General features: G+C 39.1%; 2 protein-coding genes and 2 pseudogenes across 2 annotated transcripts; 2 read left to right on the top strand and 2 right to left on the bottom strand.

Annotated features, from left to right (window-relative positions):
- Window positions 1-12,738: 12,738 nt before the first annotated feature.
- Window positions 12,739-30,255, top strand: LOC110881648. The gene is made up of 3 exons (XM_035978226.1): window positions 12,739-13,416; window positions 27,488-27,535; window positions 30,225-30,255. Exons 1-3 carry the CDS (start codon window positions 13,082-13,084, stop codon window positions 30,253-30,255), a joined length of 414 nt encoding a protein of 137 aa, XP_035834119.1. The 5' UTR covers window positions 12,739-13,081.
- Window positions 30,256-34,050: 3,795 nt separating this feature from the next.
- On the bottom strand, window positions 34,051-38,414 carry LOC110881649 (clathrin light chain 2-like). Its single transcript, XM_022129851.1, has 4 exons — window positions 38,368-38,414; window positions 35,211-35,351; window positions 34,817-34,970; window positions 34,051-34,371 (listed from the first exon to the last, which is right to left on the bottom strand). Exons 1-4 carry the CDS (start codon window positions 38,412-38,414, stop codon window positions 34,051-34,053), a joined length of 663 nt encoding a protein of 220 aa, XP_021985543.1.
- Window positions 38,415-40,510: 2,096 nt separating this feature from the next.
- On the top strand, window positions 40,511-47,657 carry LOC110885048 (annotated as a pseudogene).
- A 168-nt stretch (window positions 47,658-47,825) lies between these two features.
- Window positions 47,826-49,103, bottom strand: LOC110881650 (annotated as a pseudogene).
- Window positions 49,104-72,089: the final 22,986 nt, after the last annotated feature.

The raw sequence follows: 72,089 nt of genomic DNA, 5'->3' as shown, positions 1-72,089 counted from the left end.
TGCCTGATTTCCTGATTATTAGAGTAACTAATCTAACCGAGCAAACCGAGGTGAGTTCACACTTCTCTACAAAGCATGGAAATTCCCGGTGGGAATGGGAATGGGTTCAGGAATAGGGATTCCTCGTCCTTGGGACGTGTTCAGGAATTAGAATTCCTCGTCCTGTTGGGATGGAATTAGACTTACTGGACTAGAACTCTATGAGCGAAGTCCCTCCCTTTATATCGACTTAATCACCGAGGCTATGGCGAGCGGGTCATTAGTTAATAGCGCTATTAGGTTTAACAAACCTCACACCGTGCCAGTCGGACAGGCGTGTACTAATGGACTATGACACCGACGCTAGGGCACAAGTAATTTTTGTTAGTAGTCGATATGATAAACGAGTCTGGTAGTTTAAATAATGGGGTAGCCCCCACGTCCGGAGTGCCGGGCTGGATAGCCAGGGAAGGTGGACATGGGATGGTTAACTGATAAACGTTTTCGAACTATGGGGTAACCCCCACGGCTGGATAGCTGATTAAGATTAAACTACGTTTTTTGGAAACAACTCTAAAATGGACAACCAACCGTGAACTCACTCAACTTTGTTGTTGACTCGTTGTTACATGCTTTGTAGGTCGCTAGATGCTATGGGGCTTGCACATGGAGGTGGTCGTTGTGGGATGCGAACTGTTATGTCCTGTACTCAATAAATAAACTTTATGAACTTATGAAACTTATGTTTTGGGTCTTTAAACTTATGAACTACGAACTTATGTTTTGGTTTAACGTCTTATGCTTCCGCTGTTTAAATTGAACTGGATTAACTTCCTTTTGGTCACCAATTGTATTGTGGTTGGTTTTATTTACTTAAATACGTTGTTCAATATGATTGGTGGCTTGATCCTGGTCGCGTCACGCCTTCAAGCGGTGATACTCCGCATGGTGGAATTTGGGGGTGTGACAGATTGGTATCAGAGCCATTGGTTATAGTGAACTTGGTTTTAAAAAGGGAAAAGCTTTTTGATAAAAACTAGACCATAACCTGTACAGTGCTCAACGATCCACAACGACGCTTCGCTCCACGTGCAAGACTCGACACAATAGGTGGTATGATTTATATTATACTGTCGGTTAGATAGTTCACACTGTGCATTAATTAACGTGATAATTGCTATTTGAACCTTGTGTGCTTACTCTCTACTGTCGTCCCACACTTACGCACTTTCGCGACACTTTCCTCACTTACGTTGCTTCATTGTGAAGATCATGAACGGACGCGGAGGACGTATCAACCTAACTCAAGCCCAATTGATGGCTTTGATCAATGAACGAGTTGTTGAGGCACTCGCAGCTGTCCCTGCAGGAGGTATAACCTGCCATATCAACCCATCTTAGGACGTTTAGATCCTACCTTCGCAAACCAACCCTCGTGCTTAACCTTGTCTTTTATTCTCACGCAACAGGTCAGCATGCTCAGCCTCCTGTGTGCACGTTCAAAACCTTCATGGATTGCCGACCTAGTACTTTCAGCGGCACAGAAGGAGATGTTGGTCTTCTTCACTGGTTCGAGAAACTCGCGTCTGTTTTCGAGATGTGTGAATGCCCTGAAGACCGTAGGGTGAAATTTGCTACTGGAACACTCGAAGGTGCTACGTTAACCTGGTGGAAAGCACAGGTTCAACTGCTTGGGCTGGCGGTTGCTAATGCCACCCCATGGAATGACTTCAAAGAGTTGATCAAAGAAGAGTACTGCAGTCGTGACAACATCCACAAGCTGGAGGTGGAATTTTTCAATTTGAAGATGACGGGGTCTGAGATCGAGGCATACACAAAGAGGTCAAACGAGCTAGCCATCTTGTGTCCTACAATGGTGGACCCTCCCATCAAACGTATTGAGCTGTACCTCAAGGGTCTTGTACCAGAGATTCAGAGTCACGTAACCTCAGCTAATCTTGGCACCATTCAACAAATCATCAAGTTGGCTCATCGTCTCACCGATCAGGCAGTTGAGCAGAACAGGCTGCCCAAACGTATTAGCGCTACTGCCTCTGATGCTCCCAATGATAATAAACGAGTGGGATGGAAATTTGGGCAAAGGTTCTACTTCAGCTCAGTCCCAGCAGCGAAAGACAGATGAGTACAGGAGCCCTAGTCAGCAGTCTTCTGGGAATCAAGGTCAGGGTGGGTACAAGGGAAATCACCCCAAATGTAATCGCTGTAACTTGCACCACAGCGGGCCATGTAGTAAAGGCAATTGTCATCGATGCAATAAGCCTGGTCACATTGCAAGGGATTGCAGGAGTCAGCGTCCAGCGAATCAGAACCGACAACATCAGCAAGCCCCACCAAATCAACGCCAGCAGTAGCAACAACAAGGTAACAACAAGGGGTGCTTTCAATGTGGTGCTGAGGGCCATTTCAAGAAAGACTGCCCCCAGCTAAATCAGAACCAGAACAACAACAATCAGGGGAATGGAAACGGCAATGGGGGAAACAACAATGGTAATGGGGCAAGGGGTCATGCGTTCGTGATTGGTCAGGGTGATGCAAGGAACGATCCCAACGTTGTGATGGGTAAGTTTCTTTTGGATGATTTCTTTGTTACTGTTTTATTTGATTCGGGTGCCGATACTAGCTACGTGTCCTTAAAGGTTAGTCAGATGCTTAAGCGTACTCCAACACTTTTGGACACCAAGCACATCGTAGACTTAGCGAATGGTAGAAGTTTAGAGGCTACATATGTAGTTAAGGGTTGCAGGCTTGTCCTTGCCGATCAGACCTTTTCTATCGACCTCATTCCTATCGTTCTGGGTAGTTTTGACGTTGTCATTGGGATAGATTGGTTATCTCAACACCAAGCGGAGATTATTTGCAAGGAGAAAATCGTTCGTAGCCCTCGTTCTGGTAAAGAACCCCTCGTGATTCGTGGCGACAAGGGTGGTGCTGTTGTAGGCATCATCTCTTTCCTTAAGGCCCAGAAGTGTTTGCGAAAGGGCCACACCGCTATTCTAGCCCTCGTTTCTGATTCATCCACGGAAGAAAGGACGATAGAATACATACCTATTGTACGCGACTTTCCTGAGGTATTTCCTGAGGAATTACCTGGTCTTCCGCCTCATCGCCAAGTTGAGTTTCAAATCGAGCTAGCTCCTGGAGCAACACCAGTAGCTAGAGCACCATATCGTCTGGCTCCATCCGAACTCGAAGAACTGTCTACGCAACCACAAGAACTCCTGGAAAAGGGTTTCATACGTCCTAGCTCTTCACCTTGGGGAGCTCCAGTGTTATTCGTAAAGAAGAAAGACGGTACCTTCAGGATGTGTATTGACTACCGCGAACTCAACAAGGTGACCGTGAAAAATCGTTATCCTCTTCCACGCATTGACGATTTGTTCGACCAGTTGCAAGGGTCGAGTTATTACTCTAAGATTGATTTGAGATCAGGATACCATCAGCTGAGAGTCCGAGAGGAGGACGTCTCCAAAACAGCATTCAGAACTCGTTACGGCCATTACGAGTTTCTGGTTATGCCTTTCGGATTAACGAATGCACCTGCAGTCTTCAATGATCTCATGAACCGAGTGTGTAAGCCTTACCTGGATAAGTTTGTCATAGTGTTCATCGATGACATCCTGATCTATTCTAAGAGTCAGGAGGAACACGAGCAACATCTGAGGCTTATTCTGGAACTTCTTCGAAAAGAGCAGTTGTATGCCAAGTTTTTGAAATGTGACTTCTGGCTTCGCGAAGTCCACTTTCTAGGCCACGTAGTAAACAAGGATGGGATTCATGTTGATCCATCCAAGGTTGACTCAATCAAGAACTGGCCTGCACCCCGTACACCAACAGAAATCCGCCAATTCTTGGGTTTGGCGGGATATTACAAAAGGTTTATCAAAGATTTCTCCAAGATTGCGCAACCTCTCACTTCACTGACTCAGAAGGGTGTAACCTATCGTTGGGGTGATGCACAGGAGTCCGCATTTCAGCACTTAAAAGATAGACTTTGTAGCGCGCCTATCCTCTCATTGCCCGAAGGCACAGATGATTTTGTGGTTTACGGCGACGCTTCCATCCAAGGACTTGGTTGCATGTTGATGCAACGTGACAAGGTCATTGCCTACGCATCGCGCCAACTTAAGGTTCACGAAAGGAACTACACTAAACACGACTTGGAATTGGGAGCAGTTGTTTTCGCGCTTAAGATATGGATACATTACTTGTACGGTACCAAGTGCACCATTTACACCGATCATAGGAGTCTCGAGCATATCTTCAAGCAAAAGGAGTTAAACATGCGACAACGCCGATGGGTCGAACTTTTGAACGACTATGAATGCGCTATCAGTACCATCCGGGCAAAGCTAATGTTGTGGCCGACGCCCTCAGCCGAAAGGATACTATACCTAAGCGTGTACGTGCCTTACAACTTACCATCCAATCCAATCTCCCCGCTTAGATTCGCGATGCTTAGGTTGAAGCATTAAAAGCAGAGAACATCAGGGCTGAGTCCCTACGAGGATCGAGGCAACGGCTAGAACAAAAGGAAAACGGCGCCTACTATGTTAACCGACGCATCTGGGTTCCACTTCATGGAGACACATAAGTCTCGTTATTTAGTACATCCTGGTTCGGATAAGATGTACCACGACCTAAAGACTACATATTGGTGGCCTGGTATGAAAGCCAGCATAGCAACCTACGTCAGTAAATGCTTGACTTGTGCTAGGGTCAAGGTCGAATACCAGAAACCATCAGGCCCACTTCAACAACCAGAGATACCTAAATGGAAATGGGAGCAAATTTCCATGGATTTCGTTACTGGCCTGCCCAGATCTCAACGCGGAAACGATATCATTTGGGTGATCGTGGATCGACTGACCAAGTCTGCACATTTTCTGGCTATCAAGGAAACAGATAAGTTTTCTACTCTAGCAGACATTTACCTAAAGGAAGTGGTATCAAGGCACGGAGTGCCAACCTCCATCATTTCTGATCGTGACGCGCGTTTTACTTCGGAACTGTGGCAAGCCATGCACAAGTCTTTTGGCTCACGTTTAGATATGAGCACCGCTTATCACCCACAGACGGATGGGCAATCTGAACGCACCATCCAGACCCTTGAAGACATGCTTAGGGCATGTGTAATCGATTTTGGTAATGGCTGGGAAAAGCACCTCCCGCTAGTGGAGTTTTCGTATAACAACAGCTACCACACCAGCATCCAGGCCGCTCCATTCGAGGCATTGTACGGACGGAAGTGCTGATCACCTCTCTGTTGGGCAGAAGTTGGTGACAGTCAAATCACTGGCCCAGAACTTGTAGTGGATACAACCGAGAAGATTGCTTAGATACGACAACGAATGGCGGCAGCTCGTGACCATTAGAAAAGCTATGCTGATAAGCGAAGAAAGCCAATCGAGTTCCAGGTTGGGGATCGAGTGCTACTCAAAGTCTCACCTTGGAAAGGTGTAGTTCGTTTTGGCAAACGAGGCAAACTCAATCCGCGTTATGTCGGACCGTTCGAAATCATTGAGAAAATTGGCAAGGTCGCTTACAGGCTGAATCTACCGGCAGAACTCAGCGGAGTTCACAATGTCTTCCATATGTCGAATCTGAAGAAGTGTCTATCAGATGAGACCTTCATAGTTCCCTTAAAGGAGCTCACTATCGACGACCAGCTGCGATTCGTCGAGGAACCAGTAGAGATTACTGATCGAGATGTTAAAATTCTCAAGCACACCAGAATACCTCTCATTCGAGTTCGTTGGAACTCCCGTCGTGGCCCAGAGTACACCTGGGAACGAGAAGACCAAATGAAACTCAAGTACCCCCAGCTGTTTAAGAAAAACGCAACCACTACTGAGGCTGAAGCTACTGCAGAATTTCGGGACGAAATTCCAAATCAACGGGGGGATGATGTGACACCCCAGAAAAACTGTCACACCCCCATTTTTCCACGTGTCACCGGTGGTCCCGGTGGGGGTTCCGTGACGTAGTTGATATCGTCATAGTCAAACAATGCAAAATATAAATGCACAGCGGAAGCAAAAGAAAGATTTATTTCAACCAAATAAAATTGTAATATTCAGTATCACAAAAGTTGAAATAGATCACAGGCGGATCAAACAAAAAGGAGACTTTTATTCAACAGGCTTCATGCATCCTAAGCTTGCGAGACTTATACTGATGCTAAGGAGTGGCCAGACTATTACGCGTAGTACCTGCACTTAGCATTTTTGGAAAATACGTCAGTTTACACTGGTAAATACAATTTAACTGACTCATTTTGAAAAGGTTTAAAAATTGATTTGAATGCCCGTGGCACAAAACATGTTATAACTTGGGATCATTATTTTCTTATGATCTTGTAAAAGAATTACATGTTTGTTATGCGTTCAGTATCCGGGTCGTGTCGGGTTAAAGATTAATAGACACACCACATAGTATAGTTCCGCCACGAGATTTCTTCTCGTACCGACTGTTATACTTTATTGATTTAATGCACTACGGGTGTACACCTACACCCGTGTGCTAAGGTCGTGGCCATTCTTTGAATGATGCCAAGGATATCCGGGACATGGTCATTAAACCCCCAAAGGCGTTAAACAAACAAAACAACATTTTCAAACGGGTCATTTTGACAACACTTAACCACCGATCGGTTAAGGTCAATTACCTGACTAAGCGGTATTTTATATACCGTACCCCAAGCCCGTATAAGGGAAAATAAGTTAAAAGTATTTACCTGAGTTAAATATAATTTCATCTCAGTCGTATCAAATCAGCAAGTACAGATAGCTTTTATTGGGCTCCTATATCTGGAATTTAAGGTTTTAATAACCTATTAGAATCCTAACGGGTCTTAAGCTTAGACCGGTTAGTTTTAAATAAAGATTACGGTTTAAACGCACGATAAGGCGAAGACCGTTTTAGAATGTGGTTTTGACCCAACAAGTTTGCATGCTTGTTTAATATGGGTAACTTAATCACATTCTGGATTTTGAGACAAAAATGATATGGTTTGACCCGTTTCGGCTAAAATGAGTAAACTAGTTACATAAGCCGATCCGAACGCGTAAAGTGCGTAACGAGTAACCATGAGAGTCATATACAAGTTTCCTAAGTTAATATGCCTTAAACATGTTGTGATATCAGTAAGATACCTTCCATTTTGCCCCAAATAGTTTTAAACCAAAACTATGCCTCATAAGGGCATTTTGGTCATTTTAAAGGGTGTAAAAGAGTTTAAACAATAACCTGAGTTACAGGTCTGATTAAATCAGAAAATATACTTAATTTACTAAGTTATAAAAGTAGGGTATCAAATATATGTGAAATTTATATCTTATAACCGTTCTATGCTCCGTATGGGCATTTTGGTAATTTCACATATGCTTAAAGGGTCAAAACTGACATTCTGAGTTTAAAACATTAGCTTACTGATAAAATATAAAAATTTACTGATTACATCGGTAGGTTTCAACCCCATATGCTTAAAAAGGTTCTAGCACATACTTATGCGTTAAAAACGCATAAAAAGGCGATTTTGAGCCATTTCCGGGTTTGGTATAGAAAGCTGATATTTTTAAAATTCTAGAAGGCTCGAAATACTTTATTTAACATATTAGATCAGTAGAAAAAGGTTTGGGGTCAATAGAATTTATAAAACTCATTTTATAGCTTAAAAGGGCAAAACCGGCATTAGCCGAATTAAGCTTAGAACACTAAGTTATGCTCAGCCTAAAATTGAATAAAAATCTTTAAAAATCCCAAAATATTATTTTATAACAGTGGGTACAAAGTTTTGTATAAAAATTTGGGTGTAGATAGGCTATATGTAATTTATGCCATTTAATTACTAAAGAAGCTTCTAATTACGCTAATGAGCATAACTCTTAATCTATACCTCAAACTGATCTCAAATTTTAGGTGCAAGCTTATAAATCAGTAGCTAAGGTGTCTACCCTTTTACATTTTCAAAAATCATATTTTAAGGTCATTTGGGCATAATGGTCAATATATAAGCATTTAACGGAAACATGCATGTAAACAGGATATCCAATGAACCAAGTTGTATAATCTCAGAGAGTTATACTAACATGTAAATAGGTCCAAAAGAAGCTCTAAGGCAATCCCAAACTTGGCTTAAACGGTTCAGAACTGAAAGTCAAAGCAGAAGTCAAACTATGCGTCTTTCGGTTCTAAACCGAGCCTATACAGAAAATTGTCGAGTTGAAAATGTTGGGACATGTTCTTACATTAACTACCAAGTTATTTTAATGATCAAACGGGTTGCATGTATCCTACATTGCTAATTATGCATTAATTTGAAAATAAGCATTCTGTTGACTTTTTAAGATAAGCTTTGACTCGACAATTAACATAGCTAGAGTGGGAATCTGAAAATACCTTTTTAAGGGTTTATTACCCACATAATTACCTACTCAAAGGTATTTTTAATTCAAGATATTACTGAGTAATTATTGACTAATCTCGAAGTCAAACCTTAATTACGACGGTTTGACTTTTAGCTAAATAACTAAGCTAAAACGAATTAAGAAAAGTTAAGGGCACTTACAAAAGTCCTAATTAGGATTAGGGATGCTAAGAATGCTTGTGGCTGACCAGAGAAGCTCCGGAAGTTAGCTTATGAGAGTTTGCAAATGCAAGTGTTCACAAGTTTTAACATTCTTCCTCTTATATAGCAATCATGGATGATTTAGATGATGCCACAAGAGTCTACAGGTGATACAAGATCATTACAGGTGCCCCCTATGCATGAAATACAATTGGGGCAGCCCCTGGTATAAGAAACAAACGTTTTAAGTCGGTTACAGACCTGAACTGGCACCTGTCCACGTTTTCTGTTACCGGCACTCTGACGCGGGCCGCGTAAGCCCATAAGGGGCTCTTACGCGGGCCGCCTGGCCTGTCAGAACCAGCCAAACAAGTTTCCAACTTTGCATTTTTGGTCCCTGGTCCTTAGTTACGTGGTTTAAAGTTCCATTTTTGCTATTTCAGCCCTCTAACCTTATTTTTAAGGGCTTTAGGACTTTTACCAACTTAGTTAAGTCCCTTGTTAACTTTGTGAACACCCGAAAGACCTTGAATTTCAATGTTGACGCTTTTAACCCCTCGTACACGAATTTGATCATAACTTTCTCATACGATAACGAAACTTTATGAAATTTTACCACATATTCTAGCGAGTATAATTTACCGTTAAAAAGCTTCGGGTCTGCTAAAAGATCACTCAGAGGTATACTTTGCACATGTTGACACATTTAGCCCCTGTAGTTTGTAATTTCTCACTTTCTTTCATATTTAGCTTCGTAAGATCCCGGTTCCTTAGCACACAACTTCCAATTATAATCATAACTAAAAGCAATCAGGATTCCTGTCTAGGTAGTTCCTTCACCATCCTTGAGTTCAACCTTCGTGTGAGTTCGTGTCTCGTTCGTCTAGTTCGTTTAGTTAATCTAGTTAATCTTTAATTATAATTTTAGAATATTTAGAAACCCCCCCCCCCCCCATCAATAAACAATTAGTTAAGTCCGTGTCAGTCTAAGTCTAGATAGAGTCATTAGCGTAATTTAGTAGAGTCTCTTAGGTTCGATACTCGGACTTCCTTAGGCTATATTGCATCGATCGGTACACTTGCCGGTCGTGTGGTTTAGGTTTTAGAGAGTCTTAGTTTTATAAATTTAAAACTTAGAGAGTCTAGAATTAGCGTAATTTTAGTTGTTTTTAATTAACCCACTTTCAGCACATCAAGTTTTTGGCGTCGTTGCCGGGGACTCTTGGCGATTGCGTTTATTGGCTTTGATTGGACTTAATTGACATAATCTGTGCTACTTGTCTTTTGTTTTGTGTTTTCGTGGTGAGTCTGGTGAGTCTATTTGTGTTTTGTAGATTGAGTCATAGGAGTCTAATTGTCCGTGTTTTTTGTTTTCTTATTTATTTTATTTTTCTTGAGTCTAGTAGATATGTGTGAAATTTGTGGAGGGCCTCACTTTACAATTAAATGCCCCCAATATGAGGGGTCCTCTACGCCATATTATGCTAACCCCTTTGTGCAGCCACAGCAATACTCTTTGCAGGGGTATCCCGCAAATGCTAAGGAGATGTTTCCAATTTTTTTCGAGCTCAGGGAATTAATTTTGGAGTGTGTGCGAGCAACAAAAGAGTTGGAGTACGGGGATCCAAGGTTACCAAGAATGATCGATCTACTTGATCGAATGTTCGAGCAAATAGGCCCAAATATAGAGTGTGACCTCAGTCGGCAAAGGGATCCAAGGTGTGAAGAATGTGGTGGATCACACCGGTTTGAAGATTGTGCGATTGCTGCTCGGGTTGGAATGGGTTGGAGAAGTAGAGAGCGAACGCAACAGATACAGTGGGGTTATGATGATGACGATGAGTGGGTTATAGTTCAAAGCTCATATTATAAGGCGATAGTGCTCCCCGAGCTTGCTGAAGGAGAGACAATATGGGGATATGTGGAGAGTAAGGCAGAAAAAGTAGAGGTAGAAAGAGAAGAAGAAGAGGAGGTAGAAGTTGAGCAACCATCTAATGAAGATCAGATGACTTGGGAGAATGAATTTAAGGAAGAACTAGATGGGTTGCCGGTAGATGAAGAGGTAAAGGAGTTTGATCCGGAGGGAGACCTTGCTTACTTAGAAGTTTTACTTGAAGGAAACCCAATGACGGACATTAAAGAAGAAGAAGTGGTGGTGGAAGAGGAAGAGCACCACAGCTGGCCCCTGGTGTTAGTACTAAGTGAAGCTGAAAAATCAACAACACCACGGGAGAGGGCAAAGAAAAGGAAGATAAAGGATCTGAACCGGAAGAGGATCGAAGGTTGGGGAGAGATGGAGAGGAAGAAGCCGTTCACGAACGATCGGTCTTCTCATTACATGCCACGCATTCGGTTTCTTCCAGGTATGTTTAAATTTTGGTGGTCTGACCCGTTTGAAAATTTTAAAATATTTTATTATTCCACCATTATATTTTTAAATATTTTTGAGTATCAGGTGGAATTAAACGGGTTGGATAGGGTCCAGATCAAAGAAAAACCTCCTGATTAAATTCAAGTGTGGGGAGGTTTTGTAGAGTTTGTATTTTGAGTCGTAGTTTTTGTATATTGAGTCTTAGTAGTTTTTGAGTTTTTTTTTTTCAAGTCGGTACTGCTTTGGTTTTTGCTTGTTTGTGTTTATGCAGGTTTGAATATGTACCACCCGTACTCAATCTCCATTCGGGTGATTTTGGAGCTGCTTATCAGAGTTCAGGCATTTATCAAGTGTACCAGTCAGTGTCAAAGCCGATCGCGAACGAAATGCTATACGATCGAGCTGGATTGGACGAGACCGTGGGAGCATACGCGTTATTAACCAGCTAAGTCTTTCCAATTTTGCCCTTTGTTTTTTTTTATTTCTTATTTATTTTTAGTTTTTTTTAGTCGGTTTCCATCCTACATTGAGGACAATGTAAAGTTTAAGTGTGGGGATGGGAACTAGTGTTCAGTGTGTCTAGTTAGTAGTGTCTTGAGTCATAAAAAAAATTCAAAAAAAAATTAAAAAAATTGAAAAATCCAAAAAAAAAAATTGAAAAGATTAGAAAATGTCTTTTGAAATTAGAAGTTTGCAAAATAAAAATGGAAAATGAGAGAAAAGTCGGGTTTTTTTGTTCGGGGTCAAATAATAATAATATGAGATAATTTAATTGAGCTTGTGTCTTGTTTGGGATGTGCGGGTAGGCCTGGTTCGGTTCTAGGTTCCTTTGATCTTAAATATACCTAAATGTCGGTCTACTATTGGGTTCTCATCTAGGGAAAGTGGGGAAATTGAAACCGCCAAAAATAACATAAGGGGCACCGTTATAAGTCAAAATCGTTAGAGTTTGTGATCATAAAAAAAAATAGAATAAAAAAGTGAGCTGGAAACTAAATGAAAGTAGACATTCCTATGTAGTCTGGGTTGGGGATAGTGACTCAACAGCCGGACTACCGCTAGGGTGTGTGAAATCGACCGTGCAAAGCAATAAAAAGAAAAAATAATAAAAAGTACCGAAACTAAGTAGTCTGTGGTTGGGGATAGCGACTCTACAGCCGGATTGCCTCTTGTGTCGGGAAAGCACCGTCTAGACTCACGAAAGAAAAAAAAAGAGAAAAAGAAAAAAAAAACTGATTGTGAACTCTCTTGGCTTTGATATAAGGCGGTTGGGAATTGGACCAGTGATCGTTCCTTTTGTCCTATAAGTTTGAGGTGGGAATATATGAGCCTGCAATTCCTAGTGTGAGACCCTAGGCGGATTGACCCATATTTGAACCTTAAATTGCATGATAAGGGCTTGGAACCGGGTTTGGGTTTAAGAGGACAAGTATACTTGCAATCGCGGCTAACACAAGTTTCAGTTTTAATAAGTAAATTAATCTTTTGACCCGAACGACTATTCTGACTATGATTCCGTTTTGCATAATTCTTTTTCGGGGACGAAAAAAAGTTAAGTGTGGGGATATTTGATGTAGGTTAAAATACACATATTTGTCCCGTGTAAATTGTATAATTATTGTATAGTTTTTTATTCTTTTTAGTTAGTTTTAGTATGATATTATATTATATTGTGTTTTGTCAAATCCTGGCGCAAATGAAGCAAAAACGAGTAATGAGTACATAACCTGCCAGTTGAGTAGAGTAGGGCGGCGCCAATGACTGAACTAAAATCACCACTATTTTTCTTGATTGGGTCGAGCCCACTTATCTCTATAAAATTAATTTGGTTGAAAGTTAAGATGGGCCTTTAGACATATATGTTTATTGTCAAGAAAGCATAATAATATGGAATACATTACTTGGGCCTACATTAACTGAATTTGAGGCGGCAATTATGGAAGGCAAAATGGGATGACAATTAATTGAAAAGGTGTGCTCGAGAAACAGGAAAGAATAAAATATCAAAAGAGATTAAAATGGGTCATGACCAATAAAGAGAAGAGAGGCATAAGGGGTACACCTATTATTGTTTTCGAAATCCAAGATATACATAGAGCAATTGTTATTGTTTTCGGAAAAGGAGAGTTAGACAGAAGACACTAATGGGCCGCAAGCCCATGAGGGAATTAGTGGACGGCAGAAAGGGAAACATTGCAGGAACAAATTTTTGGAGGCCCATTATTTGCTATAGGGGCGGCAGCCCTGATTGGCTAAGGGGGCGGCAATCCTTATTGGTTGAGTGGACGGCAATTACTTTTAAGGAGGGGACCATATATCAGGTGGACGAAAAATATATTATAAGGGGATCAGACGGCAGCAAGACGGAGAGTTCGATCAACGAAAATTATAATTCTTTTAACGTCTGCGATCAATCAAGAAGAGGAAAGAAAAAGGATTGGTTCGAGGGTTCAAGACACGATCTAAGATTTAATCTCGGGTTTGCAAATAATTAATTTATTAGTTTCGATATACTTTTTGTCATCAAACTTGATACTATGAATTGTTTGTTATTTGAGACTTATTTCTTTTTACTGACTATGGTTCTTGGCTAATTTTCTTTAACTACTTAGATATGGTTGAATGATTGCTAGATGTTTTGATTATATTTTGGATTTATGAATGCTATGGATTGTTTATAAGTTGTAAACGGTTTGTTCTATCAGTTAGATGTGTTTGCGTGCTTGATGTTATTTGAATACTGATTATTGCTTCGTTCGAATCTTGGTGACGGTCTTTATCACGGAATAGAATCGGGCTAGGGTTTCAGGTTTTGGTGAGTGTCTATATCACATAATAAACCTTAGATCCTTTAGGGTGAAAATCTAGTAAGTAACCTTATTAGTAATAATTGGTAATCTTATAAAATCAAGTGCTCTACTAATCGTCAATAGCTGTAAGGTGCGAGATTATTGCTAGGTCTAAGTGATTAAACCGTAAGGTGGGTCCTTCTTAGGAAGTTAACCTTTTGGCTGCTGTCTAGCAAGTCTAGCTGAGAAAACAAGCCTATCCTAGGTTTAGGTCTCGTAAGGGAGTGAGCCTTGTAGGATACTTTTATAAACCCATTAGATGTCTTGTAAATGAGTCTAATAACCGGTAGTTTAACAACCTTTAGGGGATCTTAGTGTGCTCTTGAGAAGGATTATGGGTCCTTAGATTTCCCGAGGGGTGAGAATTTCAAGATCCCGGTTCCATAGCAGACAACTTCCAATTATAATCATAACTAAAAGCAGTCAGGATTCCTGTCTAGGTAGTTCCTTCACCATCCTTGAGTTCAACCTTCGTGTGAGTTCGTGTCTCGTTCGTCTAGTTCGTTTAGTTAATCTAGTTAATCTTTAATTATAATTTTAGAATATTTAGAAACCCCCCCCCCCCATCAATAAACAATTAGTTAAGTCCGTGTCAGTCTAAGTCTAGATAGAGTCATTAGCGTAATTTAGTAGAGTCTCTTGGGTTCGATACTCGGACTTCCTTAGGCTATATTGCATCGATCGGTACACTTGCCGGTCGTGTGGTTTAGGTTTTAGGGAGTCTTAGTTTTATAAATTTAAAACTTAGAGAGTCTAGAATTAGGGTAATTTTAGTTGTTTTTAATTAACCCACTTTCAGCACATCACGAATCTGGACAATCTTGTCCGTTGTCTGAAAGACTATATCAGGACCTGATAATTGAGTGTCTCCTACTTCTGCCCAACAGATGGGCGTTCTGCACTTTCTACCATATAATGCCTCAAAAGGTGCAGCCTTTATGCTGGTATGGTAGCTGTTGTTGTAGGAGAACTCGACCAATGGTAGATGCCTATCCCAGCTACCACCTAAATCAATCACACACGCACGTAGCATGTCTTCTAAGGTTTGGATGGTACGCTCACTCTGCCCATCCGTCTTGGGATGGTAAGTCGTACTGAAGTTTAAGTGCGTGCCCAAAGACTGTTGGAAACTTTTCCAAAAGTGTGACGTGTATCTGGTATCTCTGTCAGAGATAATAGCCACTGGTACTCCATGTAGAGACACAATCTTATCAACGTACAATTGGGCTAACATGTCAGAACTGTAAGTTTCCTTAATGGGCAGGAAATGTGCTGACTTAGTCAGTCTATCTACTATCACCCAAATAGTATCATTTCCTTTCTTAGTCTTTGGCAACTTGGTGATGAAATCCTTCGTCACCATTTCCCATTTCCAAGTGGGAATTTCAGGCTGTTGTAGTAAACCTGACGGCTTCTGATGTTCAGCCTTGACTTGAGCACATGTCAGACATTTAGCTACATAAGCAGCTATAGACTTCTTCAAGCCTATCCACCAGTAGTTTGCCTTTACATCTTGGTACATCTTGTCGGCTCCAGGATGAACGAAATATTTGGAATTGTGGGCTTCCTTGAGGATAACATCCCGAAGTCTTCCGTAAATAGGAACCCATATTCGTCCATTTAATCTTAAAATTCCGTCTTTACCATAGGATAACTGTTCTTCAGTTACTCCTAATTTTTCCTCAGGATAATTAGCTTCTAGCACAGCTTCCATGTGGGCAGCTAACAACCTTTCATTCAAACTGTTTTTGATCTCAATGCTCTTGGCATTGATTCTTATCGGCTTCACTCTTTCCTTTTTGCTCAAGGCATCTGCGACTACATTAGCCTTTCCTGGATGGTATCTTATTTCACAGTCATAGTCGTTCAGAGTTTCCATCCAGCGTCGCTGCCTCATGTTCAAATCCTTTGGATTGAACAAATGCTGAAGGATCTTGTGATCAGAGTATATCACACACTTAGTTCCATACAGATAGTGCCTCCAAAGCTTTAGTGCAAATACAACGGCACCCAGCTCCAAGTCATGGGTGGTGTAATTCTTCTCGTGCACCTTCAATTGACGTGAAGCGTAGGCAATGACCTTGCCTTTTTGCATTAACACACAACCCATCCCGGTGTGTGATGCATCATAATATACTACAAACTCATCAATTCCATCAGGCAATGTCAGTACAGGAGCATTGCTCATTTTCTGCTTCAAAATGTCGAAAGATTCTTGCTGCTTAGGCCCCCAATCGAACTTGCTATTCTTGCGAGTGAGTAGAGTCAGGGGAGCTGCAATTCTTGAGAAGTTCTCGATAAACCGTCTGTAGTATCCTGCCAATCCTAAGAAACTGCGAATCTCCGTAGGCGTCTTCGGCTCTTGCCAGTTCATGACAGCTTCAACCTTAGCGGGATCTACTTGGATACCACGCTCACTAACCACATGTCCAAGAAATTGGACTTCTTGAAGCCAGAACTCACACTTAGAAAATTTGGCATAGAGCTTTTCTTGATGAAGCAGCTTCAGAATACATCGAAGATGCTTCTCATGGTCAGCTTGGTTCTTCGAATAGATGAGAATGTCGTCGATGAAGACGATGACAAATTTATCCAAATAAGGCTTGCAGAAGCGATTCATGAGATCCATGAATGCGGCAGGTGCGTTAGTGAGCCCAAAAGGCCTCACTAGGAACTCGTAATGACCATAACGAGTCCTAAACGCGGTCTTGTGTACATCTTCATCCTTGACCTTCAATTGATGATAGCCTGACCTGAGATCTATCTTGGAAAAGTAGCTTGCTCCTTGTAGTTGGTCGAACAGATCGTCGATCCTGGGTAACGGATACCTATTCTTGATAGTAACCTTATTAAGCTCACGGTAGTCGATGCATAAACGCATCGAACCATCTTTCTTCTTGACGAACAAGATTGGTGCTCCCCATGGAGACGAACTAGGTCTAATGAAGCCCTTAGCTACCAAATCATCTAACTGTGTCCTTAATTCCTTCATCTCCGTTGGCGCCAATCTATAAGGTGCTCTAGCCACAGGTGCAACTCCGGGGATGATGTCAATCCTAAATTCCACTTGCCTATCTGGTGGCAAACCAGGTAGCTCTTCTGGGAAAACTTCAGGGTATTCAGAAATGACAGGTATATCTTCAATCTTGGGTTTCTCTTCATCAATGGTTACCTGTGCCATATAGATGACACAACCCTTTTTCAGACATCTGGATGCCTTGAGCATAGTCACTTGATCAGGCAATCCATGTTGAGTATCTCCCTGAATGGTAAGCGGTTCACCAGACAGAGTCTTGATCACCACTTGTTTCTTGTTGCACATAATCTGGGCTTGGTTATGCGATAACCAATCCATGCCTATCACTATATCAAAGCCAACTAGCTTAAAAGGTAATAAGGACAAAGGAAAAGAGTGGTTCCTAATGGATATGACACATCCATCTAATACAGTCGAAGCGGTTTCTATGATTCCGTCAGCTAATTCCACTTCATATTTTACGCTTAAGGCTTTAATAGGTAAGTTCAATAATTCACAAAACTTATTATCTACAAAGGATTTATCTGCACCAGAATCAAAAAGTACCCTTGCATAGATATCATTTACGAGGAAGGTACCTGTTATTACATTGTCGTCCTGAACAGCCTCCTTTGCATCCATGCGGAAGACCCTAGCATTGGTCTTCTTTCCTTCCTCAGTCTTCTTTGCAAGCTTTGGGCAGTTGGTCCTCAGATGCCCTTTTTCATTACAGTTATAGCATGTGGCATCCTTGATTTTCTTACAATCCAGTGCCTTGTGGTCCAATGACTTGCAAATCCCACACGCTTTTGGCTGAGACTGGGACTTTGACTCATACCTGCACCTCCCAAAATGGTGCCTCTTGCAAACTTTACACTTGGGCTTATCACCCGTCTGCTGATCTCCCTTCTTGGATCGCGACCCTTTCTTGTGGTCGCTGTTTCCTTTGCGCTTCTTGTCTGAACGCCGTGAACCATCATCTTCTCGTTTTCTTTTCTCAGCATCCGCAGCTCTCAGCGATCTCTGTCTAACTGCGTCCAGCGTGAGGGACAGAGATATATCAGCTGCTGATCTGAATGTAGCGGGCCGAGAAGCCTTGACACTTGCTTTGATTTCTGGGGCCAGACCCCCAATAAAACGGGCTATCCTTTTTGGTTCAGGTGTCACAAGGTAAGGAACTAACCTTGACAGAGTATTAAAACTTGTGAGATAAGCCTGGCAATCAAGGTTCTTCATAACCAGAGATAGAAAATCAGACTCTATCTTTTCAACCTCGTGTTGAGGACAGTAGTTTTCCTTGATGAGAGCAACAAATTGATTCCACGACATGTTATACAGTGGAATCTTCCCAGTAGCCTGGATTAAAGACCTCCACCAGGCCAGGGCTTCACCTTTGAAAAACTGGGATACAAACTTCACAATATCTCTCTCAGCACAACCACTAATGTCTACCACCGTGTCCATCTCATCCAACCAAGTCATACAGTCCACTACCCCCTTCTCCCCAGTAAAATCCCGGGGTTTACAAGACACAAAATATTTATACGTGCAACCTTTGGCACGTGGGGCATCATCAAACACAATCTTCTTGGGGTGAACACTTTTCTCATTTGAAGAATGTCTATCATCATCTTTCTTAGACTCATCCTTCTTAGACTTGGGTTGGACAGAGGGTGGTTTGCTGTGACCCTCCGAATGAGTCTTTGGCTTGGCGTGCGGTGTAGAAAGAGTCCTACTGTGAGTCTCACTATACTCACTCTTCTGTCGATCCAAAGCCCTTGTAACAGCATTATCAACTACTACTTGGAACTCTGCACCAGTCAGCCGTATCTTAGCGTTCTCGTGGTTCTCCACCGGACGACTGTTCACCTCGTCCGACCTAGCCATGTAGCTTCAATTGCTACATATAAACAATAATGGGCAAGGTTTTATTTAGAAGCTTTACAAAATTTTATAATTTACTAACCATGGTTTTAAATAGCCATTACTGGTTAATTTGTTAATTATTCATTTATTCAGGACCTTTATTAAAATCCTATATCACATTTTAGTATTAGCATAAAATTCTAGTCCCAAGGACGGTTATAACCAAGATTTTTACAGAATCAAGGTATTCGGGTCTGAATCACAGTTCATTACCCTATTCTAGACAGTGAGTTACAGACTTCTACTGTCTTTCAATCCCAGATAACGTTAATTATTACCCGTAGGCACTTCATCCTTAAAGGATGGCTATTTACTTACAGGGAATTTTAAATTAACCCAATTTTCAAAGACGGCCTATGTGATTTTTACTGCATCACAATTTGCCCAGCATGTTAACATACTTACATATGTTAACATAAATTTGGAATCTTTTAGACAGGTTCTACCATCTTGGCCATGTCTGCGACGACACGTGGCTAGGTTTTACCCCTAAGATTCTCTTTTTAACATAACGCAGATCAATCCTAAGTTGAGACGTTAATTATGGATTTGAATCTAATTATGGAGGTACCATCTTGGCCTTGTCTTAAAATGACACATGGCTAGGTCTTGTCCCTTTTTAGATTTTGCCATTTTATAATAATGGTAGATCTTCTTTATTAGGAATGTTATTTTCATTTTACCTTTTTATTTTAAGTTTATGCATATACTTATTAATAATAATAATCATGAAATTTAAATTCAACCATTCCATTAATAAAGATTAAAAAGTACAACATTTGCCCTAAACGGGACTTCTACAAAATAACATGCCCGCGCAGGGGCGAAATACAAACAAACAAACAAACCCACGCAGGGGTTAACTGAAAGACATGCCCACGCAGGGGCAGAATACTAAAAGACAAGCCCATGCAGGGGCTGAATACAGAAACAAAAAGTCCACGCAGGGACTGATTACAACCAGATAAAATAAACAACAAGGTCTTCAATGACCCCTTCTTTTGGACTTCCCCTTGAGCAAGTCTGACAGACCCTTGAAGAAGCCTCGGTTACTCTCGCGGTCTTCACGAACCACTCGCTCAACTCGGTTCAACCTATCGAGAACCTCTTGTTGGCGCTCCGGCGGAATTAGGTGCGGCTGCGGCGGTTGGTACAGAGGTTGAGGAGGTGGCGGACGCTGGTACCCATAAGTTGGGTAACCAGTGCTCCAAAGACCACCATAGGGTCCTTCCGGGTGACGAGCATTGTAGTCCCATGCTTCCTGGTATGGGTCCACGTTGGCATAGTCGTACTGAGTATGAGCCGGCTGCTCAAAAGGGTTATACGCCGCTGAACCGGCGTAGGCAGGGATTGGGTTATCAAAACCCACTGGTGGCGCCATAGGCGCAGAGTTGATCTCTGGGATGGGGTTTGATGGACCCCCCCATCAGCGGGTCTTCTTCTTCTTCTTGGAGTGGCGGATAATGACTGCCACTCGAAGGCTGTGGAGTGCTGATGCGGACTCCCCCTCGCACGGACATCCGTGCGTTTGACCTTCTCCGCCTCGGTGGCTCCGGAGGCGGTTGCTGTTCCACTGGTGGTGGTGGTGGCGGAGTAACTGCCACAAACCGGGGATCCTCAGAAGGATCCTGTTGCTGTTGCTGCTGCTGCTGGTATGGGGACGAGTGTTCAGAGGGCGTGAAATACCAGTCCCACTGAGTAAATCTCGCCTGGTAACTGTCAGGACCGCGGTAAGGCGATCCGTGGAAAGATGACCCATCGGAGATTTCGATGGGGTGGTTCGGGTCCCGGTAGCAGGCTCCACGGGATCCGTATCCTCGTCCATGTCATTTTCACCCGAGAAGTAATCCTCGGGTCCTAGTGGGTTAAAACCCACGGGTTCTTGAATGAAATTAGCCACCGGCTTTGGAAAGCAGGGGTAGGGTCACTAAAGGAATGGTGGGAATTTGACCGCTGCAATGGTATGAAGGAAGGTGGAGGTGGTCGGGCTCGTTTTCAGATTGCGGCCCGAAAGAATGCAAATAAGACGGTGAAGAGCTTAAGGAGACTGATCGCCTCCCGGGTTCAACGTAAACCCTCCATGGCTCCTGAGGGCTAGTGCTCATCGTGATAGACGGGGTACGCCGGTGCGAAGGCCCGACTTCATGGTCGTGGCTAGTGAAAGGAGCCTTTCCCCGTCCGCGTCTCATCCTTATGGCATGGTTAAATCTGTCAACAAAATAATGATACAACAACAAATATATAATAAAATAAAGACCAAATAAAACAAAACAAAACAGAGTTTGTCCTATGTTCTTTGTCTAGACTCGGAACTCGAGGAATGTGCATTTATTTAACTGAGATTAAACACAAAAGGCTAGTGTTTAATTCACTCAGCGTTGGCTCTGATACCAACCTGTCACACCCCCATTTTTCCACGTGTCACCGGTGGGGGTTCCGTGACGTAGTTGATATCGTCATAGTCAAACAATACAAAATATAAATGCACAACGGAAGCAAAAGAAAGATTTATTTCAACCAAATAAAATTGTAATATTCAGTATCACAAAAGTTGAAATAGATCACAGGCGGATCAAACAAAAAGGAGACTTTTATTCAACAGACTTCATGGATCCTAAGCTTGCGAGACTTATACTGATGCTAAGGAGTGGCCAGCCTATTACGCGTAGTACCTGCACTTAGCCTTTTTGGAAAATACGTCAGTTTACACTGTTAAATACAATTTAACTGACTCATTTTGAAAAGGTTTAAAAATTGATTTGAATGCCCGTGGCACAAAACATTTTATAACTTGGGATCATTATTTGCTTATAATCTTGTAAAAGAATTACATGTTTGTAATGCGTTCAGTATCCGGGTCGTGCCGGGTTAAAGATTAATAGACACACCACATAGTATAGTTCCGCCGCGAGATTTCTTCTCGTACCGACTGTTATACTTTATTGATTTAATGCACTACGGGTGTACGCCTACACCCGTGTGCTAAGGTCGTGGCCATTCTTTGAATGATGCCAAAGATATCCGGGACATGGTCATTAAACCCCCAAAGGCGTTAAACAAACAAAACAACATTTTCAAACGGGTCATTTTTAAAACACTTAACCACCGACCGGTTAAGGTCAATTACCCGACCAAGCGGTATTTTATATACCGTACCCCAAGCCCATATAAGGGAAAATAAGTTAAAAGTATTTACCTGAGCTAAATATAATTTAATCTCAGCCGTATCAAATCAGCAAATAAAGATAGCTTTTACTGGGCTCCTATATCTAGAATTTAAGGTTTTAATAACCTATTAGAATCCTAACGGGTCTTAAGCTTAGACCGGTTAGTTTTAAATGAAGATTACGGTTTAAACGCACGATAAGGCGAAGAACGTTTTAGAATGTGGTTTTGACCCAACAAGCTTTCATGCTTGTTTAATATGGGTAACTTAATCACATTCTGGATTTTGAGACAAAAATGATATGGTTTGGCCCATTTCGGCTAAAATGAGTAAACTAGTTACATAAGCCGATCCAAACGCGTAAAGTGCGTAACGAGTAACCATGAGAGTCATATACAAGTTTCCTAAGTTAATATGCCTTAAACATGTTGTGATATCAGTAAGATACCTTCCATTATGCCCCAAATGGTTTTAAACCAAAACTATGCCTCATAAGGGCATTTTGGTCATTTTAAAGGGTGTAAAAGAGTTTAAATAATAACCTGAGTTACAGGTCTGATTAAATCAGCAAATATACTTAATTTACTAAGTTATAACAGTAGGGTATCAAATATATGTGAAATTTATATCTTATAACCGTACTATGCTCCGTAGGGGCATTTTGGTAATTTCACATATGCTTATAGGGTCAAAACTGACATTCTGAGTTTAAAACATTAGTCTACTGTTAAAATATAAAAATTTACTGACTACATCAGTAGGTTTCAACCCCATATGCTTAAAAAGGTTCTAGCACATACGTATGCGTTAAAAACGCTTAAAAAGGCGATTTGGAGCCATTTCCGGGTTTGGTATAGAAAGCTGATATTTTTAAAATTCCAGAAGGCTTAAAATACCTTATTTAACATATTAGATCAGTAGAAAAAGGTTTGGGGTCAATAGGATTTATAAAACTCATTTTATAGCCCAAAAGGGCAAAACCGGCATTAGCCGAATTAAGCTTAGAACACTAAGTTATGCTCAGCCTAAAATTGAATAAAAATCTTTAAAAATCCCAAAATATTATTTTATAATAGTGGGTACAAATTTTTGTATAAAAATTTGGGTTTAGATAGGCTATATGTAATTTATGCCATTTAATTACTAAAGAAGCTTCTAATTACGCTAATGAGTATAACTCTTAATCTATACCTCAAACTGATCTCAAATTTTAGGTACAAGCTTATAAATCAGTAGCTAAGGTTTCTACCCTTTTACATTTTCAAAAATCATATTTTAAGGTCATTTGGGCATAATGGTCAACATATAAGCATTTAACGGAAACATGGATGTAAATAGGATATCCAATGAACCAAGTTGTATAATCTCAGAGAGTTATACTAACATGTAAATAGGTCCAAAAGAAGCTCTAAGGCAATCCTAAACTTGGCTTAAATGGGTCAGAACTGAAAGTCAAAGCAGAAGTCAAACTATGCGACTTTCGGTTCTAAACCGAGCCTATACAGAAAATTGTCGAGTTGAACATGTTGGGACATGTTCTTACATTAATTACCAAGTTATTTTAATGATCAAACGGGTTGCATGTATCCTACATTGCTAATTATGCATTAATTTGAAAATAAGCATTCTGTTGACTTTTTAAGATAAGCTTTGACTCGACAATTAACATAGCTAGAGTGGGAATCTGAAAATACCCTTTTAAGCGTTTATTACCCACATAATTACCTACTCAAAGGTATTTTTAATTCGAGATATTACTGAGTAATTATTGACTAATCTCGAAGTCAAACCTTAATTACGACGGTTTGACTTTTAGCTAAATTACTAAGCTAAAACGAATTAAGAAAGGTTAAGGGCACTTACAAAGGTCGTAATTAGGATTAGGGATGCTAAGAATGCTTGTGGCTGACCAGAGAAGCTCCAGAAGTTAGCTTATGAGAGTTTGCAAATGCAAGTGTTCACAAGTTGTAACATTCTTCCTCTTATATAGCAATCATGGATGATTTAGATGATTCCACAAGAGTCTACAGGTGATACAAGATCATTACAGGTGCCCCCTATGCATGAAATACCATTGGGGCAGCCCCTGGTATAAGAAACAAACGTTTTAAGTCGGTTACAGACCTGAACTGGCACCTGCCCACGTTTTCTGTTACTGGCACTCTGACGCGGGCCGCGTAAGCCCATAAGGGGCTCTTACGCGGGCCGCCTGGCCTGTCAGAACCAGCCTAACAAGTTTCCAACTTTGCATTTTTGGTCCCTGGTCCTTAGTTACGTGGTTTTAAGTTCCATTTTTGCTATTTCAGCCCTCTAACCTTATTTTTAAGGGCTTTAGGACTTTTACCAACTTAGTTAAGTCTCTTGTTAACTTTGTGAACACCCGAAAGACCTTGAATTTCAATGTTGACGCTTTTAACCCCTCGTACATGAATTTGATCATAACTTTCTCATACGATAACGAAACTTTATGAAATTTTTACCACATATTCTAGCGAGTATAATTTACCGTTACAAAGCTTCGGGTCTGCTAAAAGATCACTCAGAGGTATACTTTGCACATGTTGACACATTTAGCCCCTGTAGTTTGTAATTTCTCACTTTCTTTCATATTTAGCTTCGTATGATCCATGATTTATTCGTTTGAAGGTATAAACATCTTGTAGGGCTATTTTTAAATATAATTATCCATCGTTGACACTTTGGACCCTTATATTCACATAGTTTCTTTGTTTGTCAACTTTAGTCCCTCTAAAGTATTCTTTCACACGTTCAGAGCTTATGACACGTGTTCATACATTATTGGACATAAATTTTCAAGGTGTTACAAAAACCAGGAAACCAACGCAACATAACTAGCTTCCTCAGTAACCACGTGCTGAATTTCGGGACGAAATTTTCTTAACAAGGGGAGAATGTGACAACCCTCAAAATTTCATGTATTCCGTACGATCCATTAATGTTAATTAAAGTACTTGATGACTGTGCTGAATTACTTAACTGTTTTCTGATTACTGTGTTATACTTACATGTGCTTATTAACATACTAGTAGTGTACAGAAAAGTTACTAAATAGTCCGGTATGCTTTCCTGAGTGTTGAAGAATAAAAAATGTTACAAATATATATATATATATATATATATATATATAGGACCCTTCACGGATTAATTAAGCACTTTAACGGAACAGTATCAAACCGAACAACCGAACATTACCCGAAACACCAAAATAATGCTAGAAGCATTGTTTCTGTTTTTCTAAACTAGTTAGGGTCCCCGAACACCCTGACACACTATATATTACTTAATGCACATGAACCACTAACTAGATACTTATTCTTCTAACTAGATTAGTAACTAAACATTTAAAACCCAACCAAGCACACCCCCCCCCCAATCGGTTCTAGAAAGTGGGATCCCCACTTTGATTTCTTTTATTTGTTTATTGTATTTGTATAGTACTTGGGGGACATGTAACACAATGGTTATTAAGATGTTGGAAACTTGTTTATAAAAACCATTAGATCTTCATAACACTCATTCATTCACCAACTCAACACAACTCATCCTCTCTCTTCTCTCTTGGCTTTGGCCGAACACCACCCCACACACCATCATCATCATTCAACCTTCTTCAAGCATTCTACAAGCATAAAAAGGTGTTAGAAGGCATACAACGAAGCTCGGTGTGTTCGAAAGTTGAAGGACCACTCTCATCTTCTTTTATCCACCACATTTCTTCACTTGAACTTCCCTAGTCTTGAACTAGTGGTAAGAACTTAGATCTTTGCTTTTTACATCTTGTTTAAGTGGTTAATAATGTTTAATGGTCAAAATGATAAGAACCCTAATGAATCTTGTAATGAAGTCTTGAAAATAAACTAATTTGGTGATAAAAGTATGATTAAAAGATGAAGAAATTATGATATTCATGTGTTGTGATGATTGTCGGTTGTTGTTACTTATGTAGTTGATGGATCATCATATGGTATTGCTAGATCATGATTAAAAACATGATATAGCAGATGAGAAAGTTAGAAATGTGTAGGATGATGGAATCATCCACACATAAACTATGAACTTGAATCAATAGATGTTTTCTTGAAAAATAAAGATCAAAGTAGGTTATAATCTTGTAGATCCAAAGATCCATGAGTGGTTTTTCGAAAGAACCAAGTGAAAAGTATGAGTTTAGTTAAAACTTGGATCTTACATAAACTTAACACATTTTTGGTGGATAAACAAGTGTAGAAACATTTGTGTAATAAGAAAATTTCACAAAGAAATATTTCTAGAAAATATGACTAGAAGTTGTGAATAATCAAACTCTTTAAAAATGAAGTTTTAAAGCAACTAATCACATTTTTAAAGGTAACAAGACTTACTAAGTATGCTAGTAAGTTACTACACATTTTTATAGATTTTCAAGTTCATGAGTTTATGGTTTATGCTTGTTTTTGACAAGTTTGGTAAATAAAGGTTGTATGTTGTTGAAGGAGAATTGTTTGAATGAATTTTTGAAAAGAAAATGATATGCTAGTAAGCATGGACACCTCCGTTTACAAAGGAAACTCTGGCGAAATTTTCTAAAATCCCAACACTTGGAAAATATTTTTCTAAAACAAGTATTACGAGTATATTTTATAACTTGCGTTTCGAATATAAACTTCGCCATAATTTTTGTAATAAAACACCAAGTATCGGAGGTTGACTTTCGTAAATAAAATTTGATAAATATATATTTAAAATATATATTGTATACTAAATATATATTGTATACTAAAACTCTTGTGTGAATATTTGTTTATTTTACCGTTATATTATTTTAGGTAAAATAATATATAACTTAACAAAGTGCGTTGACGTTTAAATTGTGTGATATGTGATAAAAGTAATGGGTAGATAAACCATACGTGATGTGCATGAGAAATTGATTGTTATTTGTACCTTATTAGGACGTGCCTGATTTCCTGATTACTAGAGTAACTAATCTAACCGAGCAAACCGAGGTGAGTTCACACTTCTCTACAAAGCATGGAAATTCCCGGTGGGAATGGGAATGGGTTTAGGAATAGGGATTCCTCGTCCTTGGGACGTGTTCAGGAATGAGAATTCCTCGTCCTGTTGGGATGGAATTAGACTTACTGGACTAGAACTCTATCAGCAAAGTCCTTCCCTTTATATCGACTTAATCGTCGAGGCTATGGCAAGCGGGTCATTAGTTAATAGCGCTATTAGGTTTAACAAACCTCACACCGTGCCAGTTGGACGGGCGTGTACAAATGGACTATGGCACGTCGGTGGTGATAGATACCGATGCTAGGGCACAAGTAATTTTCGTTAGTAGTCGATATGATAAACGAGTCTGGTAGTTTAAATAATGGGGTAGCCCCCACGGCCGGAGTGCCAGGCTGGTTAGCCAGGAAAGGTGGACATGGGATGGTTAACTGATAAACGTTTTCGAACTATGGGGTAACCCCCACGGCTGGATAGCTGATTAAGATTAAACTACGTTTTTTGGAAACAACTCTATAATGGACAACCAACCGTGAACTCATTCAACTTTGTTGTTAACTCGTTGTTACATGCTTTGCAGGTCGCTAGATGCTATGGGGCTTGCACATGGAGGTGGTCGTTGTGGGATGCGAACTGTTATGTCCCGTACTCAACAAATAAACTTTATGAACTTATGAAACTTATGTTTTTGGTCTTTAAACTTATGAACTACGAACTTATGTTTTGGTTTAACGTCTTATGCTTCCGCTGTTTAAATTGAACTAGGTTAACTTCCTTTTGGTCACCAGTTGTATTGTGGTTGGTTTTATTTACTTAAATACGTTGTTCAATATGATTGGTGGCTTGATCATGGTCGCGTCACGCCTCCAAGCGGTGATACTCCGCATGGTGGAATTTGGGGGTGTGACACCTTAAGCGTTTGAAAATAAATATAAAAGTCATTATGGTTTAGGAAATAGTTCGCGTTAAGGACACTTTTTTAAGTTATAAGCGTCGTTGAAACATTACACATTTGCGCCTTGTCTTATGAAAGTCGTTTGGACAACACGTGTTTTCGTCTTACGGGTTTTCTTGAAAAACGGGCAGGGTTTCCTCTGTTTTTGGACGCCCCCGATAACACAAGTTGTCGTTATTTTTCAAAATCCAATCAATACTCAATCATCAACATAAATAATTTTCGTAAAAATGGCGAAATATAAACTAAACACTAATTCCAATCGGTTCGAGCTCGTATGATGAAATTAATAAAAATCTTAAAATTAACGTAAATAACTATTCGCATCACTAAAAATCTTCACCAAGTCTTTCGTGCCGCTTTCGTCGACTCCAGGTTGACTCGGTTTGACCACATTACCTGAGTTGGCTTGGTTTGACCAAGTCGACTCGCTCCTAGAATTCCGAACCGTGTAGATCTAACCCGAGAATAAAATCCAAAACGCAACAGATCTGACCCGAACCTAAGACGTCACCCGAATCTTGAACCCGCTGAACCACCAGCTGAACCGGAGCCGAGTCGGACCCGTAACACCCGAACCTGAACCATCTGACCTTGTTGACTGCCTTACTTAAACCCGCTGACTTGAACCCATACAAAGTTTCTCAAATACAAAGTTTTCATATAACATGCCTAGGAAGATGATTTTTATTTCTTTTTCTCAACAATATTTTAAAACCGTTTATCCAAAAAGATTTATATCAATCTTTTTCCAAAAAACTATGAACTCGCCAACTTTATGTTGATTTTTCGCATGTTCTTTCTCAGGTTACTTTTTCAAATTAATGCACGGTTGGAATAGGAGAACCATGGGGATTCGAGTACTTACTGTGTCACACCCCCAAAATACCACCTAGGGAATGTCCCTGTTAGGCATGTGACGTACCAACAACGAGCCGCTAATTACGTTGAACCCATAAAAGTTCCAAAATAAAATTCTCAATTATTAATAAAAATACCATCCACAAGTTCAGATGAAAACCAACATGTTCAGCGGAAGCAAATAGTAAACGCAAGTTAAACTGTTTCAAAACCAATGTATAGTATCAATAGTTTAAACAGATAAATCCCTCCAGTCGACCCATGACCACTCCAGCTACTCCAGACATCAAGTTCCCAAATCCAAGATATCTAACAACCTGCAAGCATGCAGACAAGTGTGTCAGACGACGCTTGTGAGTTCAAAGTTTTGTTAACGCGTTTAGTTACCAGGTATGTGTATAAAATAGTTCAACAGTTCAATAATTTGATTTGATGTTGTTATTAACTCGATTACCGCAGATGGCTAGAAGATGTATTTGCCCAACCCCAGTGTCTCTATCAAAACATTGGTCATGCTTTAAAGAAATTAGTTCACGCCCTTCCTCCCCGGTACGGTGTGAGGGTATCAAACCTAATAGCGCTATCAACTAATAACCTCGTTGCCTCCCCGGCAACTATCGGTAGATGTAAGGGGTCTTACGTGATAGACAATGAGTGTAATAACAAACATCCCATTAACCTGACGTTCCTCCCCGGAACGTTACCCGATATCCCTCCATGCTTGGAAAAGAGCAGTGAACTCACCTGTGGTTTACTCGGTAAGATTAAGTATCTTGTTTATCAGTTGGACAAACACGTCCTTAAAAGGGTTACCGATAACAGTCAGTTCTACATGCACATGAACCACATCTTTCACATACAATTACTTCACACATTCGTTGTTCACATAAAGCACACTTATTGTATATGTAATACACACATGTAAATTAACTCATGACAGTTAATCCATTAACCTAGTATCATCAAGCAATTCACTTAGCATGTAACGGGTCAAACATACTACATACATACGTACGTGATTTACTCGCATACACTTCAAGCCCAATATTAAACATGTGCGGCCCAAAACTAATGGTTTACATGGAACTGTTCATCCCAGTTTAACATACTGTCCGAGAGGTTTATGTGTTTGCGCGGCCCAACACAGCCCAACCCATCAATTATGCATTAATCAGTTTGTTTTTGTTGGCCACTAATCCTCAGCCCAACGATAATGGTGAGGTCAGGCCTGGTGCACTTCGTTTTAATATGTGGCCCAACCATAATCAATTTAACAAATGAAGTGAGCCGGCTCTTAATGGATCTCAACATCACCCTACGATACCCATTACCATGTCTCTCGGATCATAAGCTTTACCCCAACCCATTTACCAACAAACCATTTATTTGCTTTACATGATCATGGTAGTTCCTATAACCAACTACCAGTCCATCACACAAACATTCATTATCAACACTCTATATCTTAACCATTAACATCATATCTAATAACTTGAATCAGATCTGTGAATACCCCACCTTACTATCCCTAGTGTGCAAGACTCTTAACAAATACATACCATTAATAGGTCTACCCCACTAATTAACATCACATATCAATCACGTCATAGAAACCCAAACATGTAAATACTCATCAGCCACTATCAAGCCACACTAATTCTTGAATTACCACTACATGTATAATTAGTTTATAATCCGGTTATAGCAAGGAGTTCTAACCATTACTAGCATCAAGAAAATAACAAACAATGATCCATGGCCTCAACAAAACAACAAGCAGATTACAAGAATGATTTAGCATACTAACCGAAGTGTAAGGTGCCTAACTCATTCTCGGGTGAGGGGGATGGCTGTCACCGATTGCACAGGGAAGAGAAGTATATTAGGGTTTTGTGTGATAATGTGTTTTCTAAAACAACAAAGACTTACCCCCAATCCATGCATACAAGATATCAATCAGGCCAAGGGTGGGCTTCTTTTGGGCCGATAATCTTGATACAATTAATAAATAATTTAAGTATTCATAAACACATTCTACTTAAACAAATAAGATGGGCTCGGGTTGTTTTGGGCTTGCGAGACCGGGCCGAGGTGTAACAAGGTTTAAGGTAAACTACAAGGGTTACATGGTCCTAGCTAACCATGTGTAGAGTCCATGAGGAGTGGGCTAGCTCATTCAACTCGGGCCGGTTTCACGTGTGGGTCGAGATAATATGAGGAACTAACGTGTTTGAGTGTCCCACCTTTACGTGCGGCCCAAACCTAGCCATTGACCCAATAGAAAATAATAGAAAACCCACTACATGCACAAGCATACTCAAATACGTTATGCGTTAAACAAGTTTATAGAAATTACAAGCGTTTAACAGATTCACTAAAGCGGAGGACGTGCAAGAGAACTAATGAGAAATCACCAGGCAGAAAGATAGAAAGATACTAACCTTGAAAGTTCGGGTTGTCACATACTGGGCGTTCACCTTCTAGAAGTCTAAGCATTAAATGCTTCTGCTGTGCAATGAAGATACCAGTCAGATCACGCCAACTCTAGTTTTAGCGGGTGTGACATAAATTGTGTGGAAAAAAATATACAAGAGCGATTGGACGAATTATAAAAGAAGAAGGCGGCCAATTTATTATCGGTATTTGTTAGGAGGCTACGGCTGAGAAAATGGGAGCTGATATTATATTCGCTAGGAGGGGCGACGACAGGAGAAAGAAGAAGAAGGCGATTAGTTCGAGGGTTCAAGTCGCGATCAAGATTTAAGTCCGGGTTTGTAAATAGTTAGTGTTTAGTTTTAATAATTTTGTGTTTTTTTAACTTGATACTATTTATTATTTATTATATGAGACTTGTTTCTTTTTAGTGGTTATGATTATTGGCTAGTTCTTTTATACTGCCTAGGTTATGATGGACCCATGTTTGACTAATTATTTTCTATTTGGTTTTGGATATTATTTGTGGGTTTAATAATTAAAGTAAAGACTTGGTTTTTATGGTTTGATGTGTATGCATAATTAATCTAGTTCATTGAATGTTATTCACTTCACATTCTCCTTGTTGAATGTCTTTCAGTTATAGGTTCATGTTAGATCAACTACTGTGTGTTTTTGATTATTTATGGTTGATTGGCCAAGATACCATAGGAGTGATTTTCATAATTTGAATAGGGTTAACTGTTCTACCAATCTCGATAGCTGTGAGGTGAGAGATTATCGGTTTGTCTTTAGTGTTATATTGCTAGGGTTAGTTACTTTGTGAGAAGATCCCCCTAGTTTCCCTTTCACTATTTGCCTGTCGAGTTTGATCAGGAATCCATAGTTACCCTTGACTTTTGTGCTATGAGGTAGATTTTCGAATAAGGCTACTTTATTATTACAGTTGGAGATACCGTAAGGGAGTCCGTTTAAACCGGTAGTTTAACGACTTATTAGGTTGCCATAAGTGTCTCCTTAAGAAGGGTCGAGGGTCTTGTTCGGTCTCCTATTAAGTTAGTATTTTAAGATCCCGGTTCCACAATAGTTCAAAGCCGATAGAAGTAGTCAAGCATGTGTAGGATTCTGACCTAGGTAGTGTACGTCACCTCTCTGATCGTTTCTTAAATTCTCAATTTTGGTTCGTTCCCAGTTTAGCTTAGTTAGTTAATTTAAATAAATTGCATTTTTAGGATATTTAGACCCCCCCCCCCCAAAAAAAAAAACAAGTAAGTCGAGTCAGTCTTAGATAAGTTAGTCGAGTCTAGTATACGTAGTCAGTAGAGTCTCGTGTGTTTGATACCAAGACTTATTTAGGCTATACTGCACCGATCAGTACACTTGCCGGTTGTGTAGTCTAGGTTTTAAAGAGTCTTAGTTTATAAATTTAAAGTTTAGAGTGTCTAGTTTAGGGTTTAGTTTTAGTTAATTTAATTAGACCACTTTTAGCACATCACCATGCAAGAATAGACGTCTAAATGAAACTGGTTTTATTCTCTTGTAATAGCAAATAGCTACTAAAAAGGAATGGAAATAATTGAATCAATTAGGCAAGGAGAAGAGACTATACTATACTTATAGTTTTTTATGCATTTGGTTTAGCTTCTTCTGGATTTAGCTTGGAAGATTGATCTTTTGTGTCTGTTTCTGCTCACAAGCAAATACTTATCCTCACGCCAGAGAGTGGTAACAAGGAGCCACCCCCACCCCATCCTCCTTGTTATGAGTCACGATGTATTTTCATTGTGCATGAGACGAATTAGAGGGCGACCCGACCATGGATCAAGGAAAGAAGGGATTAACCCTACTTGACGAAGCTCGACCCGTGGACTAACCCCTTGGTTAACCACAGGGCCCAGTTGAAAACCCTAATTAAATATTATATATAACCTATTCTTATATTTGTAATCTTTGGTGCCTTTAGATTAATGAAATAACCTAGTTGCAGCCCATGGATATAGGTCTCCAACTGGGAGCGAACCACGTAAAATTCTTGTGTCGTGTCTGCATGTTTATATCGTTTGTGCGTGTGTGTTGGTTCCGCTACGTCACTTGATACCTAGCATTATAACCTTTCATCTTGACACTTTTGATATTGTTTACAAACACCATCATTTGGTGCCGTATACATCAATATCAAAAAATTGCATGTTGGGTTGCTATTGACCCATTTCATCTAGATTCATGTCCTGTTATAATCTTGTTAGATTTAAACTTATTATCTAACAAGTTCTGATATCACTTGCAACTATACTAAGCTATTAGAAGTAACCAAACATGATATTTCACCATTCTTGGTTCATATCCTTATTTCTACCAACAAAGGGATTTAAGATAGCAGAGAAATGAAAGATTGAGATGAGAGGCGGACGAGTGATTAAAAGCCAGTTGTGGGGTTTGGTTTCGCCAACAAAGAGTCAGCCAACCATTGATCAGTTACCATTCCAGACCTTCCACTCTCCTTTATTCCTCTTTTAAAACCATTCCTTAATTCACTTAACTTCGTTTTAACATACGTCTGTTTTACAAAACCATCCATAAATTCATCTTAGAAAATTGTACAAAAAGTGTTACGGGTCAATCTGGTCACACCTCAACTTACCTCTTGGCAATACTAATTAAGATGGGCACCTAACACCTATACTTCCTATTAAGCAGGAACTTTATATATAAAAAGAAACGGAAATAGAAATAATAGTACAAACCATGCAAGGATAGGCGTCTAAATGAAACTGGTTTTATTCTCTTGTAATAATAGCAAATAGCTACCAACTTATAAAAAGAATGTAAATAATTGAATCAATTAGGCAAGGAGAAGAGACTATACTACTAGTTTTTTTTTTTTTTTTTTTTTTTTATGCATTTGGTTTAGCTTCTTCTGGATTCAGCTTGGAAGATTGATCTTTTGTGTCTGTTTCTGGTGGTATCATGTGTGGGGGAGGATTTTGCTTCAGTTTCATACAAAGTTGTCTCATTCTTGAGAGATCGGTAGGTTTCCCGGGTTTTGGACCCTGAATGACAACAATCCCGGGTTTCTTTTCTTCTTCTTCTTCTTTCTCCTTCTTTGCTCTCCTCTTATCGATGTTGGCGACCTCACGTGATATCAGCTCTGCAATTACTTTCCAATACTGTTTATCTGCTTCCTTGTGAAACTTCTCTTGATTCTTCAAGTACAACTGACCAAAAATTGCATTTAAACCCATCACATTTCGCATTCTGTCACTATAAACTGCATGGGTATGGGTTGAAACTGGTGGGATTGGGTTCATTAGAAGTGCGTTTCATGTAAATTTTTAACGAATAACTTCAGCAATTATATAATTTTATGAATAAAGTGAACTTTCTCTTCTTTTCTAAATGGTCACCAGTGATGTTACTGAAACCGCTATACTAGCTATTCAAAGTGATTTTTAGACCGAAAACCTGTAACATGCTGACGAAATTAAATAGTTTATGTATCAGTTTCAGTATGATGGTTTTTGACACCACATGTAAAATGTAGCTATATATTGCAATTTGCCATAAGCAAGCCGCAATACTAGACAAATTATACAACAAAAAACTGTTGTTGTTTTTGGTGTGAGAGATCGAAAAGATAAGACAACAGGCTGTAAGTATAACCTTCTCGCGTTCTATGTTGAGAGCCGTGTTGTTTTTTATGTTCTTTTTCCGTTTGTCTGTGAACGCTCGTTTAAATTCATCAGCTTCTGCAATTACTTGATTCCTCCGTTCCTTCTCCTCCTTTTCCTTGTCTTCAAGATAAATGGCATTCTGGCTGCAGAGATGAATGACGTCATAAATTCACCAAAACTGGTTGATTTAGATACCACATGAATTCATGAAACTCCAGAAGCTACTTTGGTTCAATGTTGTTGAATGACAACAAAATCAGAGGATCATGTGAATTAAAGTAAATATCATAATTAATTTGTAACAACAGTTGTCTTTGTTGATTGAAGTTTACATAGACACGCAAGATCTAATATAATTATAGGACCTGAGAGGTTGATATTACCGACGCCACTCGTGAAACGCAGCGCGCATATGAAGAGGATCAGGCAGAAGAGGTCCATTGCCGGCAGAAGAGGTCCATTGCCGGCAGAAGAGAAAATGGGTCCGTTTGATTCGGGGTCGAAGGAGGAGGGTGTAGAGAATCCTCCATAATTAATGTCCTGAGAATAGGCCCTTTCAAGTTGAGTGTAGGATGGCAGAGGATCGCCATCCTGAAAATCGTCTCCTCCACCAGCCATGCCAATCAAACCCTCCATGTTATTTTTTATTGTCAAGATGGTGAAGATGCATAACATGACCACGTACTACATTTGTAGCAATGGTCCTTCACCTTTTACGGTCAGCCAAAATTGGTGTTCTTTACGGAATACTAAAAGTCAATAAGCCAAGCCCCCTTTTAAACAATTTTAAAATGATTTGAGTGTGGGAATCGTGGTAACGTTTGACAGGTCCGTCTCTAAGAAAAATTTGTGTTCTTGGCGAGATAAAAAACCGGGTCCTACCCGACCTATAATATAAATTAAGTGGTCCATTTTACCATTAGTTATTTAGTTTAGGTTTCAATTTTGGACCTTTTTGATATGGTTCTAACTTCAAGTATTAAAATATGGAATAATTGCATATTTCCCCTTAAAAACACCCTAATTGCATATTTACCCAAGCCTAAATAAAAATTGCATATTTCTCATTCTCTATTAAAATGACAAAACTACCCTTCTCAAAATTAAAAGATCATGTTTTGGGAAAAATCTGGTTGATGGTTATCATTCTAGAATCGATGCATTGCACGACGTCACTTTCTTCTCTTCTACAACGACACTCCAGCAGTTCTTCTATGGCGACACTCCAGCAGTTCTTTAGCGGCCGGCGTTTCAGTCTCTGAGTATTTAAGGTTAGTTTTCCGGCTCGCATCAATTTTCCGGCCGGCATCACTTTTCCTTCCTTGTTAGATTGTTTTCCGGCCGGCATCACTTTTCCTTCCTTATCAGATGCAAAAAACCCTATATCCTAAGTTCGCTATAGTTCTTTTAAATTTTATTATATCATTCCGTATAAGTAACAAATCATGTTTCTCTCTTTCCTTCCTTATCAGATTGTTTTTTGTCTTAAAATTAAATAAACATTTATGCTTATCAAATTGAATTTTTTTTTCTTTTTTTCTAAATCTTACCTGGTTAATAATTATGTCATGTCTGTGTGAGAGGATTATGTGTGCTTGAGGCCATCTTGAAACCGATCCAACTAGAAGTGTCGCCGGTTGTAAAGAAACCTGAAACCGATCCAACTAGAAATAGAAATATGAAGGTGATACAATTTTGTTTCAACATACACTAAAACATATAAATAACAGTATTGACTCTTGTTTGTCTTTTTCATTTTTGGATATTGTTACATGGAATTTTTGTGGTTGTTTTTTTGGGATGATTTTTTGGTACCGTAATGGATTAAAGTTTTGGCATTTTGTTTTCTATTTAGATGATTGTTAATTGTATTTCTTATGATTGTTACTCTAGTTCGTGAGGAAAAATAATAAAAAAAAATAACTTCATGCAATTATTAGTATACTAGGTTAGTTCCCCGTGTGTTACACGGGTTGAACAATTTAAACTATTTAATAAATATTTCTTGTAAAGACAAAGTAAAGAGGGAGACATTTATATACCAATTGACATAAATAAGTTAATATAAAGATGATGTATGTTAGTATTATAAAATTTATCAGAGAAGAATGTAATCAAATTGTCGCTAAAAATAATACAAAAATAAATATATTATATAATACGTATTATTGTATTTACGTATTACATTACACTTAAATTTAATGATAAATAAAAAGATAGAATGGATGTAAATTACAAAGACACTCAATGTTAAAAAAAGATGTAACATGAATAATGATAATTTACGAATATTTTCATTAAATGTATTATTTGAAGATTTGGAAAGTTGTTACTAAGATTTCAGGATTTTTTTTTTTTTTTTGAAATTAGGATTAACTATTACCAAGATTTTAGGGTTATTTTTTTTAATTTAGGATTATCTATGAAACTAAAGAGATAAGTAAACCAATGTGTAACAAATGTCATTTATTGGAACCATCTAATTTTCTGTTTTCCCGCATCTTTTGTATAGTTATCTTATATTAATTAAATACTAAATTAATATTAAATCGTATCCTACTTTGAATTTGAAATAGAATCCTTCTATTTTTCTAACAAAGTATTATCTTCGAATTTAAAATTGTTAATTTAAGATAAGATGTTTTTAATTTTTCTTTAGGAAAATAAAAAATAGATGACTCCAATGAATGATACGTGTCACATATTAGTTTATTTATAGTATGAATTTGGTATATAAAATTACATTTATTCAACCCGTACAATACACGGGGTTCCTTAAAGTTTTCTTTTATTTAATATGTCAAATTATATAATAAAATAAAATAAAGAATTTCAATTAATGTCACGTGACACCCTCTCCTTTCATCTTACAATATTAATTTATATAGTATTTTATTTTAATATAATTTTTAATTACTAATACGTGTTTTATATTCATAAATCTATTGTTTTTCATCAATTGGTTGTTCGATAAATGAATATGTTTTTTTTTTGTTCTGGTGCTAATATTTTTGTTATAATAATCTAAATATATTAGTAGTTGATTACGTTTGAAGTTGATAAGGTATTAACCATTTGAAATTGATTATGTTTTTAAAGTGATTTTTCTACTTTGAAATTATAAACTTATCTTTACTATAAAATATATAATTTATAAACATTTGCTTTTATATGTTTTTTAAACGGATAAATAATAATAATAATAATTTGATATGTGAAGGGAGATCAGATTTCAGGATTATTATTATTATTATTTTGAATTTAGGGTTAACTATGAAACTAAAGGGATTATATTTTAGGAGGGAAAATAGATTTTTAGATAGTCTCATTGATTGTCATATGTCTCAAATTGGTTTACTTTATTATATGTATAGATTGTTCACAGCTAATAACTGTCAATTTGGAGTGATCCTGACCGTGTTAATTGTTTCAGTTACTTTTGAGAATTGATCTCAGCCGTTGAAATCCAATGGCAGTTTCCTTTTTCAGTGCAGTTTTTTTTGGGATGCGACAGTTTAGTAGTTTTCGTCATTCTCTCACCATGTTCGTTCAGTTTTCAGACATTTGTCTCTCATACGCTGCTCCATTTTCCCCTATATAAAACATCCTCTCTATTAGGCCATGTGTAGTCATAAAGCCCTCAAAGGGGCGTTATTCGCCATGTGGCATGCCACGTCAGCAAGGGGCTTTATGGGGCTTTATGCAATTTGAGGCCGTAGTCATAAAGCCCCTGTGTAATCATTACTCAATTAATTTAATTTTCAATTTTTTAAATAATTTATAAGTTTTATAAAATAAAAAAACATTTCATTAAATAAAAAACACTACATTAAAATTAAAAAAAAAGTTACACTAAAAAAAATTACACCTAAAAAATAAATTACACCTAAAAAATAAATTTATTCTTCGGTGTCATCTTCGTTCTCTCCTTCTTCCTCTTCGTTTTCTCCAGCATCTAAACCTACGTCTTCAAAGTTCCCGTCTTCGAATTCCTCAACCACTTCTTCCTCGGAATCTTCGTCGTGATCATTGTTTAATCGAATTGGGCGAATCGCCCAAGCATGCTCAACCAAATCCGCCTTCAACGTGTTATGTATTTCTCTAGATCGCAGTAGTTGAGCATTTGCGAGTCTCTCTTCCGTTGTCGCTTGGGGTAGTTCGACCAAATCTTCGGGAATATAGTTTTGGCATATCGCTTTTCCATCATCCTCAATGATCATATTATGCAAAATGATGCAAGCATACATGGCCATTCGTATTTTATCCTTATGCCACATGCGACAAGGATTTCTGATAAAATGCCATCGTTGCTGTAGAACCCCAAAACACCTCTCGATGTCCTTTCTCGAAGACTCTTGTAATTTTTTAAAATACTTTCTTTTTTCATCGAAAGTTTCAGAAAACGTTTTAACAATAATCGAATACTCGGGGTAGATACCATCACCCAAGTAGTAGCCATGCTCGTAATCGTTCCCGTTTGCATGGAAACCGGCCTTTGGTATAGTTCCAGAAATGTAGCCCTCGATTAATGGTGAAGCCTCTAACGTATTAATATCGTTAAAACACCCGGCTACACCAAAGAAGGCCGACCAAACCCAAAGGTCGTATGACGCAACACCTTGTAATACCAAAGTTGGCCCTTTTTGATCACCCCGTGTATGTTGACCTCGCCATGCGGTTGGACAATTATACCAACGCCATTGACGACAATCCAAGCTACCAATCATGCCGGGTATTCCATGCTTTTCTAGATGCACCTCATATATTTTTTGAAGGTCGTTCCAAGTGGGGTTTCTCAAATAACGTTTTCCATATAACTGGCATATTCCTAAAATATAATTTAATATACAAAAGTTTTACTAATAAGTTACGAAAAAATATATGTATAAAAGTAAATAAATAAAAGACAATTAAAAAATTACCATAGCAAAAATGTTCCAAGGTATCTCGGGTTGTTTTCTCCGCCATCTTCAAATACTCGTCGTTGATGTCGTACGTGTTTCCGTATGATAATACGCGTAAGGCGGATGTGACCTTTTGAATTGAGGTGAAGCCTAGATATCCTCGTGCGTCCATTCTTTGCTTAAAGAAATCGTACGTATTTTCCAAGTCATTATTAATGCGCAAAAATAACCTTTGGCTCATCCGAAAACGTCGTCTAAAAACATTCGGTCCGTGAACCGGTGCCGCGTCAAAATAGTCTTTCATCAAACGCTCGTTCGCGGCTTCACGATCTCGCAAGATATAGGTGCGTCGCAAGATGGGTCGTGGAGGGGGAGTAGGCCGAATGTGCTCAAATGTTTGTAGCACAAAAGTACATGCACTCGTAACCGCTTCTTCCTCGGCCGCGTCTTCGTCGGGCGAAAAATATCTTCGGTAAATTTCGGTGAAAGACTCTTCCGACGGGGAACCCATTTTTTATAAGGTGAGACTAGGTTTTTTAAAAATATATAGAGAATGAGAATGAGAATGTATTGAAATGGAAGATAATGAGGGTATTTATAGTGTGAAAAATATAAAAATTTGAATTTTTTTTTTATATAATTGACCGTTTGATAACGGTCAAAAATCTAAAACCCTTCATTCATGGCGCCGCGAAATACTTAACGCCTTTTTTTTTTTTTTTTTTCATAGCGCCGGGGGGCCGGTGTGCAAGGCGCCATAATGGCGCTATGTTCATTTCTCGCGCCCAGTACATATGACCTTAGAAACCTATCTTCTCGAATTCTCTCTCCAGGAAACCCAAATCAATATCGATGCATCATCCTCTCGATCTCTCGTCTCCCCACTATCAATTGTTGTGGGGGTATCTTCTCTCTCATCACTCTTCTAATCTCTACTTTCGCCTCTTGATTTCTAATCTGTTGTGGTATGATTCTTTCTCATGTTGGTTTCTCATCTCTATTTTGCAGATTTGATTGTTCCCTCGATGAGTAAATCATTGTTGGTTGCGAACCTGTTTATTGAAACCAGATGAAATTGGGTAAAATCGATAATGGTTGTTATAGTTTCTTCGAAGTCAGTAGGCTAATTGCCCTGTTTCATGTTCAATGTTGCCGTTATTGTTATTTGCCACCAAGTCCAATCAAAATCAGGTTGTTAAAACCCTGGTAATCTCCTTAATCACTGTAATCTACCTTTTTCTTAGCATTTGAGCAATAAATTGTTTGCCGTTATGATTCGGTGGTTGTAATTTTCAGGAAATTGTTCAATCGAATTAAGGAATCTGATTGAATTATTGTTTACTGGTCAGAATTGTCTCAGAAAGTGGCTGCCTACCATTTTATAAGTATTATTTCATATATTGTGTTTTGAAGTTGAAGTTGATTTTGTGTTTATTTCAAATCCAGGGTCTAAGCTGCCTCTTAAATGGGTCAAAATTGTCTCAGAAAGTGGCTGCCTATCAGGTGTTTGATCAGTTGCCTCCCATTCTATATGTATTATTACAATATATTGTGTTTTGAAGTTGAAGTTCATTTACAGTCATTTGTGACTTGAATTGAAGTAACTAATTTAACTTTCCGTGAATTTTTGTTTAGGAAGTGAAGTAAAAGGCGACTAATCATAGAGAAAAATCGATGCTGGAGAAGGTATGAAAGAAATTCAACTTCAATGGCATATCATTGTGTTTTTTATACCATTTTAAGAATTTGTTGGATCCTATATTATAACCATCAACTTCAATATCTGGGTATGACATGAACTAATATTGTGTTTTTATTATTCATCTCATGTATCAAGCAGTTTGGATTTAAATATCCCAGCAGTGCCTTTATATTGGAATAAAATGGCAGGTGGCATCATGGAAGCATCTTGATGTGGTTTCAAAATTGAGTCCGTTTCCTGGGATGAAGCATCTTGATGTGGCTGGCGGGACAGGTTGTTTTTTTTATGTTATAAAGTATAAACTTTCTTTTAAAGAATCTGATGTTTATTGAATTCCACAGGTGATGTTGCTTTCAGGATTCTGGAAACTATTAATAGTGTTAATCGCAGGGCCATGGAATGCACAGTCAGATGATTTACGGGAAGAAACCAGATTTATGTCTGTGATATTAATCTAAATATGTTAAACGTTGGCAAAAAGCGAGCCCAAGAAAGAGGTAATCGTTGTTAATTGGTTAACACAAGTTCCTTGGGTGTGTGTGTGTATATATATTTGAGAGATAATGCATTTTTATTAACCAGCTGTCTTCTAACTAATGTAGGGCTTGGAGATCTGGGGTCCCTTGTATGGGTCGAGGGTGATGCAGAAAAGCTTACTTTTAAGGATGATTCGATGGATGGTTACACTATTGCTTTTGGTATTAGAAATGTTACGCATTGAAAAAGTTCTTGCTGAAGCATACAGGTTCCTAATGTACCCTGATAAAATATTATGTGTTTGGTATTATCCATCACATGACATTAAAATTTACACGATAACTATTTCATATTTATTATTACAAGTTTTGCTGTGTTAATAGTTTGATTTTTAATCAGGGTACTCAAAAAGGGAGGGAGATTCCTTTGCCTTGAGCTCAGCCATGTAGACACTCCAGTTTTCAAGCAGCTGTAAGTACTTACTCACACACACATGTATGTGACATGATCCCATGAGTTTAACGGTAATGGGTCTCTTGGTTATTAAACGACAGTTGAAGTATTATCAAGTACACAGTAGCACAATATGGATGGGTGATGCAGACTTTTCTATGTCAAAACTGGCCTTCTTTTCAATGTATTAATTCTATTACTTTTCACACCCTCATATTGTTTTGTTTTGTTTTGTTTTGTTTATTTGTCAGGTACGATTACTACTCATTCTCAGTCATTCCAGTTCTAGGAGAGCTTGTTGCAGGGGATCGTGATTCTTATCAGTATTTGGTGGAGAGCGTTCGGCGTTTTCCTCCTCAGGTATGTATTTAGTTGAACTGCAAGCGATGTTTGTCCTTTTTTATAAAAGTTAATGTGTTGTTAAGTTCTTATTATGAATACAAAATTATTATTATTACATTAGTAATCTGAAACTGTGAATAAAACAATTTATAATTTTGCGTCCATTAAGTATAGAGTGACTCTCAACCCGTTTGACTTAGCCATTGTCTGAAGCAGGTTTTACTCAACACGTCGTTAAGTTTAACTTTCTTCTTGGTGGTTTTTCAGGAGGTATTTGCTTCGATGATCGCGGATGCTGGGTTTCAAAAGGTCGAGTATGAAAATCTTGTGGGTGGAGTGGTCGTGATTCATTCCGGGTTGAAAATTTAAACTATTCACGTGTCGGGTTTACAAGAGAAGTTCATAAATGGAGTCTAGGATGATACCAACTACAGGATGCATGGTTATTTTATTTTGTTTTTGTGTTCTTTTTGGTCTTTCTAACCTGTCTTCAGTTTAATTTGGATTCTATTTTTGTAATTCAATCTAGGTTTAAAAAAAAAATATAAAATGATATGTAGTTTACTTATTTTACCCTTTAACTAAGGCTATGCGGTACGGGGTTCGTCCCCGCCGCGTCCAGCTTCGTCGCTGCCCCCCTCTCCATTTCATGACCTCCGTTGCTGTTCCTCCATTTCACTGTAAAAGAAAGAAATTTGAATCTGGTTCAGATTTCTAAAGTGAAATTTTCTATTAGGTATGCTATATACTGAACTATTCAGAACTCTAGATGTTGTTTTATTTAGTCAATATGTTGCCTTATATTGATTTGAGTATCTGTTAATGTATATTGTCCTGTTTGTACAGTAAACAAGTAGCTTTTGTTGTTGGTGGATTAACAAATAATTTTTAGGGTTGGTGGGTTAGTGGGTAGGTGGATCTCTCTTGCTTATGAAATCCACAATCAATTTAAAAAAATAAAAAAAATGTTTGGTTCTGTATTACGTTAATTAATTTGTAATGATCCATGTTAGTATTAGTTATCTGATTGGACCGTAATTGATTAAGTTTAGATTTATATGGTTTAGGATAACTGAATAAGGATCAAGTTTGTTGAAACTTTAGACGTGAATTGTTGTTGGTTGGTATGATTAAGTTATATGAATTGTGATTAAGCAGATCAATGGCGTCTCACATTGTCGGTTATCCCCGTATGGGTCCCAAGAGAGAGTTGAAATTCGCTCTCGAATCAATTCTGGGATGGTAAGAGCAGTGCCGAGGATCTGCAGACTTGCTGCTGATCTCAGATCATCCATCTGGAAACAAATGGCTGCTGCTGGCATCAAGTACATTCCCAGCAACACTTTCTCGTACTACGATCAGGTTCTTGACACCACCACCATGATTGGTGCGGTCCCACCGAGGTTCAACTGGAACAGTGGTGAAATCGGTTTCGACACTTACTTCTCGATGGCCAGTGGTTCGACACCAACTAGGTTTGTACTTTTTTTAAATGTTTGTTTCAAAAGCATGAAATTGTGCTTATATGCCATGCCTATATGTTTCATGACAACATTTGTAATATAAAGCTGATCTGTACAGGGCACTAGAAGAGCTTGATAATTCGATTTTTCAAGGCAGACTCCTGCATATTATGCCAGCAAAGCAAAAAGTTGCTCCTGTGAAAGCACATGAAGAATGGGAAAAACGTTTCAATGGGTTTTGGGTTTTTGGAGTTTGATACTGTGGATACTGTTGTACATGTCTGCAAGGATTTACAGGTATGATGTATCGTGCTGTATTCAGATTGATTGGATGTGATGTTAACGTGTTTTTGTTTTCAGGGAACGGTTTCGGATGGACATACCCTTACATTGTTTGTTTGCATTTCATGTTATGCTTTTTTAAATGCTCTTATAATTAGAATATATTATATATACTTACATTCAAAAGCTTCGTCTACAGTTCCTCGCATTGATTGGCCAACTATGGCGGTGCTAACTTCTTTTTTGTTCTTTTTTTACGCGTATATATTATATTATGCTGGAGGGTTGTGTTAAATCGGCTACCAACAGCGTCGGATCTGGCCCATCAAAACATTCAGATTCCAAATATGGGTTGCAAATTGTGTGGACAAGAGGTTGAAACTGTTGTACATTTCCTGGTGGAATGCTGCAGTTAGCGGGTTTGGGAATTCCGGGAAGGTGAGTGATACGGGTAAATGATCAGTGGTTTAGATGGCAGTGGATGGAGATGTTGTTAGGAATCAGTGGATTAGCAGCAGAGGTGGTTAGCTAACAGTGGATCAGCAACAGAGGTTGTTAGTTAACAGGGGTTAGCAACAGAGGTTGTTAATAACAGTGGATTAGCAGCAGAGGTGGTTAGCTAACAGTGGATCAGCAACATAGGTTGTTAGTTAACAGGGGTTAGCAACAGAGGTTGTTAGTTAGTTGGGCGGTTACAAGGGTAGTTAGTTAACAGTTGTAGGGTTGTTGGGAATGGGGTTATAAATAGTAATAGTTAACAGTTGTAGCGTTAAAGCTACACGACCGAGCTTGGCGTCGAATCGAAGGTATTTACAGTTCATCTTTAATCAACTGTTGGTTTTAACTGAAACAATTAATACGGTCAGGATCACTCCAAATTGGCAGTTACATAGTGGCGAACAATTTTATTTAATTTCTATTTGTAAAATAAATCTGCATTATGATGTTTTTTTAATAAGAATTGCATATTGTTGAGTTTTTTAATAAGAATTGCAATGGTTGAATTTGTGCAAGATTTTTGTAAATTGATGGTTGTACCAACTCAGGTATTGCTTTGTTGAATATGCCTCATTCTCTTTACAAAACATAATTTATGCTAATTTGCCTTTTCTTTATATGCAGGCTGTTTGATTTCCACGGTGGTGGTAACCGAAGGATGAATTAATGGTTCGATCTTCGCACAAGTTCTTTGGTTAGTTGTTCATATCAGCGGTATTCTCACGCGGGCAGATCATCTGATTTGGGTTGTTCCAATATGTAGTGCAATTACCTGTATATTTCTATCCCCACTTGGGTTTTTTAGTGGGTGTTTAGCGTTTTAAAGGTGATCATGGAATAAGTTCTTTTCATATCACAATTACTTTCGAAACAAAATGCCAAACATCCTCTAATCAAGTTGTGTGATCTGATGAAAACTGTGGAAAGTGGCAAGATTGCTGGGAGTGTTACAAGATTTCTGGCTGTTAGTGTACCTCATAAGTCATGGCTAACATTTTCAAGCACTTGGAGACAATAACAGTCACGACCCATATGCTCTTATACTTTAAGAAAATCAGGTTATTAATTTATTATTCGTTGTCAAGTTACTCCTAAATATCGTTATACATGTGTCTAAGATAAAGTTTTTTGTGTATTGAAGGATGTTGTGAAGTCACCACTACAAAAAAAACACTATTCGTTGTCAGCCAAGGGGTGTGGGCTTTACTGGAACATGGCTCCTAAAAGTCAGGGACGTTGCAGTTAATCGATTTACGGTTTTTGTTTATTGATTGCATAATGTTTTTTTTTTTTGGGATTCTAGGCGTTGTTGGTTTAGAGTCATGTCCATTAGCTCAACACTTTCTGCTTCCGAGGAGGGTAGACGAGAAGGAGGAGGTAAATATTTTATTTTGATATGCAAACTTTTGAATGATTATTATTATTGTTGTTGTTGTGTAGGGTAACTTCGATGAGGGTGCTGATGATCTGCATTAGTTATGTTTTAGAATGGCCATGAAGCTTCACCTGGCATATGTGAGAAGATCTTATTCAAAAAACTAAAAACAAGTAAAAATGTTGTTTTTAGTAAACAGGTCAAAATTATAACTTAAGTAAACGGGTCAAATTTGTTGGTTTTTTAGTAAACTGGTCAAACATCATTTTTGGTGAACTGGTCAATCTATCATTTTCATTGAACGGGTGTGAAAATTACCATTTTCAGTGAACTGGTCAAAATTATCATTTTCATTTAACGGGTCAAAACTATTAATAAATGGTTCGCCGCTTATTGGCTTCAGGTTCATGTTGTTCTGAAGGATCTGGTACACAAGTCAATTAATGAGACCTCGGTTAGTCTCGAGATCCTACAATGTATATGGACTATTGATTTTTCTGGTTCTATTGAACAACGAACATGAATATCATTTCATTTTGAAATCATAAATCAATGGTTTGTCTCACTTGTATATCTAGGAGTTGAAGCAATACCCATCCGTGAGAGCGGAAGTTATGAATGCAGCTGCTGAGTCATTAGATAAGACGAGAAACGAGAGCAAGAGAGCTACTATACAGTTAGCTGATATGGAATGCAGTTACTTGACAGTTGATTTCTTCCGCAAGCTTCCACAAGATATTGAAAAGGGGGGAATCCAAGTCACTCAATTTTTGATCGATATAATGATTCGTATCTTCGTCGAGTCGGTAAGTGAAGTCATGATACCATATCTCCCATTCATCTTCTTAATTCTATCTGTTGATGATGCAGGATCGAATGTGTTGTCTTATTGTGTACTGTCAAGTGCGTGTGGCTAAACGTAGCCTACATGACCATTTTTTCACTGAGTTGGGTGCAAAAGAGGTATCACATACTGGCACAATTAGATTGATTAGTGAAGGTCAATTTGTGAACGAGGTTGGTTGACAAGCTAAGCAATTGGCTAAACTGCTGGATGAGGATCCGGCAATAATGCAGAGGCGATTGGACTTGGCCAAGAGGCTAGAATTATATAAATCTGCCCAAACGGAGGTTGATGCTGTTGCGTGGGCCAAGTAGTCAGAACTCAGAAGCTTCTCCTCTAGATATATCATCCATCCAGTTGTGTGCTCCGTAGAAACCAAAAAAAAACTTATGTTATGTTTATAGTATCACGTTACCCAGACATTTCTACTTTATTATTCTTGGAAATGATTAGATTTATGTTTTGAGATAAAGCATACAATTCATTCTTATCAGTTTATTAACCATCACAAGTAGACCTGGCAAAACAAGCCCATTGCATTTTGGGTTGATATGGGTATTTTAAATTTTAAGATGGGTCAAACAAAATTACTCACTAGGTTAGGATGGGTTATGAAGTGGTGGATAAAAAAAAAGAGTAGGTCAGGATGGATATGTGATAAAACCCAATGACTAATTTCATTTTTACAGGTCTACAAGGACTTCATCCTAAAATAGTAAAAACCTACATCAACACAACAACATAAACTCAAAATCAAAATCAAACTCAAACAACATTATCCTACACTCTCAAAACCGACAAGAAGTACCGAGCCTCTGCGCTGCCTCTGTCCCGCACCACCCGACTTACGCGCGGTCAACGTGCGCTGCAAAAGCCCTCGAAACTTCTCTAAAAACAGACTCCATTCCTCATAGGTCATATCCGCCACTTTCACAAAGCTAGCACTCGCGGGTACCTGCTCACTCGCACTCCTATGCCCAGCCGGTGAGTCGCCTACGCTTAAGCTTTTTTTCAACGACGTCGATAGATTAACACAGAAGGAATCTTTCCTGAAGCGGGACGCACAACGTCTTCTTCGTTTTCATCTTCTTCTTCAAGTTTAGAAAGCGGGTTTCTCCCGAATCCGAATTGGAATGGAAGCGTCGGGTTTTTGGAAGATTCCAAATCATCATAAACGATTTCAAATTGGAAACTGTCTTCCTGCAGTCCAGTTTTAGGAGATAACACAAATGTTTCTCTGTTGGTCTCGGCTGCAGCCCGTCTAGCCTCCATACACAATACCTCGAGCTCACTGGGCGCCTCTTCACCACGCCTGAACTCACGGGTCATCATTTCACCGATCTCAGCCAGACACAGACCGAAACCCGCAGCCTGTTTTTGAAAAATGGTGGATAGGGTCAGAACGCGTAGACAGGCTTCACGAATCATTGGAAGCTCATTTCTCAACATCTCCGAATCCTGATACGCGTCAAGTGATTCAATGTAGTCGAGCTCATCTTCTGAAAATGGGATCGAAGCTTGTGGCCAATGAATCCACTCGAAATACGGATCCTCTAAACTTGTAGGCAGACACAGACCGTGATCAATCGGTATGAGCTCAACTTGCTGACCGAATTTCCCACCATCATTAACCTTTCTAACGAGCAGATTCCCCATCTGTGTTTAAGATCCTAACATCTAATATACCGACACGATGCACATTAGACACCGAAAAACTTGATGTCCCACGGGGATGGGCCGCCACGTCACCGCCACGTAGGAAAGGCTTCAAGGGGATGGACCGAGGGGGGTGGGGGATGAGCCCCTTTATATATATATATGCATATATGTATAGGTGTGTGTGTGTAAGGAAAAGAAGGAGAGGACCGGCAACCCCGGCTGTGGGGAGCCGGCCTTGCCGAGCCGGAGCTGTCGGGGGCGGTGTGGGGGACCGGCGCCGGTCCTAGCCGGGCCTCAGCCGGCCCCCATACCCACTAGTCTAATCAGAAGGAGACACTTACACCCACTGGACTAAAAGTGAAACGGTAATGACACAATGGTGGGAGTAATGTTCCATGATTCGTCTTGACTTAGCATTATCTATGTAGGTTGCATAGATAATTGTTGAGTCCTTAATTTATTCTAAACTGGATTTTTTCTGTTCTCAATTTTTTTTTTTTTCTGAACGATCTTTGGTATGGAAAATCTTTTTATATTTCACTTTTCGAGTAAACTAAATCTAACTATCTTTGGATCATCAGGGTTATGGATGCCGGGGGTTGGGTTGAGGTTATGTTGGGATTGAACCCTACCAGAGGGACAGATAATGTAAAGCCAAAACCTGATCACAACAGTGGATTCACAATAAGCAGATGTTTACACTAAGCTCTCCCCTTGACAGTGGTTACCTATCTGCTGATACACTCTAAACACTGCTCAGAAGAACAACTGGTGAACTAAATACTGATAATGCTCTAAAGACTGCTGAAGACAAACACTGAGCTCTATCTACTGCTGTCTCTTAAATACTGCTGAAAATCCAAGCACTGCTCATTCAAAGACTGATCACCTTTTGAAGAAAGCACTGATGTTAGGCTACAACAGTGGAACGTGAACAGTGTTAGACTTGTTTTGTATTGTATTATCTATCAGTTGTTAGACATCAGTAGTTTTGTATAGATCAGTGTCTACAGGTTGTTAGGCTGTTAGAAGTCACTATCATGGTGACGTCAGCTGAAGTGCATCAGTAGTTTGGTTTGCCTATAAATATAACAGTACCCTGTACTGTTACATTTGATTCGTTTTGAGTGAGTTCTTCTCCTTAATTCAATCCTTTCATCTTGTGCAACCAACTCTGAAGTATCAGGCTGAGGGGGAGTTTTAGTCTGTAAGCTTGCATTGTAACCTTTCGATTTTCATTGTAATCATTCGACTCAAGGTGAAACAAGTGTTTAAACATACTATTCTCTTCTATGTTTATGTTTACAAAGTTTGTATTCATTTCCGCTGCACTTTACATCTTTTCATTTCTGAATGTTTAATTCATACAAACAAGCACAATCATGAGAGCCTCAGATCCTAACAATTGGTATCAGAGCCTGGACAGTCAAATTCGATCTAACAATCAATTTGACATAACAGTTCAGCTCACAATTCATTGATACTGAGGTTGGTTGTATTCAGTTGAAAAACAGAGTAACAAGTGAATCATGATCGAAATGATTATTCAGAAACTCTGTAAAACAACCAAGATGTCACATGACACACAAATTTCACGCAACAAGTGATATCATGCACAAGTCACTCATAGTTTTCAGATCTGAAAAATATCTGTTAAATTATGGGATCGTTTGTTATTTTCAAAATTGATTTCAACTGTTGTTACGAAATTTGTGATGTTTTTACATTTTACACTAAAGTATGCACCTCTGTTCAACTAAACCTATGTTCATCTAAACACTAGTGTTCTGCTAACAAAGAAAGAGGGAACTAAAACTTTAGTCAAAATTCTTATGTGTTCAAAGGCAGGTTGAGAATCCTCAAAAGGACCAAAACAACTTTGTCAAAACACATTAAGAAAATAAGGTGTCAAAACTGTCCTAATCATATGTGATGTGAGATCTGGTAATAAAACATGGTCAAATGTGGCCAGATTTCTCAAAACATTGCTTCAAAATGATTCTGAATTAAGTTTCCTCTCAGTGAGTATTTCTATACTTGTGAATGGGAAGGGCAAAAAGGGAAAAATAAACAAATCTCAAAGTGTGGTTATCTCAAAAACCTTTGAACCCTAAAGGAAAGGAGTATAAGCACAAAACACTTCTGAGGTCAAAATTGGGTAAACAGTGGTCATCATGCAACTGTGTGCATTCATCTATACAGGAATTGTTCAGGTATCTATGGCATTCCCAGTGATTGTCCTTAAAAGAAGAATTTACAATCAATTGTCAAGAAATTGACCCCAAACAATGGTCAAAATAACTTGAGAGTGATATGATCATGAACTTATTTGAAAAAGCTGTCAGATCCTTTTGTTGATTTTCAAAACTTCCTTTAATTTTTCTAAGGTGTTTTTCTTCTTAATAAAACCAGATATATATTACTTTTTACAATATATTATGTACTTTTACTCATTTTTTTGATAGTAAAAGTTCATCTCTGGTCAGGATGTAAATTTACTTGTTTTTGTGTAAATTACTTTCCTAATTCTGGTCAAAAGGAAATGGCACATATATCAAGGTCATGTTAAGCTCAAGTTTGATTATCACAGATCATAAATTGATTGCAAATTAATTTCGAACTACTAAGATACTCATGTTCTAGTTCAAGTAATTAGACACAAAATGAGCAGCTCTAGTATAAATGTTTTCATCATCTGGGATGCTAAACCACTGTCTGGAATAATGGACATTTGGCAAAACCTTGAACAAAATTTCTGTAGACAACTGCTGACAATTTAATCTTGATAATGTACATCTAAAATGTATTTTGTTAAGAATAGCATCTCTGGTGCTCAACAGATGTTAGATAAGACAAAATCATATTCTACATCTGAACAAGCAGATGCTAACATTACTTTGTCAAAGGTTAAAACACTGCTGCACTATCAGTTGTTGCATTCTATTTTCTACCACTGTTGTACCTAAAATGCTGTTGTATCTCAACATTTGCTCTCTAAAGTCTGTCCACTGCTGATAGTCAACCTCTGCTTCTCCAAAAACACTGATGTTTAAAATCATTGTTTCATCCACTGTTTCATTTCATTACCGTTGTAACTACTAATGATTGTTCCATCAGTAGTTGTCAAAACAACTGTCCTCCGTTAGTTACCATAACATCAGGGGTTGGCACGTGGTCAGTTTTTAGCCGTCAGATCATTATAACCGCTCCCACATTAGCATTCACCTTTTTCCTAAATAAAACCCTGCCCTAACACCAAAACAGGGTTTTACTGTCGAATTGAATTCCAAAGTTCTCTTCTCATAGCAGTTTCCCTCTCATAACTCCAAAAACCTTCTTCGATCTTCTTCATCAAAAATGACGAAACCAAAATCGAAAACAAAATCAAAACCATCATCTTCCTCCACAACAGCAGATGCCACTCAAATGGTCGCTGAAACCACGGAGATTCGCTACAAAGCTCCACACAACTATGTGGGTATACTCACAAAACCTACAACCGACAACACCTTCGACTCCATCCTGGATACCCTATCTGCATCAAAGTACAAAACTTTGATAACCGCAGATGCTCCCATTTATCTTCAAACCCAGAGAGAGTTCTGGAAGAATGCCACCCTTGAAAAACAAGGAGACATCATCACGGCCATCAACTCCTCGATACAGGGTAAGAAGGTTCAAATCTCTCCACAATCCATCTCTGAAATCTTTAAACTCGATGATTTGAAAGGAAAAACCTCATTTTCGAAAGAAGAGTTGAAAAACGATTTCATAAACAGGGCTATGCAGAGCAACCAAAAAGGGATACCTTACAAAAAGGTTATTTTCCTTCTGCACCCAGATTTTTATTTCACACATTGTTAATGTGTGTTTCTAATAAAACAACGTCTTTTAATGAAATACCAACAAAAATTCAATGTCTGGGGTATGCAATTTTAAACAATCAAAACTTTAATTACTCCCAGGAAATTTTTGATGATTTGGTAAAAAAACGTTGATACTAAGGCATTTCTGCTCTTTCCAAGATTTCTAAGCTACTATTTTGAACAAAAATTTGTAGAGAAAGATGCAGATTTGCCCAAACAAGGTGTCTCTTTCTGTCACACCCCCAAAATCCACACGCGGAGTATCACCGCTTGGGAGCGTGACTGACCAGGATCAAGCCACCAATCATATAGAACAATGTATATAGTAAAAGTAAATGTAATTAAACCAAACCATTCCATATGAAAGGTATTCCTAAACATAAGTATGATAACAAAGTTTAGCGGAAGCGTATGAGTAAAAGCCCAACATAAATAAAGTATGTAAAGTCATAGTGTTTAATCAAAGCAATCACGATCCTTGTCCACAACGACCGCGCCTCCCCATGCAAGCTCCATATATACCAAATGACCTGCAAGGCATGTAACAGAGAGTCAACAACTAGTTGAGCGAGTTCACAGGAAGTAAGTGCGTAATAGTAAGTTCGTTTGTAACGTGTAGCTCAACTGGGCCGATAGTATGTCCTATTGGTGGGGGCTTCCCATGTTTGCATATACACTAGACTATTCGTAACCATAAATGTTCTTCATAACCCGAGAACAGTAGTACGTACAAGCTTTACGTAGGTTTTACGTAAGTATCCTTCACAACCGAGGACAGGGGTACGCGGGGGTTTACGTAGGTTTTACGTAAGTGTCCTTCCTGACTCCGGAAGACAGTACCATGTGTGAGTTTACGTAGGTTTTACGTAAGTGTCCTTCCTGACTCCGGAAGACAGTAGTATTATACTTGTTTACGTAGGTTTTACGTAAGTGTCCTGCTTAACCCGAGGACCATGGTAGATAGTCTAGTAACCGTGTAAGTACGAGAAATCATTAAATTCCATCATTCAACCCATTCCCAATACCCGGGAATCCCATGCCTTGGTAAAGAGTGTGAACTCACCTTGGTTTGCACGGTATGCTAAACTATGTGCTCACGAATAATCAATCACATCCTATAGTATGCATGTATATTAAATCAGTTCAAGCTCGCATGCCATTTATGTCACGAAGTGGGTTTAAACAGTTATCACATATCACGTATGCAGTTTAGTCAAAATCGCACCATTTATGCTTGACAAGATTAACAGGCAGTTAACATACTTCATACAGTTAACGCACTTAACAGAACTCATACACTAGCAATGTTACATGTCTAACAGAGTTATCTTGCTTAACAGGGCATATTAGTTAACAGCGTTAACAAAAGTTAAATGCATATCCTTAACAGAGTTACATATTGAGAGAGTTAAATGACTTAACTAAGTAAACAACTTAACAGAGGTTTAGAGGCTTAACAGAATCAATACATCTAACATAGTTAACGTTCGTAACGGAGCTATTGGAAACAACAGGGTCAAATCAGAATTAACCGAGTTAACAGTCATAACTTAACAGGGTTAGCAGCTAACGGAATTACTGTGTCAGTCATTCAACGAAATCACATACAAATCACAAAACTCAGACTTTGATACTCATTTATAAAAGTCGGACGATGTATGGCATCATTAAAAGTCGGACCTCTTTATAACTCATTCAAAAGTTCGGACATTTATCTCTTTGCAAGAGTTCGGACCTATCATGATATTAAAATTCGAACCCCCTTAACATACAAAGAAAGTCGGACCTCCTTGTATAACACAAAAGTCGGACTCCCTTGTGCATTACAAAAGTCGGACACCTCACATAACATCTAAAAGTTGGACATGTACCATAACAAAACTCGGACCATCTATAATCAAGTAAAAGTCGGACCTATACAATCAAACAAAAGTCGGACTAGGCTTCTTAGCCTAAAACTCGGACCATGTACCATATTTGTAAAAGTTGGACATGTATAAAGCAAGTAAAAGTCGGACATGAATCTCCATGACAAACTCGGACATCTTGTGTCCTTTATAAAATTCGGACAAGCTTCCCTTGTCAAAAATTCGGACAAACCACCCTTATAAAATTCGGACACATCAAACCTCCTTATAAAAGTTCGGACCTTATTATCCACACACAAAAGTCGGACTAGAGGATCATCACAAAAGTCGGACTAGATGCCCCTCTCAAAACTCGGACCAGTCAAACATCATTCAAAAGTCGGACCACCTTGTTACAAGCCAAAAGTCGGACCACAACACTTCCTTAATAAAAATTCGAAAAACCTTCATGTATTACTACAAAACTCGGATCATTTACATCTTAACAAAGGTCTGACCTTATATAATCATAAAACCCGGACCATTATCAATCAAAGGTCGGACTAACATCAATCATGCAATATTCAACTTCATTGTAACAGTTATGTTTGCACAGACTACGATCAAAAACCCTAATCTCATGCTTTGTATTGCAGTAATCAAATCAAAAATCAACATTCTATCATAACAGGCATCTTATCATTCAGCAAATGATTACACAACTGATCATTAACCATTTCACAACAATCAATCCTATAAACACAGAACCATCATATGAAGAACTAGGGTTTTAGCATGAATCAATCAATCGATGATTAACAACAAACAATCATTAAACAATTACCTTGAATTGCTTCTAGATGGATTGGAAGATCAAACTTGATGCAAGATAACTTGTGAAGCCAAGAATGATGAGAAGATGGTTGTAGGAGAGGAGAGGAGAATGTGAAAGTACGTGTGATGATTTTTGTGAATGATTAGGGAGGAGGTTAGGGTTAAGAGTGATTGGAATTTCACTAACTACTCTACTCACCCCTAAGTATCATCTTTTACATAAGTACACCCATCTCAATATAATTTACAGTTTCATCACCAAGTTCATGTATTTGTCACATCTTTCGTAAATAACACACAATCATGCACAATCACAATATACTCTATCAAACCAAAACGTATACAGTTACAACGCAACCAATTGCACAAGTAAACAACTAAACAAACAGTGAACGTGCAATAAATGCGAAAGTGGAATCTCGGAAACTCGAGTTGTCACATTATCCCCAACTTGAAAGAACTTTTGTCCCGAAATTTAGCATGTAGTTACTGAGGAAGCTAGGTAAGTTACATCGTTTACTGGTTTTCCTGGGGTGTCACATCATCCCCCCGTTGATTTGGAATTTCGTCCCGAAATTCTGCAGTAGTAGCTTCAGCCTCAGTAGTGGTTGCACGGTTTTCGAATAACTGGGGATACTTGAGTTCCATTTGATCTTCTCGTTCCCAGGTGTACTCTGGGCCACGACGGGAGTTCCAACGAACTCGTACAAGAGGTATTCTGGTGTTCTTGAGGACCTTAACATCCCAGTCCGTGATTTCTATTGGTTCCTCGACGAACTGCAACCGCTCGTCGATAGTGAGCTCCTTCAAAGGAACTATGAGGGTCTCATCTGACAGACACTTCTTCAGATTCGACACGTGGAATTCGTTGTGAACTGCACCGAGTTCAGCTGGCAGATTCAGTTTGTAGGCCACTTTGCCTATTCTTTCAATGACCTCGAACGGTCCAACGTACCGCAGATTGAGCTTGCCTCGTTTACCAAAACGAACCACCCCCGTCCAGGGTGAGACTTTGAGTAGCACTCGATCCCCAACTTGGAACTCGAGTGGTTTCCTGCGCTTATCGGCGTAACTTTTCTGACGGTCGCGAGCTGCCGCCATGCGTTGTCGTATCTGTGCAATTCTTTCAGTAGCATCAACTACAAGTTCTGGACCTGTGCTTTGACTATCCCCCACCTCTGCCCAACAGAGAGGTGACCGATATTTACGTTCGTACAATGCCTCGAATGGAGCGGCTTGAATGCTGGTGTGGTAACTGTTATTGTACGAAAACTCCACTAGAGGGAGGTGCTTTTCCCAGCTGTTTCCGAAATCGATAACACACGCCCGAAGCATGTCTTCTAGAGTTTGAATCGTGTGCTCAGACTGCCCATCCGTCTGAGGGTGATAAGCTGTGCTCATATCTAATCGAGAGCCAAAAGATTTGTACATTGCTTGCCATAGTTCTGAAGTGAATCGTGCATCCCGATCCGAAATAATGGAGGTTGGCACTTCGGGCCTCGAAACAACTTCTTTCAAGTAGACGTCTGCTAAGGTAGAGAACTTATCCGTTTCTTTGATAGCCAAGAAATGAGCAGACTTTGTGAGTCGATCAACGATCACCCAAATAGTATCATTCCCACGCTGGGATCTAGGCAGGCCAGTAACAAAATCCATGGAAATTTCTTCCCATTTCCACTGTGGTATCTTGGGTTGCTGAAGCCTGAAGGTTTCTGGTATTCCGTCTTGACCCTCGCACAGGTCAAACACTTGCCAACGTAAGTTGCTATGTGGGCCTTCATGCTAGGCCACCAATATGTAGTTCTGAGATCGTGCTACATTTTGTCCGAACCTGGATGTACCGAGTAGCGAGACTTGTGAGCTTCATCCATCACAAGTTCTCGTAAACCGCCATATAGTGGGACCCAAATACGCCCCGTTACGTAGTAGGCGCCGTCTTCCTTCTGTTCTAATCGTTGCCTTGAGCCGCGTAAGGCTTCAGCCCTGACGTTTTAGTAACCTGCAGTGCTCGCACTCGCTTAGGTAAAGTATCTTTTCGACTGAGAGCGTCAGCCACAACATTGGCTTTGCCTGGATGGTACTTGATGGCGCATTCGTAATCGTTCAGTAGTTCGACCCATCGTCGTTGACGTATGTTCAATTCCTTCTGCTTGAAGATATGCTCGAGACTCCTGTGATCGGTGTAGATAGTGCACTTGGTACCGTACAGGTAGTGTCGCCATATCTTAAGCGCGAAAACAACAGCTCCCAGTTCTAAATCGTGCGTCGTGTAGTTTCGTTCATGAACTTTGAGTTGGCGCGAAGCGTAAGCAATGACCTTGTCGCGCTGCATTAACAAACATCCAAGACCCTGGATGGACGTGTCGCAATAAACCACCAAAATCGTCCGTGCCCTCTGGCAATGAAAGGATAGGTGCGCTGCATAGTCTATCACGGTTTCCTGGGGATTACCCCAACGATAGGTGACACCCTTCTATGTCAGTAAAGTAAGCGGCTGCGCGGTCCTTGAGAAGTCTTTAATGAATCGTCTGTAGTAACCCGCCAAACCCAAGAATTGGCGTATTTCCGTTGGTGTACGCGATGCAGGCAAGTTCCTGATCGAATCTACCTTGGATGGATCAACATGAATCCCGTCCTTGTTTACCACATGGTCTAGAAAGTGGACTTCACGAAGCCAGAAGTCGCATTTTGAAAACTTAGCGTACAGTTGTTCCTTTCGAAGAAGTTCCAAGATAAGACGCAGGTGCTGCTCGGATTCCTCCTGACTCTTGGAGTAGATCAGGATGTCGTCGATGAAGACAATCACAAACTTGTCTAGATAAGGCTTGCACACCCTGTTCATAAGATCCATATAAACTGTAGGCGCGTTCGTTAGTCCGTATGGCATGACTAGAAACTCGTAGTGACCGTAGCGAGTTCTGAATGCTGCCTTAGAGACGTCCTCATCCCGGACTCTCAGCTGATGGTAACCTAACCTCAAGTCTATCTTGGAGTAGTAGCTCGACCCTTGCAACTGGTCGAATAAGTCGTCAATACGAGGAAGAGGGTAGCGATTCTTCACTGTCGCCTTGCTGGGTTCGCGATAATCAATGCACATCCTGAAAGTGCCGTCCTTCTTTTCCACAAATAACACGGGAGCTCCCCAAGGCGAAGAGATAGGTCGGATAAACCCCTTATCCAAGAGCTCTTGTAGTTGCTTCGATAGTTCTTCCAATTCTGATGGAGCTAAGCGATACGGTGCGCGAGCTATAGGTGCTGCCCAGAACTATAGGAATGAGAACGAAGGAGAACGTCTGACCAGCGAGGATAAGATTACAACCCTGAACTATGTGTGGCCTCTAGACTTTTACCATTAGCTAACACTACGACAGGTTTGGTGTTTCAAGGAAGTTGGTGCACGTTATAACATTTGACTAACTTTCAAAAACATATAACTGGTATCCACACCAAAATCAACAAGACAGTAACATAAAAGTCGTCGAGGAGAAACTTACCCATTAATACGTTAGGATCGTTCCTTGCGTCACCCTGACCAATCACGTACATGCGGCCCCGGCGTCGTTATTTCCATTGTTTCCCCCAATGCTATCCCCATTGTCGTCCCTGTTTCCATGGTCGTGGTTCTGAGTCTGGTCCTGGTTTATTTGCGGACAATGTCTCTTGTAGTGATCTTTAGCATCACACTGAAAACATCCTTTAAAACTCTGTTGTTGCTGCTGATTCTGTGGAGACTGAGGCGGCCGTTGCTGTTCTTGAGTTACAGGACATGAGCTTTGACAATCCTTAGCTTCATGACCTATCTTGAGACACCTCTGACAACAGCCCTTGTTGCACTGACCGCTGTGGTGCCTATTGCATCTGTTACACTTTGGATGATTTCCTCGATATCCACTCTGCCCACGACTACCAGAAATCTGCTGACTGGGACTCTGGTAGTCATCTATCTTTTGCTGCTGTGCCAGAGGCTGAACCAGAGTTAATCCCTTGCTCAGGTTTCCATCCCACTTGCGTTTGTTGTCACTAGAAGCACATGTAGTAGCGGCTTTAACACATTGCGGTAGTTTGTTTTGTTCTACTGCCTGGTCGGTGAGACGATGAGCAAGCCGAGTGACTTGCTGGATAGTGCCAAGATTAGTTGCGGTCACATGACTCTGAATTTCGGGCACCAGACCCTTGAGATACAGCTCGATGCGTTTGGTGGGAGGGTCTACCATAGTGGGACAAAATGTGGCTAATTCATTCGATCTCTTCGTATAAGCTTCAATTTCAGACCCCGCCATCTGTAGGTTGAGGAACTCTACCTCTAGTTTGTGGATGTCTTCTTGACTGCAAAACTCTTCCTTAATTAAGTCCTTGAACTCATTCCAGGGGGTGGCATTAGCAGCTGCCAGCCCTAACATTTGAACCTGTGCTTCCCACCAGGTTAATGCAGCACCTTCGAGTGTTCCAGTAGCAAACTTTACCCTACGAGACTCAGGGCAATCACACACCTCAAAGTCAGTTTCGAGCCTCTCGAACCAATGGAGGAGGCCTACAACTCCCTCAGTACCACTGAAGGTACTAGGTCGGCAATCCTTGAGATTTTTGAAGGTGTAGACAGGTGGTTGAGCGTGTTGACCTATTGTGTATAAGAATAGGACAAGGTTAAACATAAGAGTTGGTTTAGGAGTGTAGGATCTAAAGATCCTAGTTACGACTGCAGGGTATACCTCCTGCTTGTATGGCTGCAAGTGCCGCAGCAATTCGTTCGTTAATGAGAGCCATCAACTGGGCTTGAGTCATGTTGATACGTCCGACCATGATCTTTATAGCAAATGTAACGTAAGTGAGAGAGAGGTTCGCGAATAGTGCGATGACAGAAGGGAGTAAGCACACAAGTGTTCTCAAGCAATAACAAATAGTAAGCAATGTAATCTAAGCATACCACGAGCAAAGTTCTATGTAATTCTAGCATGTAGGCAATAAACATAAACCTTATTACCTAGGATGTTGAGTCTTGCACGTGGAGCGAGGCGTCGTTGTGGATCGTTGAGCACTGTACTGGTTATAGTCTGGTTTTAATAAAAACGTTTTCCCCATTTTAAAACCAAGTTCTCTATAACCAATGGCTCTGATACCAATCTGTCACACCTCCAAAATCCACACGCGGAGTATCACCGCTTGGGAGCGTGACTAACCAGGATCAAGCCACCAATCATATAGAACAATGTATATAGTAAAAGTAAATGTAATTAAACCAAACCATTCCATATGAAAGGTATTCCTAAACATAAGTATGATAACAAAGTTTAGCAGAAGCGTATGAGTAAAAGCCCAACATAAATAAAGTATGTAAAGTCATAGTGTTTAATCAAAGCAATCACGATCCTTGTCCACAACGACCGCGCCTCCCCATGCAAGCTCCATATATACCAAACGACCTGCAAGGCATGTAACAGAGAGTCAACAACTAGTTGAGCGAGTTCACAGGAAGTAAGTGCGTAATAGTAAGTTCGTTTGTAACGTGTGGCTCAACTGGGCCGATAGTATGTCCTATTGGTGGGGGCTTCCCATGTTTGCATATACACTAGACTATTCGTAACCATAAGTGTTCTTCATAACCCGAGAACAGTAGTACGTACAAGCTTTACGTAGGTTTTACGTAAGTATCCTTCACAACCGAGGACAGGGGTACGCGGGGGTTTACGTAGGTTTTACGTAAGTGTCCTTCCTGACTCCGGAAGACAGTAGCATGTGTGAGTTTACGTAGGTTTTACGTAAGTGTCCTTCCTGACTCCGGAAGATAGTAGTATTGTACTTGTTTATGTAGGTTTTACGTAAGTGTCCTGCTTAACCCGAGGACCATGGTAGATAGTCTAGTAACCGTGTAAGTACGAGAAATCATTAAATTCCATCATTCAACCCATTCCCAATACCCGGGAATCCCATGCCTTGGTAAAGAGTGTGAACTCACCTTGGTTTGCTCGGTATGCTAAACTATGTGCTCACGAATAATCAATCACGTCCTATAGTATGCATGTATATTAAATCAGTTCAAGCTCGCATGCCATTTATGTCACGAAGTGGGTTTAAACAGTTATCACATATCACGTATGCAGTTTAGTCAAAATCGCACCATTTATGCTTGACAAGATTAACAGGCAGTTAACATACTTCATACAGTTAACGCACTTAACAGAACTCATACACTAGCAATGTTACATGTCTAACAGAGTTATCTTGCTTAACAGGGCATATTAGTTAACAGCGTTAACAAAAGTTAAATGCATATCCTTAACAGAGTTACATATTGAGAGAGTTAAATGACTTAACTAAGTAAACAACTTAACAAGGTTTAGAGGCTTAACAGAATCAACACATCTAACATAGTTAACGTTCGTAACGGAGCTACTGGAAACAACAGGGTCAAATCAGAATTAACCGAGTTAACAGTCTTAACTTAACAGGGTTAGCAGCTAACGGAATTACTGTGTCAGTCATTTAACGAAATCACATACAAATCACAAAACTCAGACTTTGATACTCATTTATAAAAGTCAGACGATGTATGGCATCATTAAAAGTCGGACCTCTTTATAACTCATTCAAAAGTTCGGACATTTATCTCTTTGCAAGAGTTCGGACCTACCATGATATTAAAATTCGGACCCCCTTAACATACAAAGAAAGTCAGACCTCCTTGTATAACACAAAAGTCGGACTCCCTTGTACATTACAAAAGTCGGACACCTCACATAACATCTAAAAGTCGGACATGTACCATAACAAAACTCGGACCATCTATAATCAAGTAAAAGTCGGACCTATACAATCAAACAAAAGTCGGACTAGGCTTCTTAGCCTAAAACTCGGACCATGTAACATATTTGTAAAAGTCGGACATGTATAAAGCAAGTAAAAGTCGGACATGAATCTCTATGACAAACTCGGACATCTTGTGTCCTTTATAAAATTCGGACAAGCTTCCCTTGTCAAAAATTCGGACAAACCACCCTTATAAAATTCGGACACATCAAACCTCCTTATAAAAGTTCGGACCTTATTATCCACACACAAAAGTCGGACTAGAGGATCATCACAAAACTCAGACTAGATGCCCCTCTCAAAACTCGGACCAGTCAAACATCATTCAAAAGTCGGACCACCTTGTTACAAGCCAAAAGTCGGACCACAACACTTCCTTAATAAAAATTCGGACAACCTTCATGTATTACTATAAAACTCGGATCATTTACATCTTCACAAAGGTCTGACCTTATATAATCATAAAACCCGGACCATTATCAATCAAAGGTCGGACTAACATCAATCATGCAATATTCAACTTCATTGTAACAGTTACGTTTGCACAGACTACGATCAAAAACCCTAATCTCATGCTTTGTATTGCAGTAATCAAATCAAAAATCAACATTCTATCATAACAGGCATCTTATCATTCAGCAAATGATTACACAACTGATCATTAACCATTTCACAACAATCAATCCTATAAACACAGAACCATCATATGAAGAACTAGGGTTTTAGCATGAATCAATCAATCGATGATTAACAACAAACAATCATTAAACAATTACCTTGAATTGCTTCTAGATGGATTGGAAGATCAAACTTGATGCAAGATAACTTGTGAAGCCAAGAATGATGAGAAGATGGTTGTAGGAGAGGAGAGGAGAATGTGAAAGTACGTGTGATGATTTTTGTGAATGATTAGGGAGGAGGTTAGGGTTAAGAGTGATTGGAATTTCACTAACTACTCTACTCACCCCTAAGTATCATCTTTTACATAAGTACACCCATCTTAATATAATTTACAGTTTCATCACCAAGTTCATGTATTTGTCACATCTTTCGTAAATAACACACAATCATGCACAATCACAATATACTCTATCAAACCAAAACGTATACAGTTACAACGCAACCAATTGCGCAAGTAATCAACTAAACAAACAGTGAACGTGCAATAAATGCAAAAGTGGAATCTCGGAAACTCGAGTTGTCACACTTTCAAAATAAACTGTTTAACAATTGAAACATTTTCTAGAATGTTGGCACCAATAAAAATAAAAGCAGAAGTGCCTGAGCATAATGTAGCAGATGAAATTGCTCCTCAGGTATCCACTGCTGAGCCCACTGCTCCAGGTGATCAAAGTAGTACAACCACTGCTTTGAAACCCACACCTGCCACCAAAAAGACCAAAAGAAAAACATCCAGAAAACCCACCAAACCCAAATCAAAGGCATCTCTGGAAGATGAGATCCCAGAGACAATGCCTGTGACAGCACAAAAGTCACCAATAACCACTGCTGCTACTTCCTCACAGCAGTTGGAAGAAAGATCTCAACCCCAGCTTCAAACTCCTCCTGCATCCTCACAAAAGGATCAGGTTGTAACCACAGGGACACCAAATTATGAAGCCCTGGATCCACTCGGATCTATCTTCCACAGTCCTGATCCCAAGGACATGTCTCTTTCAACACCCATACCCTCACCAATCATAATGCCACAATCAATAATACCCCTGTTGCATGCAGTTGATATTGCACAGACACAGACCAGTTCCTCTCTATCACCCATTACTGAGAGCATACTGTGACATCTGCGCTTGTAATCATTGTAAACAATTCAGTTATCAATGAAATAAAGTTATTTGATCCCAATGTTTGTTTATTTGTGTTTGATGTTTTTCATGTTTTGACTTTTATTCGATTTCAAACTCTATATCGCTTTCTGGAGAATTATACGCAAACTGGTGCGTAAACGCAAGCAGTTTAACGTGACAAATACTTCGGAACATCAATTTATGCTTAAAATACCTTAAATAACCTTTACATAACTTAGAAATAAGTTTTGAAGGCTTTGGTATGGCAAAATTCAAGTTAATTCGCTTACAGGGACTAAAATTGACAAACTGCGAAAGTATGCCAATCTGAACTATAATGAACATTCCGGAACATGATCATAAGTTAAACACACCTTAAATATCCTTTACATAGCTTAGAAATAGGCTTTGAGGGGTTCGGTGTGCTAAAATAAACTTTATGCTCATTCAGGGACTAAAAGCGTCAAAAAGTGCATAAGTTTGCATTTTCGCGCATAACTTGCGTTCTGAATACATCCGGACATCCAAAAATTTATGTAAGCATTAAAATATTATGTTTTAATGTTTGGCATGAGAAAAATCCATTCTCGCGCAATTTGAATCGTTTTCGCGTTCGTTACGACTTCCGTCGTAAATAAGCGAATAACGCGATCGTATGACCAAACGAACCGACATCCGAGATATTTTTGAGCATGTTTTGAGTTCCCTATACTTTAACTTCATTTTGGAGCCTTGAAATGGGGTTAACGGGGCTTAAATGTGTCAAAAATGGGCCGAAATGTGTATTTCACAAGTTCAGGGACTAAACTGCAAATTCTGAATACTTAGCCATGCGGCCCGCGTAAGCCCATGTGCATATCTTAAGCGGGCCGCCTGAGATGCCCAGTAACAGAAAAACCAGTTTTTGAAACAGCAACTGGTTTGCAGGGTTTTTGGACATGGTTTTGATCATTCTATGGGCCAATTTTGATGGTTTTTGAGAGCCCATGGTATCCAAATACCATGTGCCCACTTGTACGGATGAGATCAAAGCTCAATCTTCGAGAAACAATCCTAACGGATCTTGAAAATCTATAAATACCCACTTGCTTTCACTTGCATTCCTCACATTTGATCTGATTCTTGCTCTCTAAGTGGAAGTATTTGCTTCCTACCTGAGAGTGAATCGGGTCAAAGCTTGCGGGGACCGTTTGTAAGTATTCCTTCGTTCTTTTCGTTCATTTCTATCATTAGAGTCAAACTGCGTTTGACTTTCTGCATTGACCAGTTTATGGTCAACGCGAAGTTCGTTTGAACTTCATAACGTGAGCGTAATCACGATGGTTATAGTCCCTAGTGACTATACCTACTGATTACCACGTTATCTAGGCTCAGTGACGAGTCGTAGTTTCGGCCAAAATGCGTTTTCTCGCATATTTTGTAACCAAACTACTCTAGGGTATTAAAACCGTTTGTTTTAATACCAAACCTGTTTTCTAACTTTACTAAACATGTTCTAGCATGTTTAGCTCGTCGCTTTTAGATTTGTGCTTGTTTAGGGTCGTAAAGGTAAGCGATCTAATCAATCGCTTATGCTTACGAACCCGACCCATTTGGTCGATCATTAGGATCCGACCAAACATTTTAGGTGACCATAGTTGTATAGGGAATAACCTTCCGAGGTTATACCTTATGGTCACGACGTTTAAGTAGTTGTATGATAAGTAGTTCTTATGCCTTAGGTAAATTACCAAAATACCCTTTTTACGCCAAAATTCATTTTAAGCCTATGTAACATAATTTTTGGTATCTAAACTGATTTAACAACAATATTAAACATGTTAAGGCATATCTTGCTTGTCATAGGGCTAGTTAGGCATTCCGAACGCGTTTTACGCGAACGACGCGTTAAAGTAGCATAAGCTACCTAAACGGGTCGTAACGGGTCAAAAGCACTTAGGATAGGTTTCGTTTTAGTACGTAGGCTTTGTTAAACTATGTTACATAAGTTCCCCTACTTATTTGGTTTACGAACCCTCGTACTACCCGATCCTCTGATAGGTCCGTTTATTAATGTAGATACCTATATAGGTGCCGTTTGATTCGTGATCTTCTAGCATTGCTTGGTGGTTATCCTACGACTTCTAAGCAATCTCAAGTGAGTACATAGTCCCCTCTTTTACTGTTTTTCAAACATTTTGGGGTGAAACACATGTGCCTACTTGTTACTTTCGTGCTTTCTTGTTTTTCACATCATATGTTGCTATGTTCCTTAGTACATTTATAGTGCATGATTTCATTACATTGTTTTGCTATGTATGTTAACTTAGCATGCTAGCACATTGATTTACATTACATTGTTTTGCTACATATGTTTACTTAGCATATTAGCACATTGATTTACATGACTTTTCTGTTTTGTATGTTAACTTAGCATACTTAGTACATTGTTTTCATATACATGTTTGCACTTGGTATAACATTTGGTTTGCATCAGCGGAACTTATATACATTCATTAACATTAGCTACGCCGCTCGGTAGTAAGTAATGGTACCATAGGACTTGACAAATCCCGTTCCTGACATCCTGGGTTGGTTTGGATGAAAGGAATGACTGAATCCGAAAACATTTCTTTTGATAACCTTTACTTAAGGTTATCCGTCTGTCTCAAGGCTTGAATGTATGCGTTAACTTACCACATAAATGTTTGTATCATTTAAAACATGCTTTTACTTTGCGAAACATAACTTTTTGATATACTCAAAATACTTTGTTTTGTACATTCTTACATTTGGTTTAAGTAAACACATCTTACTTAACATACAAGACATTTGTTACACATACATGACTACAATTTTGGACTTTTAAACGTATGACAATGGTTTAGACAAGAACATTTGATGATTGGTTTAAACATGGACTTTATACATTGGTGGTTTGTTTAATGACTTAAGTAACGATATGAGTGTAGTATGATACAAGTATGGTGGATACGCCGCTGGTACTTCCTATATATAAGTGCTTGTATTGTATTACATGTCGTAGCGTTATTTAAATCATTTAGTTTGGACTTGCACATTTTTACACAAATAACATATTTCGCAAGGCTTCGTTTTACAAAAACAACTTGTTTTATATAACTTATTTTACTTGGTTATTCTTTAACCATAAATAATTCTTTTATTTATACATATCATCTGATTTTATCGCTTTTCAAATGATTTACAAAACAAAACATTTTACAAGGTTCATGACTAACTTTTATCAAACACTTTTCTTAAACTTAAGTCATGAATCCTACATCAATAAAACCTATGTTACTCACAGGCATTTTTATGCTGACGTACCTATTTTCACATGTGTTTCAGGAGCTAATGCATAGGACAATCGTGACACGCTAGGGTGGACTCGGGCCTTAGTGACATAAAACAGAGCTAGACTTAGTTTAATTACGCTATGTACTCTTTATTTCAGTAGTTTTAAGACAATGTAACATGTTGGTTCTTGTTTTGAACGATGTTTTCCACCTTTGGGTGATGAATAAAATATTATTTTAAATTACCATGGTTGTGAAACAATAATTCTGTTACAACACTCCCCGACGTTTCCGCCACGATATGATGTTTTACGTGGTCGGGGTGTGACACATACCTCCACAAGTGACTGGGTCTGATGTTTATACTTCTGCTATCCCAGCAACAGCTGAGGAGGTTACACCCCCTGAGTTACAAGTAACTCTCGGTGGTACTTCAAGTGGAGCAGCAACTACAACTGATGGATCAACAGATCTTCAGTTGGACAGTTGTTACATTAATAAGACTCCCTTGAAGGCAATTTCTTCCATGGCAACATCGGTAACCACCAATGAGTTGATTCTAACCACTGGTACCATCAAAGGTTTATCGAGTGCTGAAGAAAGAAGTCCCCAATACCAAGAACAAGGGGCATCAATGGATGATTTTTGGGACTCAGTCCCTAAGTCACACATTGGTACAACCACCACTGATGGGGATTCAGATGATCCTACAAATGTAGGTGATGATTCAAAATATCAGGAATTGACGAAAAGAGTTGAAAAACTTGAAGATTCAGTTGCTGAAATTAAAGACATGGTGCAAGAGATTTTAAAAGCTCAGAAAGCACAAGCTACTGCTGTTCCTGCTCAAGCACCTGCACAACATGCATTTGCTGCAAATGAGCTTTGGAATATTTTTCAACCCATGCTTGAAAAACAGCAACACATGGCTGATCAAAAGCATGCTATTCAAGTGCAAATGCTGACCAACATGGTGGAATCAAGGTTCAAAGACACTCAAGCAGACATCAAGGCTATAAAAGCTAGTATACAAAAGACTGCCCAGAGTGGAAAAGCTCCATCCTCAATCCTCTTCATGAATACACCCCTTGCAGATAATGCCAAAAAGGGGGAGAAAATCAAGTTGAGAAAGAAAGGAATAGAAGATGGGCTGTATATTGAACCAGAAGATACATCAGTAGTTACAAAAACAGCTGATACAAAATCTTCAAATCAAACAGCTGATACATCAGTAGTTACAAAAACTGCTGTCAGTAGCCAAACAGCTGCCTTATCATCAACACACACACCTCCAACACACACCACTCCATCACATGCCATCACAACCACTGCTCCACCTCCATCATCTACAATCATATCACCACCACTGCCTCCTGCCATAAAGCAGAAGACAGCAGATGTTACAACATCTGCTGTAATGACAACAGTGATTGAAACACCAGTTGTTTCAACCACTGTCAGTCAATCACAATCACAAACCACTGCTATCCAATCTCAAACCACTGATCCACCCAAATCATCATCAGCCTCTCCTACATTAAAAAGGAGAAGGGTTTTCATTCCTCATGATGAGTCACCACCACCATCACCACCATCAAATACTATGTCACACCCTCCATCCCCTGCTCAAAAGCAGAAGACATCTGCTGACATATCAGCAGTTGTAATGACGACAGAGGTTGTAACACCAGTTGTTTCAACCACTGTTAGTCAAACATCCACCACTGATCTCATCATTCCAACACCACAACCTCCAAAGTCTCACAAAAGAAAAAGAGAAACAACAAGGCTACTGATGAAAAGTATGATCCTGTTGCTGCTAAATATCCATTGGAATTAGAAGCTATGAAAAATGAGATCAAACAGTTTTACACTGAAGATGATCCTACAAAAAGGAAATTTCCTTCTCTCATAGGCTTCATAATTCCAGAAAACATGGATGAATATATCGAAATGAAAGCAAGACAAGCAAGGATAAGAGCCAAAGTTGAGTGCAAGGATCAAGGTGATGAAGCCATTTTGGAAAGAAGGGAATTCCTGCTCAACAAAGTCAAACAAATGGAAAAATATGCAAGTGATCTGAACAAAGAAATATCAAGTTTATTCCCTGAAGAACAAAGAAATGAATTGAGAAAAGAATATCTTGCATACATAATGAAAGAAAAGTTCTATCCTGCTGAAGAAACAAAATTCAAAGACTGGCCAATCATTGCACTAAAGCATGAGGCTAAAAGAATTGAAAAGATTATACTTGATCCACGGAAGAAAAAGACAGCTCCAAATTGGAACAAATACAACAAATTCATAGCTGATCTTATTTCCGAGCATAAAAGAAAGAAGCATGAGTTGGTGGATGGAAAGGTGGATACTGCGGATGCCATAGCAAAATGGTCAAAGCAGCAAACGGGTGAAGCTTATGAAAGGCTTGAGAAGCAGAGGTTGAAAGCCTCTGACACTCCTAAAAAGTCTAACTACAAAAAGCTACAGGAGCAAGTCAAGACCTTTGAAACACAGATCAGCACAGCAGAAGCCTTTGTCACAGAGTTAAGAAAAGAAAGGAAGAAAATGCTGTCTGCTGGAGAAGAAGAGAACAAAGAAGCTGATCAGATTGAAGAAGCTACCAAGAAAATAGCTTCAGACAAAGAAAGATTAGCAAAACTACAAAACCTTGCCAAAAGGGTCAAAGTAGTAAGCAAAAAGTCATCAGCAGATATCACAAACAGTGAGCTGTATGACAAAGAAGTTGAAGCAGACCTAGCTGCAGCTAATGAGATTATTGAAAAAGCATTCATACGAGTGTCTGAAGCTCATGATACTGCTCTGCACTTCTTCACTAGGCCAATCACTCTAAGTTCATCAGTCAATAAACCTCTCCCAAGAAACCAATTCGGTTTTAAAATACTAAAGTGGCTCTCTGATCAAAAGACCCATGTATTGACTCTAATCAGAACCAATGGAGAAGTGAGGCATATATCCAGGAATCAAGCACTAGGCCTAAGTGTTGAAGATCTACAAGATCTCCTTGAGCTTTCACTGTGCAGGGATGAGGCTGATTTAAGTTCCAAAGAGTTTGAAGAAGAATTTAAAAGAAAAGCAAAGGAACTTCTGATGAAGAATAAAGATCCAGAATAATGACAGGTTTTGGCATTATCTGTTCCAGGGGGAGATTGTTGGGATTGAACCCTACCAGAGGAACAGATAATGTAAAGCCAAAACCTGATCATAACAGTGGATTCACAATAAGCAGATGTTTACACTAAGCTCTCCCCTTGACAGTGGTTACCTATCTGCCGATACACTCTAAACACTGCTAAGAAGAACAACTGGTGAACTAAATACTGACAATGCTCTAAAGACTGCTGAAGACAAACACTGAGCTCTATCTACTGTTGTCTCTTAAATACTACTGAAAATCCAAGCACTGCTCATTCAAAGACTGATCACCTTTTGAAGAAAGCACTGATGGTCAAGTAATCAGTGCTTAGGCTACAACAGTGGAACGTGAACAGTATTAGACTTGTTTTGTATTGTATTATCTATCAGTTGTTAGACATCAGTAGTTTTGTATAGATCAGTGTCTACAGGTTGTTAGGCTGTTAGAAGTCACTATCATGGTGACGTCAGCTGAAGTGCATCAGTAGTTTGGTTTGCCTATAAATATAACAGTACTCTGTACTGTTACATTTGATTCGTTTTGAGTGAGTTCTTCTCCTCAATTCAATCCTTTCATCTTGTGCAACCAACTCTGAAGTATCAGGCTGAGGGGGAGTTTTAGTCTGTAAGCTTGCATTGTAACCTTTCGATTTTCATTGTAATCATTCGACTCAAGGTGAAACAAGTGTTTAAACATACTATTCTCTTCTATGTTTGTGTTTACAAAGTTTGTATTCATTTCCGCTGCACTTTACATCATTTCATATATTCTGAATGTTTAATTCATACAAACAAGCACAATCATGAGAGCCTCATATCCTAACAGGTTATAAGCTGGTGGAGGCATAGTTATTAAAAGCGAGCGCTTTTTGCGCCTAGGCGAGTTTCTAGGGCGAGGCGCATTTATTGCGCTTCTGTTACCAAGGTAATTAAAGCGATTAGCAGATAGATGATATTAATTAGGGTTTTTGTTATTTAATGATAAATGCTTCGTATTCTTCTCTTATGAGGCCTCAACATAAACAAAATTAATGATACTTTTTAATGCTTAGTGAATACTAATTAAGGTCTTTTTTAATGACAAATTCTTCATATTCTCCTCTTTATAAGACCTCAAAACAAACGACTCTAGCAAACTATTAGACTTTTTAATTTCCAAAAAATATTAAAAATCAGATCCTATAATTTATATTTATTTAATTACATCTTAACAAAAATTTATTATATGCCACTAAAATTTAAATTAACATTACCTTTTGTAGTTTTATAAAATAAAAATTGTCTATTTAGTACTACTTTTCTACACTCATACACTAGTCTTTTAGAACTTTTGGTACTAATTAGATGATAACGAAAATTATATAATAGTTTTTGTTTATTTTATTTGAAGAATAGGATTATTAATCTAAAACATATGATATATTTTACTTTTTTCATTCGGCGCTTTTTTTCTCTTGGAGCCAGCGCTTTTTTTGCGCCTTACGCTTAGGCCCCAGGCGAAGCCTGTGCACGTTGAGTGTGCCTAGCGCCATTGATAACTATGGGTGGAGGTGAGATACATTTATGATTAATCGGACGTTAAAGATGATGAATGATAGGCATTGATATTCTGACCCGCTCATGTGTAATCTTCTTCTCAACTCCCGATTTATTCTTCC

This window comes from Helianthus annuus, chromosome 10, assembly GCF_002127325.2.
Source record: "Helianthus annuus cultivar XRQ/B chromosome 10, HanXRQr2.0-SUNRISE, whole genome shotgun sequence".
Lineage (NCBI taxonomy): Eukaryota > Viridiplantae > Streptophyta > Magnoliopsida > Asterales > Asteraceae > Helianthus > Helianthus annuus.
The sequence above is the reverse complement of the archived record's forward strand: the minus strand, read 5'-3'. Positions and strand labels throughout refer to the sequence as shown.

Excerpts from the sequence above, each read along its gene's own strand:
- LOC110881649 (XM_022129851.1), bottom strand. The coding sequence starts at position 38,414 with ATGGAGCAGCGTATGAGAGACAAATGTCTGAAAACTGAACGAACATG. Across the intron at positions 35,352-38,367 it reads CTGAAAACTGAACGAACATG|GATTCTCTACACCCTCCTCC; the intron begins GTGAGAGAATGA and ends TTAATTATGGAG. Across the intron at positions 34,372-34,816 it reads TCAACATAGAACGCGAGAAG|TTGTACTTGAAGAATCAAGA; the intron begins GTTATACTTACA and ends ATTTTTGGTCAG.
- LOC110881648 (XM_035978226.1), top strand. The coding sequence starts at position 13,082 with ATGGGCCGCAAGCCCATGAGGGAATTAGTGGACGGCAGAAAGGGAAAC. Across the intron at positions 13,417-27,487 it reads GATCTAAGATTTAATCTCGG|GTCGCTAGATGCTATGGGGC; the intron begins GTTTGCAAATAA and ends CATGCTTTGCAG. Across the intron at positions 27,536-30,224 it reads GGAGGTGGTCGTTGTGGGAT|ATCTGTGAATACCCCACCTT; the intron begins GCGAACTGTTAT and ends AACTTGAATCAG.